Below are 70830 nucleotides of genomic sequence, written 5' to 3' on the forward strand. Positions count from 1 at the left end.
CACCCTCAGCTGCCCTAACCCAAAACACAGGCATTCCAGGCAGGAGGTGAAAGACCCTCCTGCAAGGGTGGGCCTGGCCTGCAGAGGCACTGGGGGTACAGCGGGCTCTGCTCCCCTCCTCAGGAGCCCCCGGCCATCAGCCCAGGGAGCTTCCACTATCACCACAGAGCAGCTTCGTGCCTCTGTCTAGGGGATCAGCCAGGACCTTCCTTCCTCTGCCGGGGGTGCCAATTCTCCAGAGGCTCCCGACTCGGTGCTACCTGCCGCCCTCCCAGCCCTGCTGCTTGTAAAGTCGGTGCACACACAAAATTCAGAGGATCACTCTCTGTGCCCGCTCTCCTCCCCTCGGTGCCCTCAGGACAGACAGTGGGCAAGCAAGAAGGCCAGGACGCCAGCAAACCCTGAGCCCACTCGCTCAATGGGAGTTCAGTCTGTTACCTGACTCCCACAAAGCCCAGTAAAGGGGGCACTATCACCCCCATTTTATCTGTGGGGAATTAAAATGAGGCCAGGAGGTTACATAAAGCTGCCCAACCCAGGATGTGAACTTGTCTTCCAACTTCACTTGTTCCCTAAAGACTTAAATACTCGCTGTATCCAGATATTGTACCAGACTCAGGGAAGACAATGGTGAGCAAACACAGCCTTGGCCTCTTGGAGCTGACGGTCTTTGGAAGAGGTAGGCAGGAAATGGTGTAAAACTGCAACTGTGATGCATCCTAGCAAAGCCACAGCGAGGGGACCTGACCTTATCAGGGGAGGCTCCCTGAGGAAGTGACAGGAGCTGGTGCGCGATGGGGCCAGTCTGGGGGTGAAGAGGCTCCTGGCGTGTACAGAGTTTGGGGTGGGAGGAGACCTGGGGAGGGCGACAAGGCCCTGGTGTAAGATGACCCTGGAGAGGCCACAGGGGCCAACAGTGCCAGGAAGTTCCGAGAGCAAAGGAAGCCTTCAAAGGGTTTCAGACATTGGGGAATAAGTTGGGACGGAGGTGGGTGGGCTGTGCGTGGAAACAACAGGTCAGATTTGCACGTGGGAAGCACCACTCTGGGCCCAAGGAGAAGGTGATCAGAGAAGGTGTGGGGCTGCCGTGGACGGGGTAGGAAAGGTACTGTGGGCCGCAAAGAAGACCCAGAGGGACGGGAGAGACTTCAGGACGAAGAGGAGCCCCACAAGGGATTGCGTGTGGACAGCGAGGGGGAGGGAGGCGCGGAGGAAGACTCCGGGGTCGACGTGGGGCCCGCGTGGCTGGTGGCACTGCCCACTCCACCGCCATTATCTTCTTTCCTCTCTGTCCTGCCTTCTGCTGAGGATTTGAAGGTGGTCGTCGGGAGAACAAGTTCATGACCGAACGAAGAGGCGAGGTTTTCAACAAGGGCAGGTCTTTCCCGGCTGCCCGAACTCCCGAGGGGCGCGACGAGGCGCGGTGGGCCGAGGGGATCAGAAGGGCTGTGCCCGGGGTTCCCAGAGCAGCGCCCCGGAGGAGAGGCGAGGTCCGGCGTGCGAGTTCCAAGAAACGCCGGGCTGAGCCGGTCATCCGGAGGGGGCGCCCCGGCCGCGCCGCCGGTCCGGGGGCCGGAAGAGGCAGCACGAGGGACAGGGGTCTTTACACCCGTCTCACTTCAACCTCGCCCTTGTTTGCAAGGGGGATTCCAAGACGCTGTTGACAAGAATCGGACTACAGCCCCAGCCCTCGCTGAAAAACCCGGAAGTGGCCGCCACCATCTCGCGCCCGCCCCCCGCGTCCTCGGGCGAGCTCCGCGCTCGGGCCCACGTCGCGGGCAGGGCCCGCGCCTCCTGCCTCGCCCGCCAGAAAGCACGCTCCACGGGGGCAGGCCCCGCACACGGCCCGACGGCGGGCTTGGATTCCTTCGGCGCGCGCTGACCTCGCAAACCCCGCGGCCCCCCGCGGCCCCCCGCGGCCCCCGCAGCCCTCCACAGCCCCTGCCCGCCGAGCTTCGGGGCCCCTCCCCTCGCGCCGAGGCCCGAGGCGGCCTGCGCAGGCGCGTCCTTCGGCCCCGCCCAGGCTGACGTCACCGCGGCCGTTACGGCACGCCGGCGTCTCGGCGCGCGCGATTTAAACCAGCTCCGGTGGCGCGCGCTGCGGCGAGATGGGGCCCCCCGGCCCAGGTGAGGCGGGCCGGCTGCGAGGCTGGGAGCGCCCGGCCCCAAGCGGCGCTCCGGGCCCGCGGGGCCGGCGGGCGGCCAGGCCGAGCGGCGGGTGCGGGGCCCCTCCGCCCTGGTCGCGGCCCAGCCGCGGGGCAGCGGGCGCGGGGGGAGGAGATTTGGCGGGAGGAGGGAGGGGGCGGGCCGGGGGCGGGGGAGCGCGGGGGCGACTCTACCCCACCCCCACCCCCGTCGGCCCCTGGGGTGTGTGGGCAGCTTCTGCCCTGGGCTCGCACTCTGCGTCGAACAGGTGGTTTCCTGGAGTGGACGTGGGTTTCAGGTCCGTGACGTAGCAGGCATGCATTTATTTTTCCATTCATTCAACAAGCGTTTGAATGTGCCAGCTTCAGGGATGTAGGCAGATGAGGTTCCTGGAGCCCGTATCCTACGGAGGGGCTGAATACAGCAGTTGAGAGTAGCGGGGGGGGGGGGGGGGGCCCTTTGAGATTAGGGGTTCAGGGAAGACCTTTAAGCAGACAAAGAGCAAGGGCAAGGATGAGGGTGGAAAGAGCTGGCCTAAAATTGTGACTCAGCTTCCTGAGTGAGGTTGGGAGCCAGCTGGTAGGACTGCTCGTCCTCAGCAGGAGGTTTGGGAATGCATTTATGGTTCGGAAATGTTTATGGTGACATACCTGAGAGACACCCAGGTGGAGGGGTCCGTACTCACCTACATATGAGTTTGGCACTCAGGGGAGTTGATGTGGGCCACTCAGGGAGGTGGCCCATGAGCTGAGAAATAAATATGGATGTCATCATCATATAGGTCATATTTTAAACCGTGGGGACAGGTGAGGTAGGCCTTGTAGAGAAAACTCCCAGAAGCAACATTTAAAAGCCAGGTTGAGAAGGACGTGGTGGAAAAACTGAGATTGATAATCATAGAAGCCAAGAGTGTTTCAAGAAGGAGGGGCTTGTCAGCTGTTTCATATGCTGTGAAAGCTCAAGAGTGTTGAGGCCTGGATTTAGCAACATGGAAGTTGTAGGTGGTGAGGGGAAGTTTTCAAATGCAGTGCTGGGGATAGGCGCCAGACCCCAGGGTATGGAAAATGGCTGAGAGCTGAAGAAGTGGGGACAGGAAGTGTTTTTGAGCTGAGTACCATCTGTCAGATGAATGATGCATAACGTCAAAGGCAGTAGAGAGAAAACATCACCAGAGAGAAGATTCAGAGACTTCAAGAGTGCCCTGAATTTCCAGCCGTCTTAGACCAGTTCCTCTGTTGGTCCTTCCTGTTTCCCTTGAGGACTTTACTCCCAAGTCCACGTGCAAATAACCATAAGTCCCCTTGATTCTGTCTTTAAAAATGTCTCTTGCTCCTCCTTTTCTATTTTTATTTTTTGTTTTGACTTTAGGTAACAGTTATGTTAACTATGTTCTTTTCAGTTTGTGAGAAGCCGTCTGGGGAGCATGTGATGCTCCTCTCCTGGTATTTTACTTATTTATTCCTTTCCATTCCTATATTCCCCTCACCTCACCTCCATGGGCAATTATTTAGTATTTATCATTGCTTTATTTTGATCTGTTTCTAAAAAATATTTGTTATATTGTGTACAGGTGTTTTTTTTTTTTTTTTGCATCCCACAAATTATGAATCAGTTGAGATAGACTCTCTTTTTTACAGCTGGGGGATGCTGAAACAAATGCTTATAGCATTTTCCTGCTTAAACTTTCACCAGCTAGTAAGTGATGGAACTGGGATTTGAACCCAGGCCTTTGGATTCTTAAATTTGGAAATTTGGCTGAGGCTGCTCTCAGTTCCTTCAACTCTTCCTATCTGATGTCGCCACTCACCACAGTCACATCTTACTTTCTTATACTTCCTTGACACAGTCACAACCCTGGTTAATTCATAATCTGTCTACTCTGTACCAGCCCCTGTACACCTGATGATGACAAGAGAAACACAGTCAAGGATACCATACAGTCTAGGGGGGTATTAGGTTTCCCTGGTTAGTTTACTCTCCCACTGCCCTAGATGACCATATCATACCTGTCTTTCTCCTCAAATCTCCAGGACTTCCTCTCCTACTCCCCCCCCCCCCGCCCTTTTTTTCCCTTTTCTTGCTGCCTATTTTACTAAGAAAATGAAAGGAATCAAAAGAGAGCATCCACATGCCTGCAATCACATCTGCCACTTACATGCACCTGTGCCATGTTCTCTGCTTTCCCTCCTGCTCCTGAACTCTTGCAAAGGTAACCCCTTTCACCTACTTGAGGATGTTGTTCAGCAACCTTTATCCTTGCTTCTGCATGATCTCTGTGTAGGCTGAAGAAAATGACTCCCCTAAAGATGTCTGGAACCTATGAATAAGTTCCTTTGCATGGTGAAAGGGACTTTGTGAGGTGGAGAGAGTATCCTGGATTATCTGGTAGGTTTGATGTAGTCGCTGGAAGGCAGGAAGGTCACAGGTAGAAGAGGTGATGACAGAAGCAAGAGGTGGGAGAGACAGGTGGCTTTTAGAAGCTGAAAAAAGACAAGGAAGTGGATTTTCCCTTGAAGCCTCCAGAAGGAATACAGCCCTGCTGACACCTTGATTTTAGATTTCTTCAGAATTTAAGACAATAAATGTGTCTTGGTTTAAGCCACTAAATTTGTGGTAACTTGTTACAGTAGCAATAGGAAAGTAATACAATCTGTTTTCCCCTCTTTACTTCATTTTTCTTACCATGCTGTTTGTTATTTTTTCTCCCATTGTAAAAATTTCTCTCTTGCTCTAACTTTCAACTCTCTCCCATTTCTCTCCTTCCTTCTGCAGTAGAAATCATTGCATTGTCTATATTTGCTGTCTCCAATTTCTCTTCTTCCTTCCTCTTTTGAATCCACTCCGGTTGGGCATTCTCCGCAACTCTTTGCAAGCTGCTCTTATCAACATCACCAATAACCTCTAGGTTGGGAAGTCCAGTGATTCATTCTCGGTCCTCATTTAATTAGACCTATCACCTGTGTTTGATAGAGTTCATTACTCCTTCCTCTCCTGAAACATTTCTTCACTTGTCTTTTAGGCTATCACATTCACCTGGTTTTCTTCCTGTCTTACTAGTTGCATATTCTCCATCTCTTCTGCTGGTTCCTCCTTCTTTCCTGCTCTTTAAACCTTCAAAGTGTTCCAGGACCAGGCTTGGACTTCTCCTGTTCTCTATATTCATTTCCTTGGTGTTCTCATCTAGTCTTAAGGCTTTAAATACTCTCCATTTGCTGATGAGTTTGAAGTTTGTACATCTATCCTGGAACATTTTCCTCAACTCTGGGCCCAGATGTTCAATTGACATGACTAATAAGCGTCTCAAGTTTAGCATGTCCAAAACTGCCCTGAACTCCCCCCACCGCCCCAAGCCCCAAATATGCCTTTCCTGTAGTCTTCCTCTCTCCGACCATGGCAATTCCCATTTATCAAGTGTTCGGGATAACCTAGGAGTTCTTGATTCTCCTCTTTTCTCTGATGCCCCACATTTAATCCATCAGGAAATCATTTAGCGCAGTCTCGAGCCTTTATGCAGTGTCTGACCACTTTAAGCATCTCTAGTGCCTCCTCTCTGGTCTGACCCACATCAGCCCTTGTTAGGGTCCTTGCCCTTGCCTCCCGCCTGGTCTTCCTGCAGCGTCTATGCTTGTTCCCTTTCAGTCTGTTGCAGTATAACAGCCAGTGATCCTCTTGAACTTAGCTTGTATCCCGTTGTTTCTCCCCTCGGCACCCTCTAATCGCTCTTCTTCTCGGTCCGCTGAGCGGCAGGGGCTTTACACGGGCCCGTCAGGAAGGCTGACGCGCCCTTGCCGGTCCTCCTGCCTTTGCTCTGATAATCCGGGTCTCTTCTGTGCCAGGCTCTGGGGAGTCGGACACCCATTAATCTCGAGTTCTGGGACTACTCTCCCAGGGTTACTCCGCCCCAGCCACACTGGCCTCATCACACTTACAGGCTCGCTCCTGCCTTTGCACTGGCTGTTTCCGGGCTCTCTGCACAGTCTGCACTGTCTTAGTTCCCGTGCTTGCGTTGTGGTGACGTCTTTCCTGACCACTCTGCTTAAAATGATCCCCCATCTCTATTCCCCAGGTGTCCCTGTTCCCCTCCCATGCTTTACTTTTCTCACCCTCTAGTGTGTTATGTATTTTCTAAGTTCTTCCTAGGAACATTTTTGAACATATAGGAAAATTGAAAGAGTCAGACAATAAACACCTTATACCCACCACCTAGATCTAACAAAAAATGTTAACAAAAAATAACATTTTGCCATATTTACTTTGTCCTCCCCTTTAAATATATATATATATATAATTTTTTTTTGGCTTTTATAAAGGGGATTTATTAAGTTACAGGTTTACAGTTCTCAGGTCATAAAAATGTTCAAACTAAAGCATCCAGAGAAAGATACCTTGACTGAAGATAGGGCTGATGACGTTCGGGGTTTCTCTGTCAGCAGGGAAGGCACATGGTGATGTCTGCTAGCTTCTCATTTCAATTGGCTTCCCTGGGGGCGTTTTTCTTTCTGCATCTCCAAATGTCTCTGTCTGTGTCAGCTCTGAAGCTTTTTAAATATATTTTTTGACTGAACCGATTGAAAGTAAGCTGCATATGTCATTTCCCCTCGAAAAGTCGCCTCTTAAAAGTCTTGACATTTTTCTACAATAACGATAATATCATTATCACAGCTAAGAAAATAACGATCAATTCCCTAATGTCTGATATTCAGACGATATTCAAAATTTCTCTTATTATTCCCAAAATTTTGTGCATAGCTGGTTTTGTTTTGTTTTTGACCAAGAATCGGTTTAAAGTTTATACATTATTTTTTTGTTGGTATAACGCTTTGGTTTCTTTTAATACAGAGATTAAAAGACCTTCTATATTTTGAACATTGGCTCTTTTTAAGAGACTAATCCAGTTTTGTCTTAAAAACTGTTTCATCATTTATATTTGAGTGTTTCCTTCTGGTATTATTTAATTTGTTCCTCTACCTCTTGTATTTCTTATAGACTGGAAGTTAGGTCTAAAGCCTTGGTTAAATTTAGTTAAACATTTTTGACAAAAGTATTTCACGGGCAATGCTATGATTCATATTGTGTCACATAAAGAGATGAGTAAGTTTTGAGTTTGTTTTTTAGTGAGACTACATTTGATGGCTTGGTTAAAGTGGTGACTGCTGCATCTTTTTCATTGTAACAGGCATTTTTCCCTTGCAGTTAGCTTTTTTTTTTTTTTAAATAATTTTATTGACAAATCTTCACAAACATACAGTCCGTACATGGTATACCATCAGTGGCTCAAAATATCATGACATAGTTGTGTATTCTTCACCATAATTTTTTTTTAATGAAACAACTACATACAAACACAAACATTCTTAACACATGATCATTCCATTCTTTTTTTTTAATACATGGGCAGGCACTGGGAATCGAACCGGGGTCCTCTGGCATGACAGGCAAGCGTTCTTGCCTGCTGAGCCACCGTGGCCCGATCATTCCATTCTTGTTATGTAATCAGTAACTCACAAAGTCATCACATAGTTGTATATCATCATCATGATCATTTTTCAGAACACTTGCATCAATTCAGAAAAAGAAATAAAAAGAAAACAGAAAAAAACTCATACATACCGTAATCCCTTACCCCTCCCTTTCATTGCTCACTAGCATTTCAATCGACTAAATGTATTTTAACATTTGTTCCCCCTATTATTTATTTTGTTTAAATCCATGTGTTCTACTCATCTGTTGATAAGGTAGATAAAAGGAACATCAGACACAAGGTTTTCACAATCACACAGTCACATTGTGAAAGCTATATCATTATACAATCATCTTCAAGAAACATGGTTACTGGAGCACAACTCTCCATTTTCAGGCAGTTCCCTCCGGCCTTTCCATGACACCTCAAGTAAACAGGTGATATCTATTCAGTGTGTTAAGAATAACCTCCAGGATAACCTCTCAGACTCTGGAATCTCTCAACCATCGACATTTTATTTTGTGTCATTTCACTCTTCTCCCTTTTGGTCTAGAAGGTTTTCTCAATCCCTTGATGCGGAGGCTCAGCTCATTCTAGGGTTTTTCTCAATCCCTTGATGCTGAGTCCCAGCTCATTCTAGGATTTATGTCCCACTGCAGTTAACTTTTTAACAGTGAGCGATTCTTTGGAGCTTAGTATTCTGCCTTTTTCTCTGTCTCTCTCCACGACATGGCAGAACTGGGGGTAAGGCCTAGTGGATCTGACTCTATCACCCATTCCTCACCTTGTCTCTGAGTCTTCTTTCCCTTGCTTGGCCTTCTGGGTTCTGCGGGTCTCTTGTTCCATTAGTGTGTGAGCTTCTTGGAGGCAGCACTCTATCTCATCCAGCTTTGTTTCCCATGCAGTGCTTAGAGTCACAGTATAGTTGCATAGTAGACATTTATCCCTGATTGGCCAGGAGCAACAGAAGCCTACCCTAACTCTAGAGGTTCTAGTCAGAGTATTAGAGTAGGAAAAGACCTTGGTGGGGAAAGGGTAAGTCAGCCTATACCCTGGGATGGGTCCCAGGTCCCCCTTTCGAGAGGAAATGTTCTGGTGAAGACTGCTTAAACAAGGTTTTGTTCCATTGCTGCCAGTCACAATGAGCAGTGCTGCTTCCGAGACCCGTGGGCATGCCCACGGTGCTGCCTCGCCTTTGGAACGGGTGTTCCCAGTGCCCCTGCCCAGGAAGGCCCCTCTCGGTACTCCCGGCACCCCAGTCCTGGAGGACTTCCCACAGAATGACGATGAGAAGGAGCGCATGCTGCGGCGACGTTCCAGGGTCATCGACCTGCAGCTCAGCACTGAATCGCCACGTGGCCTTGCCTCCCCCTCCAGCAGGTATGTTGGTGGCGCACCTGGGCATGGCCCTGTCACAGCCCCACAGGACCTCAGTATCATGGACGCTTGCCAGAGGTTTTTGTTTTTATTTTCTGTTTTAGGAGTATTGATGTTTCAGCTATGATTCCTAAATTTACAAACACACAGATTACAGAACATTACTCCACCTGTATCAAACTGTCCACCGAGAACGTGAGTCTCCTCTGGTTTGTCACTGAGCACTTGGCAGCTTGCTTGCTGGGGAAAGCTAGTCATCTTGATTCTGCAGAGAAGGAATGATTGATGATGATTGGGTACTTTTATTCTCAGTGCCTCTTCATATGAGAATGTTTTTCAGTATGTTCTCACTGTTTCCTGCAGACCTTCGGTGCTCCATTTGACCAAGGTTGCCTGTCTCCTGCAGCATATCTAGAGTGACATGGTCTAGGGGTTATGGTGGGAGTTCAGGAGCTAGAGTGCCCGAGTCGGAATACTGACTTTGCCACTTCCAGGCTCTGTGGCGTTGGCAAATTACCTCCCCACTCCACCTCCGAGTCCTTGGTAAAACGAGAATGAGAATGGTATCTCACAGCGTTGTTCTGAGGGTGCTGAGAACAGCCCCACACACAGCGTACACGCAAGTACTTTGTGCTGCCACTGTCTGGGTCTTAAGAATGTGTGGATTTGGCTGTGTGGCCAGGTGTGGGTCTTTCTGTATAAAACTTTAGCCCCTCTGTCCAGGTAGCATTATTTACATGAGCCTAGGCTATAAATAACAAATCTTTCTGCAATTTTGTGTTTTCAGAAAATCACAACCAAGAATGCTTTTGGCTTGCACTTGATTGATTTTATGTCTGAGATTCTTAAACAGAAAGATACTGAACCAACCAACTTTAAAGTAAGGAGGGTATCTTCTTTTCTTGCATCTGAATTAGTGGTACTTATTTCTGATATGTAGCATAATATAATAATTGAATCCTGTAAATACATGAATGCCTTCCCTGTTGAAGACATTGTGTTAGCCACTTCACTTTATTTTCTAACCTGATGAAGTGAGAGAACATTGTGCCTTATATCTTGTTTATTCCCTATTAGTCTTTGGGGGATCTTTGTCATTTTTTCTTATGGGCAAATAAATAAATATTGTGAGCTGCTTGCTGTGTTTTACCTCCTTGGGCATCCCTCTGAGTGCAGCTCTGCTTGTTTGTCCAGGTGGCTGCTGGCACTCTGGACGCCAGCACAAAGATCTACGCTGTGCGGGTGGACGCAGTGCATGCTGATGTGTACAGGGTCCTGGGCGGACTGGGCAAAGAGGCTCCGTCCCCGGAAGAAGCCGAGTGCCAGGGTGCAGGTATGCGGGTTGGGTTAGGATTTCAGTGGCTTGTTTTAGGGTGTAACAGATAGTTAGTTGAGTGATATGCTGGGAAGAAGTCATAAGAAATCAGTTTTCTCATTCTCTTAAAGACATGGACATTTTCAGAATTGTATATGGCCTTGTATAGTGTATATACCAAACACTAGTGGTACTTTTCTTGGAAAAAGAGAAGGGCCTTTTGAAAGCTTTTAGGTTTTGTTGAGGCAAGGTTGAGTAGACATCACTAACTCGAGAGTGTCTGTTTCAGGGTCTCTGAAAACTGACTTGTATTGGAAGCCAAATATTTAATTAATAGTTAAGTTTCTCCCTAAGCTGCAGATTAGGTGGCCCTACCGCTCTATAGGGTTTTGAAGAACTTGAATTAATAATAACGAATTTAATTACACACTCCAAAACAAGCCTTGCAGTGCATGATCTTTCTCCTCTTTCTAGATGCAAGTGCTACTGAAATGGGGACAACTAAAAAGGCTCCAAAGCCAAGGAAGAAGCACTCATCTAAAACCATTGAGCAGAACATACATAACCTCAACGTCCCCGAAGCAGATCGCAAATGTGAGGTGAGGAGCAGGCACGCAGCGTGGTCTCGACCCGATTCAGAACCTCCGAGTATGGAATTTGGCAGGGCTTGGCCTGCCTTGCTGGTTTGTGATTGTTTGAACCTCGAGGGAGGGAAATGTTTACCAGGTACCTCTGCGTTATTACCTGTTAGCCTTCTAGTGAAGACTGAAGGTGGTAAGTCCCTGTTTTTCCCCCTCACCATTTCAGAATGACTTAGGAGAAAAAGATTGCAAATTACTGAGAAATCTGACTTATGAAAGATTACTCATGTGCAGCAACAGCGATGATGAGAGCTGCCATTTATTGTGCACTTGCTGGGTGTCACCTGCCACCCTAAGCCTTTGACTTGGGTTAAGTCATCTGATCCTCACAATGTCCTCTTGATGTTTTATGAAGAAATCACTGAGGTGCAGGACTGTGAAATAACTTGCCCAACATGACACAGCTAGTGAGTGAACCAGCTGGTCTGGCTCCAGACTCCTTGCTCTAAACAATCTTACTGTCTAGCAAGTCCTAAGGATGCTGCCTTTACATTAAGGGATGATGCTGGAGGCCTCATTTAGAAATTAGTCCAGCTAATTGAGAGCTGCAATGTTTTTCAAATTTTGCTATTAAAAAACAGTCTTTCATTGAACATTCTTGCACGTTATCTTTGTGCTCTTCTGCTTGTGTATGTATAAGAAAAAGGTCCAGTTTACCCTCCCATCAACAATGGACTGGATCTTCTTTTTCTTATCTCCATTAACATTTGTAAGTGGCAATTAAAGTCATGAGACTGTAATTGATCAGCAAGGGTATGAATACATATGGAAAAAAGAAGTCCAAGGATTGAGCCCTGGGATACCCCAATTTTAAGAATTCAGGGGGCAGGGAAAGAGATATCCAGTAGAGTAAGAGGAAAACCAGAGTGTGGTATCCAAATGAGTAAAGGAATGGAAGACGGAAGAACTTGGGGTCACTGGTGACCCCACTTGGGGAGGGGGCCCTATGGGACTGCAACTCAGATCTCTGGGGAGGGGTCCTGCTTGGTTGGAGCCCTGAGTTTGAAAGAGAGGCATGTGGGCCTAGAACCCAGGCCTCTTTGGAGCTGTCTGGTATTGGTGTCCCTGAGGGGCACACTGAGGCTGATTCTAATTGTGGGAAAAATGTCAAATTGCTTTCAGCCTCCTGCTACAGGTAGGAAATGCAGTAGCTGGTGGGTGAAGCAGCATTGGTGGGTTTCTCACCTGAGCAGAAAGCGTACAGAATGGAGCAGGGCTCTTCTCCCCTCTTGTCATGCAGGCTCCCCTACTGCTCCTCAAGAACCCATGGGAGCCACTGGCAAAGCAGCAGTGCCATCCCAGACCCAGCATCACAGAGCGGAGGATAGGGAAGGGGGGTGGAGCTCAGAGACAACAATTTAATAACTGGCATAGAGGTAAAGTGTCATATCTGTCGTAATACTGATAAAGTATCAGACGATTCAGCAGGGGTAAGGAAATATATATATATATATATATATATACATATACATACACACACACACACACATAAATGAGAGAAAGACATACACAAAGCCTATATGCAAATTGCAAACAGTTGGTGAATGTAGATAAAAGTTATACAGTTTTATTTGAACAATTTTGTAGGGATGAAATTTTTCATAGTAAGTGGAGGAAAACAAATAGGCAAGGAATGACACAGTATAGGCCGTTCTTTTGAAGAGTTTGTGCTATAAATGAGGTGGAGTAATGGAGGGTAAGAAAGGTTGGGAGTTTTTTTATGACAGAATTGATAGCTTATTTATTTGTTGGTGTCAGCTATCTAGTGGAGAAGGAATTACTGATGAAGCAGAAAAGAGAATTGCTGGAGTGATGGTAAGACGGAAGAAGTGGGGTAAGAAAAGAAAAGAATGTCTAGTCTAGGTGAGCGTTGGTCCATGAGCACCAGTAGCTGATGGGAAGAAGGGTTTGAGTATGCACATGGGGGAGGCTGGATGGTTTTGCTGATGAAATAAGGACACTGCCAATTGAGTATAGGTGAGAAAGTATTGGAGATTGGAGGAGAAAGAAAAAGGAGAGTCATCTAGGAGGGTGAAGCTGAGTAGATGGGGAAATACAGTTTGATTGGAGGGTAGTGACTGGTGCATTTAAGGTGAGACCAGTCTTTCTCCAGCCATGATTAACTGTGCGGGTACAAACATTGAGTAGGAGGAAAGTTGGATTTAACAAAAGATTGTGTTCAGCCAAGTGAACGTGACACAGCTAGATAGGGACCCTGGAAATAAGGGCATGTACTTAGGAGGTGGGAAATTTTAGCTGGGAAAAGAGGAGTGAAGGGCAGTGGAAAGTGATACAGTCAGTAGACTAGGTCCTGGTGAGGTCAAAGACTTCTTGGTGTTGGGGACAAGAGGTTATAACCTGGACAGACAGAACGTGGTTGTCAGAGAGGGGCACTTGGAATTGAGTTTATGGAGAGGCTGCCATCACAGTTAAAGGGTGCAGTTCTGGGAACACGAGAGAGCCAAGGGTTGGGGCTGAGGAGGTGGAGGTCTTTCTAGGCTCTCTGAGAGTTCTGGCGTCCTTTGGATGAAGGACAAGGTCAAGTGACTGAGAGGTCAGAGCATTGGCTGGATCTAGTGTGGGTATTGAGACCATCAGAAGTTGTGAAGTCGGGGAATAGTAATGAGCCAAGAGCTAATTTTTTATATGTTCAAAGAGGGAGGGTGGGGTTGTAACCTGGGGGTTGCAAGATGGTTACAGTACAAGTGGGGAAGAAAGCAGTAAAGTGTTACTTTGAAAGCTGGGATTTTAGAGGTCGGCAGGGAGATTAGCCATCCGGTCTTTAGGCCCAATAACTTAAGGGCTGTGGGAGAGGAAACTGCCGCGGTGGGGAGGGCCGCAGAGGAGCCTTCTCAACAGAGCACCATGTTTCAGTTGGAGCGGCGCTTCTCAGCCTTCATTATCGTTCCCACTAATGGGAGCCTTTTGGACATTGTGCTTCCACCCTCTTCCGTTGTCCTGTGGGGTTGAGGTTTAGAGAGCCACAAAGTATTACAAAATCTGAGATTTTTTTCACACCGTCCCCTTCATAAGACCCAATTTCCACCCCCATAGGGGTGTTATCGCCCCCATCGCGATTGAAGGCTTAGAGGAGAGGAAGGAGAAGGCCTTCAGGAAAGAAGTGGGGGATATAGGGAATTTTGCTAATAACTGATTGAGTCTTGGGGCCCCGGGGGAGAATACCAGTTGCTGGGGAGGAGTGGGAGATGTGCAGAGTTGTATGGGGTTAGAGACTGAGGAATATAGAAACCTCGCAGTTTGGGCTCCTTTTTGTTTCATTAGTAAATAAACCGTTTAAAGGGCAACAGTGAGATGACCCATAGTGACCTCTCAGCAGATAGGAGGGTGCTGCTCAGTCTAGGGAGTGGGGAGATTGTGGGGTCTTCTGGGTTGTTTTCTTCCCCATATTGAAAATATTTCTTACTGAGCATGATGGAATCTTGTGAACAGATCCACCACACAGACTTTTTAAACAAACTGAATTTGCTGTGGTAACATCAGTGCTGGGTGGGTCCCTACCACAACTTCCCCTGCTCGTGGGCATTGCCGGGAGCCATAGAAGCAGCGACTGGTAGAAGAGACCAGCAGGAGCACACCTGTCTGCATGTGTTGCGGGTAGTCTGTGCTTGCTGACATTTACTCTCTGCCTAAGCGTTTTGTATTTACTAACCTGAGCACAAGCCTTTCTTTTGAGATGGTGTCAGCTGGGATGGAATTTTACCTGATCAAGTAGAAAGCTTGCCTCTTCCTTTTTTGGTCAATATATACAGTTAGGAAGGTGCAGGGTCCAAAGGCATGATATCTTTTATTGCCTTTGGATAAATCGTATTTATTTATTTAATTTATTTAAATTTATTAATTAAAAAAATTTAGCAAACCAAATAAAACATTAACATATATAATCAGTCAAATCATAATTCTTTAGTTCCCTCTGTTTGTTTGTTTTTTTTTTTAGGTTGACCCCATGTTTCAGAAGACTGCAGCTTCATTTGATGAATGTAGCACAGCAGGGGTATTTCTCTCTACCCTCCACTGCCATGACTATAGAAGTGAGCTGCTGTTCCCTTCCGATGTCCAAGCTCTCTCCAGTGGAGAACCTCTTGAGCTGCCAGATTTAGGTTGGGTAGAAATGGCAGATTTAAAAGGTAAGTACAAATAATGCCATTTTTCAGAGCATTTTTATCATTGGAGAAGTTTTTATATAACTGTGGGGTATATTCAGCCCACTGTGCTCTGATGTTGTTTATCTAAACAAAAATCTCCTCTAGAGTGCCACATCGGTACCCTTCTAGAGCACCCAGCAGCCCCTTGCCTTTTCCTGCTTGTGCCGTGGAGGCTGACCCAGCACAGCTGGGATCCTTGTTTCTTCCTGATCTGCATGTATCACACACCTCCCCTCCCCTGCCTGTTGTTAGCCAGTTCTTACCGTTGCTTGCTGGGGCTCTGGGCTAACTGTGGCAAGTCAGAATTTGGACCCTTGTCTAGCTAGAAAGGCCTTGTTCTTATTTGTGAGCAATCTAGGGAGTCCCAAGGAAAAAAGTACATTGCAAATTTTTTTAGATTCTTCTGGGACAGTTTGAGAACGGACCTGTGCTGTTGGTCATCCTTCCCTGCGTTGGCATGGGTCTTTACACCCCTCCTAGTCTCCCTTACCCCAGGGGGAGTCTTCTGAGGATGTAGTGCTGAGGGGCAATGGGTGTGAAGACCAGAGCTGTACTTGTGTGTTACACAAATCTGATCCCCCTCCCCCTAGGGCTATGCAGGTATTACGGTATCCGTTCTCATTCTTTCTGGTCTTATCTAAACTCTGCTCAAAGTATGACAGTTTTGTGCTAACAATCTGTTTTCAAAGTTTATGCTCTAAACTGGGGCTCTGATCTTCTGAGGTAGATAATCTGTAGCTGATTTAATTTGGGACTAAAAATAAGTGCATTACAGGATCGGCTGTGTACTTAGAATACTTTTAAGGATGGGTTTTGATTTCCTGACGGTGGCATAGGGCAGGCAGTTCCTTTCAGAACAACATGTCTGTGCTTCCGGGTTTTGACTCTGGGGCTTTCTGATTCTTGGGGCAATAGTGTGCAGCCTGACTCTGGTGGGTGAGTAGCCACCCACCTCTGCTCTCCTGGGAGAGCAGTCCAGGACACCAGGCCAGCTTCCAGCCGTCCAGTCAGACACGCTGGATACTTGAGCTCTGTGCTGAGAAGAATGGGGCGATTGCCTGTTTCCACCAGGCCGCTCAGGGCATCTTGAAGGGGTGGGGGGTGGGGGCGTGCCTGGCCCTCCCTTAATCCCCACTTACGACCTTCCTGCCCTCTGCAGGCTCCTTGCAGCAATGCGTGGAAGATCGTCAGATCTGCCCGTCCCTGGCTGGCTTCCAGTTCACTAAGTGGGACAGAGAAACACATGATGAGGTGCGGCTAACTTTTGGACTTATTCTGGACTTACATGACGCTGGGCATTTCTGTGGTGGTTCATGGTTTCAGTTGGCTCGATGAGAACCGAATCTCTGTAGCATCCTTTTATTTAGCCAGGAGCACAGACAGTATTTCTGTAAGGAAAGAAACCTAAGGAGTGGGGGTGGGGTGGGGTTGTGAGTCCCAGCAGGGCTATTTACAACTCCATGAAGTTTGGGATCAAGTTCATGGCCCCTCTGTGCTTCCCTAGGGTAAGGCAGCCTTGCCACTCATGGATGCCTTTTTCTTTTTAAAATCAGGAATTTACTCTCAGATATGGCTATCTTAAGTGACCTTTGATCTCAGGCTGCTGTCAAGCTCGAGGAATTTCCTGCTGTTTGGGGTCAAGTCCCTTGGCACAGAGTTTCCTGGGAAATTGTCATGTGTAAAGCCTTCCTCTGTGTATTTTTAGCATAGCCCCCTTTAACCTACTTACTACAATTCCAAAAATAGATGGTCTCCATGGAAAACTGTTTTCACTAAACATGTGGTTAATGGATTGAGATTCCTGTTTCATGTTTTACAAGGTGTGCCTGACAACAGTACAGCCTCATCCTGTGCCGTGCAACGTCAACTTCCTCAGCGCTTTTACTGTTTGAGAACACTGGCTCTGGGGGAGGGGCAGCCCTAGGGGAGGAAGAAGCTGTGCCCCGGGGTGGTTACAGGCGGAGCAGCGCTCCTCGAGACCCTCTCTCTGTCCCTGCAGTCGGTGTCGGCCCTGGTGGACAAGTTCAAGAGGAACGATCAGGTGTTTGATGTGGACGCCGAGGTGGAGCACAGTGACAGCGAAGACTTCCCTGACGGGCCCCTGGAGGACGATTTTGATGCCAACGATGAGCCAGACTTCTCTGCATCTGGGGATCCCCAAGAATCCAGGAGCTGGAAGGAGCCCTGCCAGGTCCAGAGCTGCCAGTAAGGCTCCCTGGCCATGAGACTGGTTTCATGTGATTTTCTCATTAGCCCTTAATGATAGAAGCGCACACCTGGCTTTAAGTGTTGGTTCAGCCACTTATTGGCTGTGAATGGTAAAACTGACACTGCAGGCATCTGTAAGGATTAGAACTAAAATATGTAAAGTGATAGTAAAGCAAGTGCCTGGGATGTGGCAGCTGCTTGAGTGGCGGCAGTTGTTGCCACTTGTCTTTTGGTAGTCTGGGGTAATAAGTGCTCTCCCTTCCCACACACCGCACATGGCCTGGCGTTTAGCTGTACTGCTGTCGGTTACAGCAGAAATGGGCTTCTGGGTTGCTTCCAGTGGAAACTAGCCCCTGCCTGAAGGGGCTAGTTGGATCAACAGGAGGGATTGGCAGAACTGACTTGCCAGATAGGCAGACTGGGAACCAGCAAAGCAGGGAAAACTAAGTAAACAACATTGTACATATCGATGGGGATATGGAATTTGGTATTTAGTAATTTAAAGTTTCATTACCCTAGTAAGCCTCATCAGAAAAAAATAAGAACTTTGTTGGCCTTTGTTATATATCATTAATAGATTAGTAATGTTTTAATTAGAATATGAATTAGAAGCAGGAACCAATAATCCTTTAGTGCTGAGGCCTCTAAAGGTCTTGAAATGAGCTTGAGTTTGGTGATTCCATGAGACCAGAATGAAAGTCCCTCTAGTAACACCTGTGCCTATAGCAGCAACTTTGCACTTCCAGGACTGGGGACAGCCAAGCTGGTTTAATTTGGGGAAAACCTCAGAATTTTCTCAGTAAAATATCCCACCCAAGGCAGAAATCCTCTCAAGAGCACTGTTTGAATGGCTCCAGTATAAGAGATTTCTTTCTTGAGCTCAGTTTGACTACCCATATGGACAGTGGTTAGCTTGATAATGTCTGCAAATCCGGGTAGAAATTTGGGTGCTGAATATTTGACACCTTAAGACTCAGTGACCTGTGCAGGTCCTTTAGCACCCTTCTCTCCTGACTTTACCACTCTTATAGCCACGGTCTTGGCCAGTCCCCTTCCCATCCTCAAAGAAGTGAGAAGGGGTAGACAGTCAGTGGGGTGGACTCTTTTAATATTATTTTCAAATGTTGGGAAAGAGTTTTCACTCTTCCAATGGTGATGTGACTCAGAGGTACTGATGGTAGCAGAGGCCTTTATTGTCACTGCCATTTTGTTTTTGGAAGAAATTTTCTGCTGGTTATTTTAAGCAAATGTCTCTACTTTTCTCCCCATTTCCAAACAACGAAACCTTAGCCTGTATCCACGTGAGGGCATTAGGAGTTAGAGGCGGGCCATTAGGGGTGTGTGGCCCTTCCTTGATTCCCTACCTTGGCAAGCCATTAGCAGGAGCTCCCTAAGTGTTTGAACTGGACTGGACCTGATCCTGCCGCTGAGGGCATTGAGACAGGGACAAATTTCTGACCTTTCAAGGGATCTTTCTTTTTACATCCATAAATGAAGGATTGGGACTAGAAGTAATAGTAATACCTGGTATTTATTGAGCTCATTATTCTGCCTGCCAAAAAAACATACCAAGGGCTTTATGTGCCTTTCACATAATTTATATGATACATAAAATGAAATGATTTAATCCTTGCCGCAACCCTGAAATTAGCTTCTGTTATCCCTGTGGTATAGATGGGGAAATAGGCTCCAAGAGGGTAGGTGATGTGCTGGAGCGGGCATCACCCAGCACCCTTCATCGGGCATGGCTACACGTCCCAGCCGCTTAGTGAGCTCTCCGATGCAGGCTCTGTTCCAGATCAGCTGAGGGCAGAGCCAGGCTTTGCTTTGCTAGTTTTTGAAATCTCCCTGAGTGATTGTATTGTGCATCCAGGTTGGAAAACCACTGTATTGTAACTCATGTAGGGCAGAGGCAATACTGAATTTTAAATGCCGGTACTGTACAGGATGCCCAGCATGGGGTGAGACACCCGGGTTAGACAGGTTGCTGTTGGTCCCTGCCTGGCATCACTTCCACTATTGTGCTCAGTGTTGAGTATGGTTCTCTGCATGTGTGCTCATAGCACAGCGTCTGCTGAATGCTCTCTGTCTGAGAACAGCCCAGCCCGCGTTCTAGGGCCTTGGGCGGCTCTTTGTTAGGGGTTCACTCTGGTTAATACAGCCGCTGGTCTGGTCTGGAGCACAGCCTGATCCAAGTGATCAGGAGTGAGGAGGTGCGCCAGGGATGCAGGGGAAGCCAGGTGGGAGGGGCCCCTTAATACGCAGGCGTAGCGCCAGGTGAGTGACCTGGTACTAAGTGGGTGAGGGCCTGCGATGGAAGTGGGGTGGGCTTTGAGCACGGCGGGCTGTGGATTAGGCTGGGGTCAGACCAGCAGGCCCTGCCACAGCATTGCACATGGAGAGGAGTATTGAGTGACTGAGAGTCTAGCCTCCAGGGCCTCACAGACCCTCAGAGGGTGGGAACCGGACTTTGTAGCTGTACCTGTGAGCTCTAATGTATTCCTAGCCTCACTGCCAAAGGTTTAACAGAAGACCATCTGCAGATGGACTGGGATGCTGTTGAAATCACCTTTGTCCTCCCCCCAGAGTTTGGACACAGCACCTTTGTTATTTGCGAGCACAGGCTCGGCGTCAGGTTCTGCCTCAGCACCTGGTCTTGTGACTAGAAAGGTGATTTTTAAAGATGTGTTTTAATTACATAGTGAATACACAAATACAGACTCCTGGTTAAAAAAAACGAATAAATGAACTGTAGATAAAGCCAAAGTCCCTTTCTAAAGCCTTATTTTAACTTTTTATAAAGGCTTGAAGCCAAGGCAAGTTGTATGTCACCCAATACAGTAGAGAGGAGGGAGCTGCTGCTGTCTGGCCTTAGAGGCTTTCCCCTCATCTGAGGCCTGTAGAGTAAATCCCCTCACATCCTGGCTCCTTGCAGAAGGGGTGGAAACCAAACCTCACAAGCAGCAGAAAATAAACCAGATGACCTTACAGACTGCGAAGGGCAGTCATTTGGGGAACCAAAGATGTGAATTAGAGTAAGAAGACCTTTTCCACTCCTGTAGACACATGTGGGAGCTGCGGTGGAGCCTGCAGGAGCCCTCACATGTGTGAGGGGCAGAGAAGGAACAGCTTATCATGCTGTATAGGCAGACTGGGGTTCAGGGAGCCTGTGCATGGGGGACCCTGAGACCAGGGTCCGGGACCTTGTGGGGGGGGATCCTGAGACCAGGGTCCAGGAACCTTGTGTGGGGGACCCTGAGACCGGGTCCGGGAACCTTGTGATGGGGGACCCTGAGACTGGGGTCCGGGAACCTTGTGCATGGGGGACCCTGAGACCGGGGTCCGGGAACCTTGTGTGGGGGACCTGAGACCGGGGTCCGGGAACCTTGTGTGGGGGGACCTGAGGGGTCCGGGAACCTTGTGTGGGGGACCTGAGACCGGGGTCCGGGAACCTTGTGTGGGGGGGATCCTGAGACCGGGGTCCGGGAACCTTGTGTGGGGGGGATCCTGAGACCGGGGTCCGGGAACCTTGTGCATGGGGGGCCTGAGACCGGGGTCCGGGAACCTTGTGCATGTGGGACCCTGAGACCGGGTCCGGGAACCTTGTGTATGGGGGACCCTGAGACCGGGGTCCGGGAACCTTGTGCATGGGGGACCCTGAGACTGGGGTCCGGGAACCTTGTGTGGGGGGGGATCCTGAGACCGGGGTCCGGGAACCTTGTGCATGGGGGACCCTGAGACCGGGGTCCGGGAACCTTGTGCATGGGGGACCCTGAGACCGGGGTCCGGGAACCTTGTGCATGGGGGACCCTGAGACCGGGGTCCGGGAACCTTGTGCATGGGGGACCCTGAGACCGGGGTCCGGGAACCTTGTGTGTGGGGGACCCTGAGACCGGGGTCCGGGAACCTTGTGCATGGGGGACCCTGAGACCGGGGTCCGGGAACCTTGTGCATGGGGGACCCTGAGACCAGGATCCGGGAACCTTGTGCATGGGGGACCCTGAGACCGGGGTCCGGGAACCTTGTGTGTGGGGAGACCTGAGGCTGGGTCCGGGGAGTGGTGTCCAGTTCTGGCATTTTACTAGCTGTGCCTCTCTCTCTCTCTGTTTTCTTCTCTCTCAAATGGGCAAGAAAATGCCTTTTATGAAGCACTTTGCAATGTCCAAAGCACTTGTATAGATATGATCATATTATAATAAAATTGAGAGAAGCAAATAGAAGGAGTAAGGATTACTAATAATGCTGCTCATTTGTAGGAAAGAAGGTGGTCTTCAGCTGTATCCTGAGCTTCTCTACATAAATGTCGTGTGTCTTGCAGGGAAGGTGTGATTCCTCTTGGAGACGGAGACATTAGGACCATGTGCCCCCTTCTGTCCACGAGGCCTGGAGAATATTCCTATTTCAGTCCCCGCACCATGTCGATGTGGGCTGGCCCGGATCACTGGCGGTTTAGACCCAAACACAAACGTATGTGCTTCTAGGCGGGGCTTTGAGAGACGCCGCTGCGCAAGAGAACAAACGGAGGCGCGCACGGCTGGGCTAACTGGCCTGGGCAGATGGAGGACTCCTGAGTGGGAGGAGCATGTGCCTGGGGTCAGGAGGGCTGGGCCCAAGTCCTTGACCTGCTCTCTAGGGCCTGCACGACCTCAGACAGAGGCCTTGGCAGGAATGACCCCCAGGCTTGGGGTCTGCAGGAGTTACTGCAGGCGACTGCACCCCAGGGGCCTGGCGGCTGCCAGGGACACGTCTTGCATTCTGTCTTTGAAAGGACGGAATTGATTAGCATACATTTTTGGTTGTGTTTTGTTAGCAGAATCACAAATTATACATTTAGAATGAAAACTGCTGTGCCTAGGACTGCTGTGCTCAGGCCGCAGTGCTGTCCTGAGGCTGATAAGGTTTTCAGAATAGGGCCCGTGAGTGAGAGAGTGTGTTGACGTCCAGTGTTCATTTCCACAGAGGAGGCTTCGTCACTGTCAGAAAACAGAAAGAAGAGCACAAGGAAAGATTTTGAAATCGACTTTGAAGATGATATTGACTTTGATGTGTATTTCCGAAAAACAAAGGTTTATGCTGAATTTATTAGCATTTGGCTTTCTTAAGTTATTCGTTGTACTCGTCATTCCCTTTCAGATGTGATTTTTAAAAAATTCATTGAAGTACAACTTTGAGAATAAAGAGGTGGTTAAATTTCCATTAATTCCTAGAAGAATTGAGGTGTAGAACCAAAATTGGCAGCAGGAATCAAGTTTAGAATAAGGGGGAAGTGTTTAGCAAAACCACCTTTTTCCAGGGAACCCCGGGACCCTGAGGGTGCACTTGGGCTTCATGCTGCTTGACTTATTTTAATTCTTTGTACTCTTAATGGGGAAAAAAAGATTTTTGACTGTTCTTATTAAAGATGGCTGAAAACCACTTTATTAACAGGCTGCCACTGTTCTGACCAAGTCCACTTTGGAGAACCAGAATTGGAAAACCACCACTCTCCCTGCAGACTTCCACTATGAGACCGACAGCCTCGTCCGGCTGCACCTCAAACCAGGCACCAGGGTAGGGCTGCTCTTTGGTTCCTTTGAGATGCTTTTGTTACCAAGTGGTTGTAATGCACCTGTCAGCTGATGCCCCTGGAGCAAGGAGCGAGTCAGGGAAGGATGGGTGGTGCCCACAGGAAGTTGCCCGGAGATTAAATTGGTCAGACAGAGCCGAAGGGAAAAGCCTGCACAGGATAAGTGCACACTGAAGATTCAGAGGCACCGTGGCCATTAGCGCACTGGACACTGAAGCCTCCATACTGAAATGTAAATGTAACGTCTTTTGTTGAGGTTTTTACAGTTTTTAGTTATCTCTGGATTCTCTCACTTTGTCGTTGAAGTTGTGGCATCACTAGCTAATGCTCTGCATAACCCCTCTGGTCTCACCACAGCATAGACACAGACCCGTGATGAGTGGGCGGTGTCACTGTGCTGAGCTGATGGCTGTTCCTCAGAAAGTTCCCGAGTGCAGCACAAACGCTTCCCAGGTCCCTTGCTCCAGACCACCTGTTTACTTCATTTGCATGTGTCTTTTGTGTGGCACGAGTGACAAGTGGCTATCTCTGATGGAGAGACTGACCAGACCAAGGTTCATGCTAAGTTGTGCTGTGTTGGACCCTCGTGTGCTCGTTTGCAGTCTTGGCTTGTCCTCTAGTGATGTTATGTGTGCAACCCTAATGTCCTCTTCCTTAGTTGGCCTGTTTCTCCACAAGGTCTTAGGGATATGTATACATTCCCCTGAATTCACTGATTTCTTACATTCTTTTTTTATAAACCAACCCTGAGGTATTTTTCTTTCTGATCAATTCTGTTCACTTAACAAAAATGCTCTTAAAAGCACGGAGACTGTGGCTGTGATCAGTGTGGTCTTTGCTGGTTGGGTCCCGGCGCGCACACGACGGAGGTGGTTCTGCGCTGGTTGGGTCCCGGCGCGCACGATGCAGACCGAGGCGGTTCTGCGCTGGTTGGGTCCCGGCGCGCACGGTGCAGACGGAGGCGGTTCTGTGCTGGTTGGGTCCCGGCGCGCACACGGCGCAGACGGAGGCGGTTCTGTGCTGGTTGGGTCCCGGCGCGCACACGGCGCAGACGGAGGCGGTTCTGTGCTGGTTGGGTCCCGGCGCGCGCACGGCACAGACAGAGGCGGTTCTGTGCTGGTTGGGTCCCGGCGCGCGCACGGCACAGACAGAGGCGGTTCTGTGCTGGTTGGGTCCCGACGCGCGCACGGCGCAGAGCAGCAGAGCCGGACTGGAGGAAGGCTCTCGGCGCTTCTGAGCCCTTCAGGGCCTCAGAGCTGTGCCCGGTTTGGGAGAGAAGCCCTGTGATGTTATGTGCAGGAGCTGCTTTCTGTGGCCACGAGCCACCTGCCCTGCCCCTTGCCCCGATGGCACTTCTGCTGGGTGGCCCAGGTGGTGAGTCACGTGTTCAGAAGGGACGGTGGTGGAAGAAAGTCTGCACACCGTGCCCCAGGGCTGTTTGGTTTTTGACCCATCATTCTTGGTTTTTTTTTCACAAAGGAAAGCACTTCGGTTTCTGATTATCCATGGGAAAAATTGGCCTGTGTGTAGTAAGTAGGGTGGTCAGGCAGCAGGAGTGGGAGAGCCCTCATTCTTCCAGCAGAGCTCCCCCAGAAAGTGACTGCCCGACACGGGATGCGGTGGGGAACCGCACAGAACAACGACCCGTCCCTTTACTGTCCTGGTTGATGTGTCAGACACCTTCCTCCGAGCATCCCGTGTAGGCTGTGGGCGTGCTGGTGTGTACCCACAGCAGAGCATGTTCATGGAGAGGGACTCAGGAACCATGTTACACGAGAACAAGGGAAGCAAGTGTGTATTTCTCAAGTATAAAATTGTATTAAAATATTCAGTATGTTTGGTCAACTGTACAAACCACCAGCCCCACTTCTCCACAACTGTCAAAACACCACCTGTGGTAAAATCATTGGCCTAAGTGCCTGCAAATATTTGAAGGGCTGTGGTCGACAGGTACACCCAAAAGGGGAAGCAGATTTGTTCTGTGAGGCTCTGGAAGGCAGACTGAGGACCCACTGATGTCCTAACAGAAGAGCTAGATATTTGTCCCTGTAGTGGTATAGGGAGCAGTGGCTGCCACCTGGGAATGGGATGGGCTGCCTGTGAATTAAGGAAGTAAGTTTACTATCATCAGAATTGTTCAAATAGTTCCACGTTTCCTTTCAGAAAGCTGTAGGTGGGGGTTTCCAACTTCTGTTTGTTTTTAGTGAAGGAAGTTTTTCTACATAAAATTGTGTGCAGAAGACCTGAACTGACAGACAAGGAGCTTCTGCCCTTATTTGGGGGAGGGGAGCTCTGAGCACCCCATCCTGGGTTTGCTCGAGAAGGATATTGGGCACTTGAAAAGTTGGTTGGACTAGATGACTCGTGAGGACCCTTACAACGCTAAAATTCTATCATCTAGGAACTAAGAGGTATTTATCCAACCTAGCCCAGTAGCTGCTTTTCTAGAAGCTGCTTCCTAACCTTGTTCTCTCCTTCGTTCTAGTTTCTTAGGGCGGCCCAGGGCAGGAGGGCAGATGCGGAACACTATGAGGAAGTGGAGGACTACGACTACAACAACCCCAGCGACACCTCCAACTTCTGCCCTCGGCTGCAGGTGAGAGGGGAGCAGAGCTCCGTCCTCTCTTGAACGGGTCTTGGTTTCCTGTTTCCCATCTGCCGTTTCCCTATCTGGCAAAGGCTTCAGGCAGTTTTGAATCAGGTGGGGTTTTGTGGGTTCGGGGTCCTGCCTCACCCCAGCCCTGTGTGCAGGAGACACACCACCCCAGCCCTGTGAGCCAGTGTGGGTGGAGCCCTGTGTGCAGGAGACACACCACCCCAGCCCTGTGAGCCAGTGTGGCTGGAGCCCTGTGTGCAGGAGACACACCACCCCAGCCCTGTGAGCCAGTGTGGCTGGAGCCCTGTGTGCAGGAGACACACCACCCCAGCCCTGTGAGCCAGTGTGGCTGGAGCCCTGTGTGCAGGAGACACACCACCCCAGCCCTGTGAGCCAGTGTGGCTGGAGCCCTGTGTGCAGGAGACACACCACCCCAGCCCTGTAAGCCAGTGTGGGTGGAGCCTTCGCCGTGTGCACAGCACTCATCGTGGCTCTGGGATTTCAGAGGAATGTAAATTGTCCTACTCTTAGCAGCTTCTCTTTTGGCTGGGAAACAAAACGCCTCAGCATGTGAAGGTGGTATGTAAAGGAGGAGAAGGCAGATGGATGGGGTGGTCTTCAGGAGACCAGGCTGCTGGCTGACCTTGGTCCACACACTGTGAGCTCGTCTAGCCCGTCTGAGAGGCCTTAAGGTGGGCAGCAGTTACCTTGCAAGTAGGGCTAAGTAAGGAAGGAGCCAGAGGCACCTAGAAGTCCGTCCAAGGCTAACGAACTGTCAGGCCCTCTGTTGTTGCTGTGTAAATGTGTATCTGTTCTGAGGATGTTTCTAGGCCCCTCTGACAGCTTCTGCAAAAATCTAAGAGCTCCTTCCTTGCTCAGGACGCTGGCAGTGACTGCGAAGACTCGGATGGTTTATTTGTGGGAACGTCTGGGGCCTTTGACCTCTCACTTTACCCTTGTCACTCATCTAAGACAACACAAGAGAATGGTGACATTCCTAAAACCCCAGGATTAGACATCACAACGTATGGGGAGTCAAATCTGGTAGCTGAGCCTCAGAAGGTAAGGATGAAGCAGCTGAGAATCCCATCATTCACTTAGGCTCTATTTAATTTGCCTCCTGTATGAGGGGCACACCAGTTTGTGTTTGATTTTTTCTTTTTCCTTTTCTTTTTCAATTTTGTTCTCCCAGTACCTAAGACTTAAAGGGGGCTGTAGGTTTGTATGGAACTGACCATTTCTTAAAAGGTCTTGATAACCAGATGGCTAAGGATGGAACCCGTCACACAAGTAAAGTATGTGAGTGAAGGCTATAGGCAGAGAAATGTGTTTGTACTAAAATGGTAAGGCCAGCTATTTGCTCTGGAGACTCTGGGCTGTGTTCAGTTTGTATCAAGTCATCGTGCATTAATGTCTGTTCCAGACCTGGTGGCAGGCTTGCAGTCTTCATGCTCGTCTCATTCACTTACCTCTTTTACACTGGCATTCCAGGTTAGCTTTGATATAAACTGTACCTGATCAAAAAGAAATTAAATTTGAAATGAGGACTTCTTTGTACTATGTCCGAAGAAAGCTGTATAACTCTTTGATTTCAACTTTATTCCTTCTTTATTAAATACTAGGCTTTTGTTTTTACAGTGAATTGATAATCAATGTGTCTTTCTCCGCTTTGGTTTTACTTTGTCACGCATCTTTCCCAGGTAAATAAAGTTGAAATTCATTATGCCAAGACTGCCAAGAGGATGGACATGAAGAAGCTGAAGCAGAGCATGTGGGGTTTGCTGACAGCGCGCCCTGGGAAGCTGGCAGAGGCCAAGGTAACGGTGTTTCCTCTTGTCCTCTGGGTGCCCTGTCATGTGGCATTTGCAGTGCCAATTCCTCGATTTGGACATGAGAACATTAATTCAGAAGTTTAAGAAAGACATCAAGCCTCTGAAAGGGAAATAAATGAACAAAATTATGAACAAGCAGAAACACAGAAGGTGATACAAAGGGTAAACTAATGCATGGGAGTTATTCAGCCTTGCCAGTGTTAAAAAACAAACATAAAAACATCTTTAGGTGCTTTTACACAGCAACAGTTTTAGTAATTAAGCGGTGTTTTTCAGTACTGAGATTCAGGAAAAATTAGATGCTTATTTACTGCTAGTAACAGTTTAGGTTGACATGTGGTCCTTTTGGAAAAGCAGTCACTACCTCCACCTCAAGGGCCAGAAAATGCTCACATCTTTTGACCTAATGATTCTGATCTGGGAAATTTATCTGAAATAGGAAAGTAGCTTAAAAAAAGTAGTGATGAAGGTGATGCTGTTGGTTTCTCTTCACTCTCAAGAGCAGGAAAGACTTGGTTAACCAGATCCAACTAAAGAGAGCTCAGAACTCACCTCCGCGTGGGAGATTTCCCCAGTTATCCAGATCCCACCCGCACTCTTAGCCTTCCTCGGCTGCATGGGGAGTGGCAGGTCACAGTTTGGTGGTGGATCCTGAGCTGTGCAGCCTGCTTCACGCGTTCCTAAAGTTTCACAACCAGAAAGGAATGGGAGACAAATGTGAGAGAGGTGCTTTTAAAAAGTGGGAAGGGGGCTTCTGCTTAACCTTCATATTTCAGTGACTCATATACCCTATCCCCCAGGAATTCCTTTTTTTTTTCTTGCCTATGCATGTCTTTATTATTCATCTACCCACACACTGGGTAAGAGGGGTCAGTCACAAGGCTTTTACAATCACACGGTCACACCGTAAAAGCTGTACAGTTACACAGTCATTATCAAAGAGCAGCGCTACTGGATTACAGTTCAACAATTCCAAGTGCTTCCTTCTGGCTATTCTAATACACTAGAAACTAAAATGTCTATATCATGAGCCAGTTGTCATAATCATTTTCTAAATCCCAGCTTCTGTTACACTTCCCCTCTCTCATTTGATCATTCTTAGTCTGCAGGGATATGTGGGCAATGAGCATTTTAACTTTGTGCTAGAAAGGGGTGACAGCCTTATGAGATAGAGGTCTCCCAGGAATTCTGGTTAATTGTTAATATATATATGTTTTTATGTATCTCCCTACGTATATATATATGTTTCTTTTTTTTAAACTTTTTTATTGTATAATGTAACATATATACAAAGCAAAGAAAGAAAAAAGCAATAGTTTTCAAAGCACTCTTCAACTAGTAGTTACAACAGCTCCAGAGTTTGTCATGGGCTAACAAAATCCTCTCAGATTTTTCCTTCTAGTTGCTCCAGAATATAGGAGGCTAGAAGGAATAAATTTTTTTTATCATCACAATTGACTTTTTTTTCTTTTTTGTGAAAAATAACATATGCAAAAAAAGCAATCAATTTCAGAGCACAGCAGAACAATTAGTTGTAGAACAGATTTCAGAATTTGGTATGGGTTACAATTCTACAACTTTAGGATTTTACTTCTAGCTGCTTTAAGATACTAGAGACTAAAAGAAATATCAGTTTAATGATTCAGCAATCATATTCGTTTGTTAAACTCTACCTTTTCTGTATAACTCCACCATCACCTTTGATCTTTCTATTTCACCCTTAAAGGGGTATTTGGGCTTTTCCCAGTCTAACTTTCCATGTTGGAAGGGCTGTCACTCATATGGGGTAGGAAGATGGAACTGGCTGATGTTCTGAGCTGTGCCCTCCAGGTTTCAGGACTTAACTGGTCCAGGGATCCATTTGGGGGTTGTAGGTTTCTGGAAGGTTACCCAAGTGCATGGAACCTTTGTAGACTCTTATATATTGCCCTAGATGTTCTTTTGGATTGCCAGGAATGGTTTTGGTTGAGGTTTGGCAAGTTATGATAGGTAGCAATGCCTAACTGAAGTCAGTGTAAGACTGACCTCCAGAGTAGCCTCTTGACTCTATTTGAACTCTCTCAGCACTGATATTTTATTAGTTACACTTCTTTTCCCCTTTTTTGGTCAGGATGCATTGTTGATTCCACGGTACCAGGGTAATTGTTAATATTTTTTGAAATAAACTTTTTATTATGAAAATATTAAAACATATACAAAAGTAGAGAGAATAGTATAAAGAACCCCACTTACAATAATAATCAATGTTTTATCTATAGTGTGACCCTGTCCGCCTGCCCATGTGCACATTCTGGGTTATTTTGGAGCAAATCCTGGACATGATAGCCTTTTGTAACTGCATGTCTGCTAGCTAGGAGTCTGTGGGCTGTTCTGTTTGTTTTATGTGAAAACTTTTTAGTCTACTTTTAAATATGCATTTTATGTTGCCCTTAGCTGTATAGTAAGTACAGTTGAAGCAATAAATGCTTATAGCTTTTTTTATTCACCCCCCTCTTTTATTCACAAGAGGGATCTAGAAGCCTCTGCAATTTCCTCTTTGCTGGAATTATACTAGCCATTGAACGTCTACATTTACCTCAAGTAGGTAAATGTCAGTGTCATAGTCCAGAGCTGAGGCACTGGTTTCCCATATAAATCCTTTTCTTCAGAAAGTAACCAAGAAATTATTCTGGTTTATGTCAGATGTAGGTTTTTTTGCGGGGGGAGCTACAACTTCGTAAGTTTATTTTACTCTCTTGGAAGTGAACTGGCCCTCAAGTTCTCAAATGTAATGTCCTTTTCTCTTTAGGCAAATCACCATGAGACGGAAAAGGAAGGGGGCCCCATGGAGGTGCCCAATGAGAAGCTGCTCAGTGGGCTTGCCAGGAGCCTGCAGACAAGGTGAGTGCCCCAGGGTGGGGGCGGCTGCTGTCTCTGTCTCCATGAGCTCTCTGCAGGGTGAAGCCCCTATACACACACAACCTGCTTTGTGGTCAGTTTTATGTCGCGCTTTCAGCAGTTTTTCTGTCTCCTCTCTGTATTGCTGGATAATTTAATCAGCCAACCTGGTTACGTTAAAAAGATGTTTTTCCGTGCCACTAACTGGAATGGAACAAGAGAGTTCTTATTTCCCAATATGAAACTGGAAAAACCTGCTTATGAATGCACTGAAATATTTCTTTGTTTCTCTTTGGCTTATTCATTGTTCATGTGTATTATTCCTGCTTGATGAAAGCACCTTTGTTCTTAGGCTTGCGGAGACCTGGCTAAACACTTGCCCCTTGTTTCACAGCCTGCCTCCCCTCATGGCTCAGAACCTCTCTATACCACTGGCCTTTGCCTGTCTCCTCCATCTTGCCAATGAAAAGGTAGGTGCGTCCGGTAAGCATGGGAGGACTCCCAATTTGTGCCAACCCAGTAACTTTATATTAGATCTTTCATGGGCACTTTCCAAGGTCCCTTGAATATAGTGATTTGTATAATAGCTGCAAGCAGAAGGATTAACCAGACACCTAGATGTAACCTAGAAAAAGACCATCAAGTATGATTAGCAGTGAAAATAATGGAGAGGACCAAACAGGAAGATTTTAGCAGTACATGAAGATGTGCTGGAGGGAGGTAGGGTGGCTATTGAGCACCTTCAGTGCTACATAAGGGGATGGATGGTTTGTGGTCAAGTTAGGCAAGAAAGGTTCTTAGAGTTGTTTAGCCTGGAGAGAAACAGTTGCCTGGGATTGGTGAAGGGATTCAAAGTGTAGGGGGTAGGGGTGCGCTAGGCGGGGGGAGAATTGAGAGGTGGGGAAAAGACCAGAAGGAAGACAGGCAGTGGAGGGCTGTTACAAGGGAGAGGTTATCCGGGTTGTGAGGGTGAGGGGCATGCAGATGTCACACATGGTGGGGGTCTCCTGGCCTGCTGGGCCACTGGCAGCTTCCGGTTCAAACTGGGTTTGATGCACGTGCACTGTGGCTCCAGGTGGTGGTCAGGACCCGTCTGATCCCTCAGCTCCTTCCAGGGCAGACAGTTCAGCTGCTGGGCCCTTTGCAGACAGAGATTGTTACAGGAACCAGAGACTTGCTTCTTGCTTTCTTTTCCAAGCAATTGGCAAGGATTAGGAACCAGCTTTCTTATACAAATTCTAATTGCTATAATATAATTTTATGTGTAAATGGGATAAACCTCATTCTTTATAGTCGCTCCCTATTTCTTGATTAGATTTTGGCCTGTGATTCTCTTGTTCTCAGTACACCAGAGCTTATGTGTCTGCTGATCTTCCCTCAGAATCTAAAGCTGGAAGGAACAGAGGATCTTTCTGACGTTCTTGTGAGGCAGGAGGATTGAGTTCCCTGCAGAGAAGACGGCAGCCGGCGGCTTGCCGTGTATCGGTGGCGAGGCCATCTCCTCTCCTGGGGGAGGAAGACACTTTGGCTTGTGGCCAGCCTTTCCAATCCCAAAAGTGCCTGTCAGTTGGTCTTCCTTCTCTCTGTCACTGCCCTGGAGCCAGCACCTAAAGCACCGTCCTTGATGAACTCACGTTCTGCCCTACAGTGGTCACCTGGGAAGGAGGTGGCCAGAGGCAGGCGAGGGCAAGGATGTTGTTCTTGGGTGTGAAAGTTTGTGCCCCTTCTGTGTCTCCCTGTACAGGGTTAGTCTCACAATTAGATCTATTTTCCATGTTACTCTTAGAGTAAATAATTTTCTAGTAGGCGCTTAGTCTTATCCTTAAAGACCTACCTAATTCATGTACATTTGTGTACATAAACTGTGCCATATGTGTTCTTGTAAATGTATGTATCATGCTTAAAAATAAAATTCTGAATAACTTACCTGGCCAAACAGTTGCATGCCCACTAGGTAAGTGTTAGACCGAATCCCTCCCTTGCAGGGGAAGAGGTCTTGTTAGGGACACAGGAGACCGACGTGCCAGTGTTAGGCAGGTGTTCAGGTGCTAAGATGACGCACCTTGTAGGAGAATGGAGGAGAGAAGTTACTGTAGCCGGAGATTCAGCCTTCAAGACTGGGTTCATGTTTGGGAATTCTTCAGGATGGCAATGGTAAAAAGTACCATGACGGGCATGCCATCATCACTTCCACCGCACAGGTGAGGAGACACGTGCACAGAGGTGAGTGACCTTGCATAAGGGTGGACATTGGAGGGGCAGAGCTTGGCCTTGAGCGTGGGCAGTCTGCCTCAGTGTGTCTGTGCTGCTCTGACCACAGGCCCAATCATGGTTGGAAGGCAAAAGCTCCATGCAGTTGAGCCAGCTGCACGGTCACTCACAGACTCGCAATTTCTCCCCATAACCTAAAGGAGATAGAGGGATGAGCTCTGCTGCAGTTTGGGATAATACTGTAGGTTTTGCTCTGCGTGGCTGTGTCCTTGGCAGGTCCTGGGTCTCTGCTGGAGCACCCCATCGCCATCTACTGGGCCAGTCTAGGTCTTGGCCATGTGGACAGGAGCAGTGAAACAGATAATTGGGGATTACCCCCAGTAAAAAAGACTTGCTATCCAGCCAAAAATGACAGAACAAAAAACGGGAACAACCCCCTACCTTCCAGGAATGTGCTGTCCAATTACCCTCTCTGCTTTACTGAGCTGGAGGCTTGTGGACATGCTTTGTAGAACAAGCAGTGGCACTGAGAATCCACACCCTGCTAAGGTTGAAGGCTCCAGCGTTTTCTCTCCATGTCAGGTGAGTGTTGGGCTTTCTTGCTCTCTTACACCTGGGGTAGAGCTAGCCAAGCTCATCCCCTCCCTCAGCACATCACACTTCCCTGTAGTGAATGTTTTCCTTTCCTAGCTGCTAAAACAAATACCGTGCCACGAGTGGTTAAACACTGGGAATTTATTGGCTCATGGTTTTGAGGTTAGGAGAATTCCAAAACTGAGGTGTCCGTAAGGCAGTGCTTTCTCCCAGAAGGCTGGTGATCCTTGGGCTGGAGCTTTTCCGTCAGATGGCAGTGCATGTGGTGGTCTCTCCTTTTCTTCCAAGTCCTTTGAATTCCAGCTTCTGGCTGCTCCCCTGTGGCATTCTCCACATGTCTGAATTTCACTGTGCTTAAGCAGGATTCGGAAGCATCCTGATTGCGGTGGGCCATACCTGCACTGAATTTACCTCATCAAAAGGCCATCCTTAGAACGTGTTCACATCCACAGGAGTGGATTAAGAACTGTTTTTCTGGGGTACACATCACCAGGCCATCTCTGGGAGGGTCTGGGCTGGGGCCAAGCTGCAGATAAAACTGACAACAGTTGGTGCCATCTTTACTGAGCTGCCCACTTCCCTCTGCTCTGCTCCTCTCAAGCACCTCCCCTAATTTACGTGGTCGCTGGGTCATTTAGAATTGATTTGGCTTCTTATAATAGAAAACCCTAATAAGTGGTTGTGTGAGATAGTTTAACTCCATTTCATATAAAACGTTTGGGAGATTGGTGGTCCAGGGACAGCTACACTAGCTGTTCACTGAAATCATGAGAGACCAAGGATCCTCCCTGCTCTCTTCCCTGCCATCCCTAGTGTGTAACTTCCCTTCTGTGTTTCAACATGGCTGCTGGGATCCAGCCATTGCATCCATACTCCAAGCAGCAGGACAGGGGTAAGGGGTCAAAGGGAACTGCTTCTTCTTGTTAAATTGATTTCTTGAGAGTCAATACACAGTATGATGCTTATATCTAATTAGCCAGAACTTGATCACATGGCCATATCTGGTTGTAAGAGAGACTTGGAAATGGAGCTCTATCTAGGCAATGTGTCTAGATAAAAATTGGGATTCTGTTACTACTAAAGAAGAGGAAAATTGGGAAATGGCCAGCAGTATCTGTCTTAATTGCTGAGAACCTTCCTTGGGCATAATTGGAGTTATATAGAGGCATATCTGCCACAAAGAACGAATGTTGGGAAGGCCAACAGAAACCAAACTGCAGGGGAGAATTGTGGGAACCTGAGAGAGAATTCATCTAAAGGCAGTGTTCTAGTTTGCTAGCTGCTGGAATGCAACACATCAGAGACGGATTGGCTTTTAATAAAAGGGGATTTATTTTGTTGGTTCTTCAGAGGAAAGGCAGCTAACTTTCCACTGAGGTTCTTTCTTACGTGGAAGGCACAGGATGGTCTCTGCTGGTCTTCTCTCCAGGCCCCTGGGTTCCAACAACTTTCCCCGGGGTAATTTCTTTCTCCATTTCCAAGGGCCCGGGCTGAGCTGCAAGTGCTGAGATGAGGAATGCCAAGCTGCTAGCAGTGTTGCGTTGCAATCTCCCATTTAAGCACCAGCCAATTAAGTCAGACGTCACTCATTGCAGCAGACACGCCTCCTAGCTGACTGCAGATGTAATTGGCAACAGATGAGGTTCACGCACCATTGGCTTATGTCCTCAGCAACAAGACTAGGTATGCTCACCTGGCCAAGTTGACAACTGAATCTAACTAACACAGGGAGCAAGGAAGTGCAAATTGAATTCAGCAACAGGGCCTGATGTCAGAAGAGCACTTGCCGTTCCTGGTGTGGTATGAAGTGCCACACTCAGTTCCCTGGCCTAGCCGTCCTGTAGAAGGACCGTCTGTGTTGTTGCCCTCGCCCTCCCATCCCCTCCCCCAGGCTACAGCCTTCACCTTGGCAGCCTCACCCCTGCTGTGTGGCCACGGTCGAGGGCAGGGAGCCGTCCCCTTCTCAGGAGGCAGGAGACGGAGCTGTCTCCTCAGGGATCTGCAGGCCTGGAGCATCTGTGTCCATCAGCCTTGCAGCGGGAGCAAGGCCAAGAGCCTGCCCTGGGGGTGGCAGCCGAGGACCTGCCCAGCCAGAGGGGCAGGTCATGACCCAGATCCACTGGCCAGGGGTTCTCGGTCTTGGTGTATCCGAAAATGTCTGGTTTGCTGCCTTATTTAGAAAGGTCACCCTACTGGATCTAGATTTCTTAGTTCAGAGTGTTTTTCTTCAGCATTTGACTTGGTCAGTGCTGCACCTCTGTCAGTAATATGTCATTCTTCCTCCGGCCACTTGATCTTTGGCTTTTATCACTTTGCCTATTTAGGAGCAATTTTCGTCGTGTTGATTTAAGATTTGTTGAGCTTAAGTCAGTAAGTTAATATTTTCCATCAAATTTTGGAAGATTTTAGCCATTATTCAAACATCTTTTCTGTCCCCCCACCCCCACGTCTTCCAGGTATTCATTTACGTGTATGTTGGGCTGCTTCATCTCACCCCAGGGCTCTGAGGCCTGTTCATTTTATCTGTGACAACTTTATGGAGATATAATTCACACGCCATACAATTCACCCATTTAAAGTGTACAATTATGGTTTTTAGTATATTAACAGAGTTGTGCAGCCATCACCACCATCAATTTTACATTTTCATCACCCTAAGAAGAAATCTCAGCCTCCATTGTCCCAAGTCCTCCCCAGACTTAACCTATTTTCTGACTCTGTGGCTTTCCCTCGTCTGGATGTTCCATATAAGTGGACTCATACAGGATGTGGTCTGTGACTGGCTGCTTTCACTCAGCAACATGTTTTCAGGATTCATCCATGTTGTCACGTGTGTTGTCATGCCCTTCCTTTTCATGGCATAATATTCCCTTGTGTGGAGAGGTCACAGTATGTTTATCTGTTCCCCTATTGATGGGCATTTGGAGCTTTTCTACTTTTTGGCAATTATGAATAGTGCTACCATGAACACTGATGTACAAGTTATTTCCTTTAAGTGGACTCACAGTGTTTGTCTTTATGTGCCTTTTTTGTTTAATAAACCTCAGCATAATGTTTTCAGGGTTCATCCATGTCTTCACAAGTATCAGAGCTTCATTTCCTTTTTATGGTTAAATAATTTTCATTGTGCGGATATACCACCTTTTTATTGATCTGCTGATAGACACATTGTTCCCTCATTTCAGCTATTGTAAACAATGCTGCTATGAGCTTTGGTGCCCAAGTATCTCTTTGAGTCCCCGCTTTCAGTTCCTTTGGGCATATACCTAGGAGTGGAACTGCTGGGCTGTATGGTAGTTTTGTCTAACTTTCTGAGGAACTGCCAAACTACTTTCCCCAGCATTACATATGCCATTGTACATTCCCACTGTGGAGGACTGAATCAGTCCCCAACAAGACGTGTTCAAGTCCTGGGGTGGAAACTCATTTGTAAATAGGCTTCTGGATGAAGCCCTTATAAGCAAAGGAAATTATGCCCAGAAGTAGGAGCCCGAGGAGGATATATAGGCAGAGGCCACCACGTGGTAGAGGACTGCTGGAGAGCAGTGGCCAGGCTGCTGCACACTCGGGGGACGCACAGCCTGGCGATACCTTGATTTTGGACTTGTAGCCTCCGAGCCGAAGACAATAATCTCCTGTTTTTACCGTCCGGTGCGCGGCGTCTGTCATAGCAGACCTGGTAAGCCAAGACGCCACCAGCAAATGCTGAGGGCTCCCATTGCCCCATGCCCTCTCCAGTACTTATTTTCCTCTTTATTTTATGTTATTTTTTCACTTGGGCAGGCACAAGAAATCAAACCCAGGTCTCTGGCATGGCAGGTGAGAACTCTGCCACTGAGCCACTGTGGCCCGCCCCCTTTTTATTTCTTTTTTTCTTTAATAGCCATCCTTATGGATTTAAAGTGTCTCTCATAGTGGTTTTGATTTGCACTTCCCTAATTGCCTGTGGTGTTGAACATCTTTTCATATGCTTACTGCCAATTTGTATATTTTCTTTGGATAAATGTCTGTTCAGGTCCTTTACTCTTTTTTTATTTTTATTTTTTAATGAAATTTTATTGAGATATCGCACACACCATACAATCCATCCAGAGGATGCAATCAGTGGCTCACAGTATCATCATTATCAGTTACGCATTCGTTACCACATAAATTTTAGAGCATTATCATTACTCCCCCCAAAAAATAAAAAGAAAAAAAACCCAAAACTTCCCATACGCCTTATTCCCCCACCTCCATTATTGACCTCTTGCACTGGTGTGGTACATTTGTTACTCTTGATGAAAGAATATTAAGATAATACTGTTAATTATCGTCCATAGTTTGCAATAGGTATTATTCCTTGTATACTCCTTGTAATAGTATACATTTCTTTTAGTTCATGGAAGAAATTTCTTACATTTGTACTGTTAATCACAGTCTTTGTCCACCACAAGATTCACTGTTATAAATTCCCATGTTTTAACCTCCAGCTTTCCTTTTGGTGACATACATGACTCTAGACTTCCCCATTTAACCACATTCACACATAATTTAGCACTGTTAATTATGCTCATAAGAACGTGCCACCATCACCTCTACCCATTTCCAACATAGAAGATCAACCTAGTTAAGCACTGTGCACACATTAAGCAACCAGGTGCCTGTGCAAAGGGTGTAGGCAGCTCCCATGGGCCTGGGACAGAGTTTGGGGAGGCTCTGGAAGGCTCAGCAGTTCCCTTAACAGGGCCAGGTTCCCCTGCAGGAGTGTAGACTAGCTACGGCGGGGGGCGGTGGGGGGGTGGGGGGGGGCCGCTGAAGGGCCCTGCACTTCCCTGCGCTCTCCGGCCTGCCCAGCAGGTGGCGCTGTTGGGTGACGTCATCACCCTGCAGTCCCCTGCATTCTCCGGCCTGCGCAGCAGGTGGCGGTGTTCGGTGACGTAATCGTTCTCAGAAGCTGTTTGCCTCCTGGAACCCTGGCTGTGCCTGACCTGGCCCGTCTGAGACTGGGGGTGTCTTGTGCCCCCACTTTGCTCAGTGTGGGGCTGTGTCCCCACCTTTTCTGGGGTGCAGGACTCCAGCTGCCCAGTCTGCAGCTGTCCCCAGGCAAGGACCAGGCGGCTGCTGCTGTTTCAAAACCTCACGAGTGGGCAGGAGGACCCAGGACCCAGGGCTGGAAACAGTTTCTGCCCACGCTCTCTCACCCTCTTGGTCCCTCACCGACCTGGGCATTGAGATGTCCTCCCTGTCCTCCAGGTCCCCCGCAGTTGATTTGGGTAGTTTCTGCCTGGCTACTCGCAGCTTTTGTGGAAGATTCTGCAGTTTCCTCCCTGACTCTCCGTTGGAAGCCCTTTTGTGTTCTGCCCTCCCCATGGTTTAGTCCTGCCCTGGGTCCCTGGGGGCGTGGGTCTCTGTCTGGATGTAGGTGGGGTCTGCCTCTGCTGTCAGGGAGTTTATAGTCTGTGCCCCTGGTGGGAGGTGGGAGGGGTCCCAGCTGCTGCCTCCGGGCACTTCCCGAGCTGTGTGGGGCCAAGTGTGGGGAGGGGAGAGGACCAGCCGGTCCGGGACCAAGTTTTCCTACCTAGGATTTTTCTCTTTCTTCAATTCGGTGTTTGAGGGACCCTTCTCCAGTCTTTACCTTTCTCCAGAGTTCTGAGCAAGAGAGAATTGTCCTTTTATTTACTGAATTTCTGGGGAGAGGGTTTCACATGTCTTATTTCACCACATTGATGAAGCTACCCAGTATGTCCTTTTCAGCCTTTCTCCTCCCTTGTTAGATCCCATCCAGGAACATGCATTGTCTTTGTCATTGTCTATTTATTAGTGTCTCCTTTTTTTTTTTTTTAAGTTGGGGGGACATATATACATTATATATCACAACCCCTTTCAACACCGTTGTGCCAGTTTGAAAAGGTTTATGTACCCTAGAAAAGCCATGTTTGAATCCTAATCAACCTTGTGGGAGCAGCGATTTCGTCTACTCCCTATTCAGTACTGTATGTTGGAATCTTTAATCAGCTTTCTCCATGGAGATGTGACTCAATCAAGAGTGGGTATTTAACTTGATTAGATAAAGGTGTGTCTCCATCCATTCTGTGTGGGTCTTGATTGCTTTACCGGGGTCCTATAAAAGAAGAGACGTTTTTTGGAGAGAATGCCTTTTGAGAATGACGAGAAAGCCACAGCAGAGCCAAGCAGAAACACTAAGCTGAGGGAACCAGAATCCACCAGCCAGTGACCTTTGGCTAAAGACCAGCAACATTTGGAGATGAAGAAGGAAAACACCTCCCAGGGAGTTGGAGAGGAAGCTAGCAGATGACGCCATGTTCACCATGTGCCTTTTCAGATAAGAGAGAAACCCTGAGCTTGGACACCATGTCCCTTTCACTTGAGAGAGAAACCCTGAAGTTCATCGGCCTTCTTGAACCGAGGTATCTTTCCCTGGATGCCTTTGATTGGACATTTCTATAAACTTGTTCTAATTGGGACATTTTCTTAGCCTTAGAACTGTAAACTAGCAACTTATTAAATTTCCCTTTTTAAAAGCCATTCTGTTTCTGGTATGTTGCATTTTGGCAGCTAGCAAACTAGAACACCATCCCAAGCATACCATTCAGTAGGATTCCTCATATTTACAATGTTGAGGGACCCTCAGAACCTCCATTACTCGGACTTTCCCATCACCCCAAACCCTACACCCATTATGCATTACCTCCCAATCTCTCTGACCCTGGCAGCCTCTACTCTCTGTCTCTGTGAGCTTTCTCATTCTCTGGTAATTTTTTTGTAGTTGCCACAGAGCTTTAAATTTGACATCCTAAATCTATAACAATCTTGTCTTCTTTGATACCAATTTCACTTCAATAATAAATACAAACTACGTTCCTATACCCTGCACCTTTATGCAGTTCTTGTCTGAAAAATTACCTTTTTATATGCTATAAGTCCAAAACCACTGATTTCTTATTACATTTTATGTATTTGCCTTTCAGATCCTGTGGGAGGTAAAAAGTGGCATTACAAACCAAAAACACAATAGCACTGGCATTTATATTTACCCATGTTGTTACCTCACCAGATTTCCATTTCTTCACGTGCCTTGGTCTGTTGTCTAGTGTCCTTTCCTTCCCGCCTCGGCAGAGCTCTCTGGCATCACTTGTAGGGCAGGTCTAGTGGCCCTGACATAGCCCCACATATGCTGATGAACTCCCTAAGCTTTTGTTTATCTATGAGTAGCTCAATGTCTCCCTCATTTTTGAAAGACAACTTTGCTCAATATAGAGTCCTTGCATGGCATTTTTCTTTCAGCAATTAAATATGTCATCCATTGCCTTTTCACCTCCGTGACTTCCCTATTGAGGTTCCCTTACACATGACATGTTGCTTCTCTCTCCTGCCTTGAAAAATCTCTCATCTTTGGCATTTGACAGTTTGATTATACTATTTCGAGGCATGGATCTATTTCAGTTATCATATCTGGAGTCTGTTGAGCATTGTCATGGTCAGGTTCGTGTGTCAACTTGGCCAGGTGGTGGTGCCCATTTGTATGGTCAGGCAAGCGTTGGCCTTTCTGTTGCTATGAAGACACTTCATAGAATTAAATCATAATTACATTGGCTGCATCCACAGCTGATTGTGTTTGTAATCAGCTAAGGAGAGTGTCTTCTGCAATAAGTGATGCTTAATCTAATCACTGGAAGCCTTTTAAGGAGGAGTCAGAAGAAACAGGCTCTCTTCCTGCTTTGGCTGGCGAGCCTCTCCTGTGGAGTTCATCCAGACCCTCCATCATAGTCACCAGATTCACAGCCTGCACCATGAATTTTGGACTCTTCCATTCCTGCAGTTGCCCAGCCAGCCTCTCCTGGGAGTTCATTGAGGAACTTCATCAGAATTACCAGCTTGCAGCCTGCCCTACAGACCTTGGAACTTTATGTTCCCACAGTTACGTGAGACACTTTTATAAATTTTATACCTACGGATATTTCCTGCCGATTCTGTTTCTCTAGAGAACACTAGCTAATAAAGCATCTTGGATGTGTATCTTCATGCCTTCCTTTAAATTGGGGATGTTTTCAGCCATTCTTTCTTCGGCTATTCCCTCTCCCCTTTTCTCTCCTTCTTGGCCTTCTATGATGTGTGTATTCATATGCTGATAGTGCCCCACAGGTTCCTCGGGCTCCATTCCCTGTGCTCAGACTGGAAGATCTCATTGTCTTCTCTTCACAGCACTGATTCTTTCCTCTGCCAGCTCTAATCGGCTGTTGAACCCCTCTAGGGAATTTTATATTTCTGTTATTATTGTTTTCACCTCTGTTTGGTTCCTTTTCATAATTTTCATCTCTCTGTTGATATTCTCTTTGTGTTCATTTATTGTTTTCCTGATTTCCTTTAGTTCTTTGTCCATGTTTTCCTTTAGCTCTTTGTGCATATATTTGGGGCCACTTTTTAAGTCTTTGTTGGGTATGTCCCAGGTCTGGTCCTCCTCACTGGTAGGCTTTAGTGCTTTAATCTTTTCCTTTGCCTGGGCCATTGCTTCCTGTTTCTTTGTATGTTTTATAACCTTTTCTGAAACCTGAATATTTTCATATTTTAATGTGTTATGGCTGGAATTTAGACTCTGAGGCATCTGTTCCCTAAGCTTGTACCCAGTTAGTGTTACGATAGAGCTTTCCTAAAATGCCAGGAGCTAAAAAAGAGAACACCTTTCCCAGTCTTTGCAGATTAATGTGTGAGTGCTCTCCTTCAGAGCTTATCCACACAACAAATTTAGACACTGGCTCCAGGCCATAGTTTAGGGCTCTCCCTGGTCCTCTCTGCACATGTGCCCTGGGAGTTCCCCTGTTTATACGTACGCAGATGCTCCCCCTCCTCTAGGTAAGGGTTTTCTCATGGCTCTGGACCCTGCACTTTACGTCCTACAGCAGCAGTCCCTCTGCCCAGGCAGCTGCTTGGCTGCTCTTGGCCTCCTGTAGGCTTGTGAGACACCTTCACGCAGGGCAAGTTCTGGCCAGTGAGTCCCTCCGCCAGCCCAGATGCACTGGGCCAGACGTACGTGCTCCCAGTATGTGCACAAGGGTCCTTTTGCTCACCCCAGCACTGGAACCAGGGGTCTGTGCTGGGGTAAGGGGAGGAGAGGGGCCAGGCTATGTACCACGAGGGCCTTGGAAGTTGCCTTTTTCTTGGTTTGGCATTGTCCTGTTCTGCTGTCCTTTAACTGTTTTCTGGAGCTTTGAGAAAGGTGTTTCTGTTCCTTCTTGCTGGTTATTTAAGGCTCAGGGGCAGGTGGAGGGAGGACAGAGCCCTGATGCATGTCACTCCACCATCTTGATCAGGCAGATCTTATTACTGATGCACCAAATTGAGCTGCTGAAGTGGCCACGCCTAGGGTGCCCCCTGGGACTGTGACGTGAGACAAAAATTCCGCAGCCTTTAAACTGTTTGGATTGGGCTTCCTGTCACTTAACAGACACAAGAAACCACCCCCAGCTCACCAAACCCTCCCCTTTCCTCTCAGAGATCAGCAGCTGGCTGTTGGCTCAGTTGTGCTGTGTCTTTCCTGCTCCCCCCAGGTGTGTCCCAGGTGTGTGCTGAGCCCCCCTAGGGGAAGGCCTGGGCCTGGCAGGGCTGAAAAGGTCTCGGCCTGGTGGCCACTAACCATGGGTGCTTTGTGAGCAGGCGGAGATCACCAACTTCTGATTTTGTCCTCAAAACAAAATTAGGAATATATAATTGCAAACTCCCAAGATGGTGGCAGACAAAGCTGCCACACTGAAGTTTATCTTGATCTGGAGCAGAGGAAGCTGCCTGGGGCTTCAGGTGCGGTCCTGTGGGGAAGCCCAGCTCTGCCACTGGCCTGCTCTGGGACATGGGAAAGAAACTTCCTGTCCCTCTGTCCCTCGTTTGTAAATACGGGTTGAGTGACCCTCTGCCAGCTGGTCCATTTTTCCTCCAGCTCACTGAGCCTCAGGAACCTTGGCGCCCGCTCCCCCAGGGTGACCCTGCACCCACACCCCAGCTGAAGGGACCCGCAGCCCCCAGTCTCTCTCACGTTGCAACTTTATAAATGGTTCTTGGGAAGGAGGCAGGGGCCAGAGTGAAGTCCCTTCCTTGGTCTCCCATGTATGATGCTGCAGCCGGCCACAGGCCCTCACCAGAGGAGCAGAACCTGCCTTTGGGGCCCAGCCTGAGCGCACCCCAGTGTGTACCGTGCCTCTCCGGTCGGCTGAACGGACTCCTGCCCAGCACCGGGAGAACACCGGGCTCCCCAGGTGTGGCCTTCACCACCTTGTCATCCTCTCTGGCCCTCACGGACACCCCAGCCTGACCTGGCCCTGCTCCCACACCAGAACTAGTGTGGACAGCTCTGCATTGGGCACTAACTTGATTCTAATTTCTCTTTAAAAAGGGCATCTTTGCAAAAATAATTCTTTCCCCTCTTGGTTTTATCCTTGCATATATTTATGGTGAAAACAATTCCCAGACTCTAAAATTGTGACATACTTGATGTAACAACTCTAAGCATCCTTGCGCAGCCACAGGAAGAGAATAAGAGTGGACAGCCTTGGCTGGTCAGGGTGTGTGGCCACCAGGATGGCGATTCAGCTCGGGAGCCTTTGCCCACCCCCAAGTCCCCAGGTGTGGGAGACAGAATAACGGCTCCCCAAGGACGTCCACACCCCATCCCCGAAATCTGTGGCTACATTACCTGACCTGGCAAAGGGACTTTGCAGTTGTGATTAAGACCTTCAGATGGGGGGGAGGGAGCAATGGGGTCACACGTGTCCTTTCTCAGAGAGAGAGAGTTAAAGATTCTTCACTTCTGGCTTTGAAGGTGGAGGAAGAGTCCAAGGGCCAAGGAGGGCAGGCGGCCTTCAGCAGCTGGACAAGGCAAGGCCAGGTCCTAGCACCCAGCTCTGACAGCACCTGACCTCCAGGCCTGTGAGGGAATAAACTTGCCTGGTCCTAAGCCACTGGGTTTGGGGAGCCGGGACGGAGCGGGAGGGGAAGGGGTGCAGGAAGGCAAGAGGCTGCCCGGTCCTCAGGAGGTCCCCCAGCGAACGGAGGACGGAGAGGGATCGGAGAGGGGCAGTGGCAAGCCTGCCTGGCTGGTCCCGAATTGGCCGTGATTGTTTCTGCCCCGAGAGGGAATGAGGGGTGAAGGCAGGAATTCAGTGCAAGAGGAGGCGTTTTTAAATTTAGATTTTTTCTGCAGGCCTGCACTGCTGCAGCCCACCATTGAGCACCTCTAGGCGACAAGGTGCAGCCCTCGCTAGGAAGAGCATGTGGTTCCAGCCTGGGTGAGCCCGGGCGCTGCCTCTGGTGACCTGCAGGCCGGCCTCGGGACCGGCCATCCTGGGCAGCCACGGCCTGTCACAGGCCCAGGCTCACAGCCACACCTACTGCCAGAGCCCGGCCCGACACCTTGGTGGCTCCCACTGCCCTCCCACTAAAGTCCAGGCTCCCCCAGCGCTGACCCCCTTCCATGCGCTCCAAGGCCTCTCCGTCCATCTCCGTCGCCCCAGTGCCCTGTCCAGAACAGGTGCCCAGTCAGCACTGAATGAATGAGCTGGGCCGGTGGGTGGATGACGGGGCCTCGCGTGCCCAGAGCAGCCCCCACCCCTGCGCCCAAGTCCTGCTGGGTCTGCACGCGCCGGGCGTGTCCCCCAGCGCTGGGTGTCACGTCCCATCTTGCTGGGCTCTGCTGCCAGGGCTGGAGCGGCCCCCGCCTGTCGGGCGTGCAGCGGCTTCTTGGCCTGTGTGTAGAAGGATGGATGGACAGGCAGGGCCGACTGGGGCCAGCCTGCACCTTGGGGCCTCCTGGTCCTTCCCCCTCCCGGGAGGGCCTCCCCCCCTGCAGCCCTGGCACTGTGGGCGGGGGCAGCTGTCCCGGTCCGCCTGTGTGTGCACCTGCCTGCCTCTCCCTGCCCGACCGCTCCTGCCCAGCTCTGCAGCCGGGTCCGTGCCGCCCGTCTGGGCACACGTGTGGGTGAGGGCCCGAGGACTCTGAGGTCGGCCTGTGTGTGGGCAGACCCTGCAGAGAGCGGGCAGCTCAGGCATTGGGGTGGTGGCCGTGGTGGCTCAGCCTCAGGCGGGGGGGGCGAGGAGAGGCAGGTCCTCAAGGAGGCGGCGTCGGGTTTCTTACCTGCGTAAGGCGGGAGCCGCAGCGGCGTGGGCCCCTTGGCTCTGATGCCTGCGAGGTCCTGCCTGGTGCCCTCCAAGCCCTCCAGGGCCTCCAGGGCTTGGGAGACACATGGGTCCCTGGGCTGGTCTCTAGGTTAAGGGCCGGCCTCTCCCCGTGAATTTCAACGGCAGCGTGTCCTCCCGGGTGGAATCGGGTCCTTGCAGATTAGCTGAGGAGGTCACAGCAACCCCCTGCCCCAGGGCCTGGGCGTCTGGCTCTGCTGACCCCCAGTGCCCCTGATGCCCCTCCCCCTCCCCGTCAGGGTCTGGGCAGTGCACGTCCCTTGCAGGGGACCTGGCTTTCCCTCTGAGTGTTCCTGTTCCCTGACTCACTCTTCCCCACCTCTGGGGTGGGGACCCGGGGGGGCCCCTCTAGAGAAAGTGACTCTGGGCCCTTGCCCAGCTCAGGGGCTCTGCGTCTGCCAGCTGACCCCAGGGTAGGCCTCCAGGGCTTCTTAGGGACACACCCAGTGCCCAGCCTTGGGTCCCAGGACATCGTGTATGTCCCTGGGAGTGTCCCTCCACCTGCCGCCCTCACCTGGGGGTGGCACTGCCTGCTCCGCAGATTCTTGCCCAGGGGCTGCTGCCCGGGACTGGCTGAGAGCCTGACTGGACTGGAGCTGGGGGTCTGGGTGGGCAGTGCTGGCCTGGTCCCACAGAGGCCCAGCGGCGGCCCCTCAGGGGGCATTCGCGCTGGCCCTGGGGCTGGGCTCTGGGTTGGGCTGTCGCCTGGGTTACCTGCCCCTCGGTGTCCTCCTGCATCCCTGAGATGGCTGAGCTGGGTGGGCAAGGCCTTCTGGAGGCCACACCGGTGGGGTGGAGCACAGGCAGCAAAGAGGGCACCCCACCAAGGAGCCCGAGCTGGCCCTCAGCCATCTGTCCACATCCGCTGTCCCTCCTGCGGGACGGGCAGGCCAGTCACAGGGGCCTTACATGCAGGCAACGCAGGGAGCTCAGCTGGGGGCCGTGGGGGTTGCTGAGCCAGGGCCTCAGGTCTGCCATGGACACCCCGTCCTGGGCCCTCCCCTCCAGCCGGCTCAGGCAGCGAGGTGTCCATGCATCTGCACCGAGGCCGCCAACTGGCCGGCCCCTGGTTGGCTCTGGTCCGTAGGCGTGTGCTGTGCTGCCCCAGGCAGCAGATAAGTTCGCCAAGCAAAACTGCAAAGTTTCCCATGTACACCCGGATCGCCAGCTCTTCTTCAAGAAAAAAAAAAAGAGTAGGCAGCACTGGTCGCGATGGCGGCCACCTCCTGGGGAGCTGAGCCCCCCCCGCAGCACCTCCTGCCCGATCCCACACAGGCCCCATGGCCGCACCACCGCCCAGGCCTGGGGAGGGGTCTAGAGCCCCCCGGGGCACGTGGAGAGCCGAGGTCTGGCCAGAGGGTGGCGCTGCTGGGCAGGGTGTGGCGGACGGGAGGGTGGGGCCGCTGTCCCCAGCTGGCCGGTCCCGGGGGCATGGACAGACACAGCCTTGAGCCACAGCTGGCTGCAGTTGGCCACACGGGTTTGGGTTGCGCGACTCCACGCGTTCTAATGTCCGGACACAAAAGGAACCCCTGAGCCTCCCCCAGGCACCTGCCCCCCACAGGGCGCTCCGACCCGCTTGTTTTTGCTGTGGATCCATTTGCATTTTCGAGAATTTTTTGCCTGGTTTCCCTCACTCAGCATAATTCTTCGGTAGTTTTGTGCAAGCCTTTTGTGTCCTCACTGATTCTCCTGGGGTGGTGAAACCCCGGCTGTAACCGTGGGTCTGCCCAGCTCTACATGCAGCTCTGTCCATTTTTGCTGCATATATTTTGAAACTCTGACAGGTGCGTAAGTGCCCAGAATTCCTCCCGATGTGTGGTGCTCCTCATCGCTGGGAAACAACCGCTTGTTCCCTGGTTAGGTTATTTGCTCTGAAATCTACTTTGTGTGATATTCATAAATCCATTCCAGCCTGGTATGTTTTTCTGTCCTTTTACTTTTCACCGACTTGTGTCTCGATGGTTGAGGGCTTCTAGGAGGCAGCGTACAGTTGAGCCTCGCCTTTTAGTCAGTCTGGCGGCCTCTGCTTTTAACTGGGGTAAACAGACCACTTACATTTGTTGCAATCTCAGGTTGGGTGTAAATCTACCACATTACTGTTTATTTTCCACTTGTCTCAGTTCCCTTTTTTCTACTTCCTTTGGGATTGAGTATTTTGATGAGTCTACTTTATTTCTTGTCCTTCCTATTTGCTTTACCTCTTTGTCCTATGAATTTAGAGTCTTCTCCACACTTGGGATTTTTTTGTGTCCATTATTTATTCAAGCATTTTTTCCTGACACCTGCCTCTGGGGACTCCCCATTTATTAGGTGCTTGGCCTGGTTTCATACGAAAGTGATGCTTTGCTCACTTTTTTCAGTCTTTTTTTCTCTCAACGTTTAATTTTGGGTAGTTTCTATCACCAAATCTCCAGGTTCTCTCATCTTTTTCTTTGCAGGATCTAAGTTGCTTTTTAATCCCACCCATTGTAGTTTTTCCTCACACATTGAAATTTTCATCTCCTGATGTTCAATTTAGATCCTCTTTACATTTTCCAAATCTCTCCTCCTCTCCTTAAGCCTATGGAATAAAGGTAGAGTAACTGTTCTTAATGGTCCTGCCTGCAGATTCTCCCACCTGTGCCCTCCCTGGGTGGTTTTGAGTCCCACCTTAGGGCTTCTTTGCACTCCTGGGCCATTTTGACTGGATGCCAGGCATTTTGAATTGTGCTGGGAGATGGATATCTTCGTATTTCCATAAATATTCTTCTACTTTGTTCTGCACACAAGACACTTGGAAACAGGCTGATCCTTTCGGTTTTTTCCTTCTAAGCTTCGTTAGGTGGAGCCAGATCAGCTCTTAGTCCAGGTCGAATTCTGCCCTGACTGAAAACCCGAGTCCTTCACCCAGTGCTCCATGGATTATGAGGTTTTCTCCTCTTGCAGGGGGAGCTGGAGCTTTCTCTGGCTCCGTGTTGCCTCCGGATGGTTTCCCCCGGATTGTTTCCCAGGCCTTGGGTCATTTCCTCACAGGCACGGGCGGCAGTGCTCAGACACCAGAGCTCGCACCGCAGCTCTCCCCTGCCCCCTGGCCCCCCGGCCCCTCTCTCTGTCTTTCCAGCTCCAGGAGGACCCTGGCTCTGTTGGGTCCCCTCCCTGCAGCGCCTGGACACGCTCTGCAGGACGGGAGCTGCCCTATCCAGGCGCACGTCTTTTGCTTTCCGTCTCTCAGGGATCACTGCCCACTGCCTGCTGTCGATGGCTTGAACACCACTGCTTTATAAAGTTTGGATCGGAGGGCGATATATTCTCATGCCACCAGCAGGAGTCAGAGTCTCCACTGGCTGATTTTAACCAAACCAACCAGACCTGCGAGGAAATGATTCCAGGCACAAAGGATAGTCTGGTCGGCCACGAGGGCCCTGGATGGGGAGCTCATGCTCCCGGGGGCTCCTCTGTGCCACCTGCGGCCACGTGAAGTTCCCTGGCAGGGTCCTCCCTGCTCCAGGCTCAGCAGGGGCTTCGTACACCAGCTCCCACGCGCATACTGCCTTGGGCGAGCCCCCCCGTGGCACTTTCCTGTGCACGAACATCCCCGGATGAGGTCACCCCTGCAGTGACCCTGTTTTCAGCTGAGAACACTGGGCCTCAGGGCCACTGAGTGAAACACCACGGTTTCCGGGGCAGCCCCAGCTGGGTAGCCTTGGGCAGGCTCCTTATCTTCTTGGTGGCTTCAGCTCTGAAAGTGGTGTGATAAATGATAACAGTGGTCCATGCACCTCCAGGTCACAGGGCTGTGAGTCACAGGGCGGCTCCGCGGTCAGCTCTGGGTCAGAAGATGCTGCTCATGCCATTGTAGCCGTGCCTGCAGGAACAAGCCCCAAGAGGACCGCCATGTGGTCCCGGGGCCTGGGGCCTGGGTGTCCGAGGGGTCCCGCTGAGCCAGGGCAGCTCACTGTCCTCTGGCGCCTCCCCGGGACGTCCTGCACCCTGCCCCACCATCCCCAGCACTGCGACCCGTCTGCCCCCAACCTGAGACCCGTGCTCCAGGCCTCAGCTACCTGCCTGGGCTTCCACCTCCCGACCTGCTCCCTGGCTGGCCCCCACACTCGGGCACCGTGGCTGCCCGGTCCTTGCACGTGCCAGTGGCCTTCACAACAACCTGAGGAGTGAGTCAATGGCCGTGAGGGCCTGAGAGGCCAGCAGGCACCAGGCCCTGAGAGGTCAGGGGGCGCCAGGCCCTGAGGGGTCACTCCTGCCACTGCTGCCTGCTGACCCTCATGCAGGCTGGCCTTCAGGCCCCGATGTCCCCAAACTCCAGGGGGGTGCTTGGCTCACAGACCCTTGGGGCGGGGGCTGTGTGATCCCCTGAACACGGCGCTGTGCATACAGTAGGCACTCAATAACGGTATGCCACAGCGAGTGGTGGGAATCTGGCAGGGGAAGGCTGGCGCCTCCCCAGGCCTGCAGGTGAGCAGGTGTGTCCCTGGCGACCCAGGCTTCCAGGCAGGCGGCCTGCTGGTGACAGGCACAGCTCGGCTGTCAACGTCCAGAGCAGGTGCCAAGGAGGCAGGTGCCCAGGGACCAGCCGGGGGCAGGGGAGGGTCCTGGTCACAGGAAGAGCAAGAGCACGGCCAGCTGTCCCGCCCAGCCCGAGTTGCTTCCTCCCTGCGCCCCCTGGAGTCCTGCAGCCCTGAGAGCAGAAGCCAACGGGGTTCACGTCTGGGCCGCCCTGCCCCTTGCCCGCTGCTCCCGCTGGCGGCCCTGGGGGAGGAGGGACGGCTGCCCCCCGCTGGCTGATCCCTGCAGACGGGACCTGTCCGGACGCAGCGCCCACCCAGCCCGCGGGCCGAGGCGGCCGGGCGCGCAGCAGCCACAGCCCAAGCCTTGGGGGACTCTGTGCAGATAGGACATTTCACTCCTGGATCTCTCTGGCCACACTCCTGTCCCTGGAGGGAATCTATGGAAGATTCCCGGCCCCCTGGGGGTGCCCGCCTGGGCCCGGGGCAGGGCAGGGCTGCACTGCAGGCTCCAGTGGCTGGCCCACGTCACTGACCTGCCAAGCCACAGGGCACAGGGACAGAGGTGCCAGCCAGCACCCATCAGCAGCCGGCCCCCCGGGGGTCAGCTCCAGGCAGTCCCGGCCTCCGGTTGAGGACATGCTATCCCACTAAGGGGAGACCCCTTTTGATGAGGAAGAAATGCGGGGCTCCCTGCCCGATGCGCATAGCAGCCTAGCCACAGGCCCGGGCGTTCAGAGGGAGAGAGTGGGGGCGGAGGGAGGCAGGAGAGCAGCGGCCCGTCGGCCCCAAAGTCCACCTCCAGCGCCCAAGGAGTCCGGGGCTTGTGGCTTCAGGCGAGGGGAGAGGGGCTGTCCCCATTACAGTGATGCACACAGCTGAGAGCAGGCCAGAGTGACCGCCACAGCAGTGAGTCCACGCAGGGTGGGGCCAGGTGAGGGTCAGCAGCTTCAGAATTAACTTCTGGCTGTTCTATAATATAGAAAGAAATAAAACTATATAATGATGCAGTGATCACAATCATTAATTATTAATTTCTAGATTACAATTCTTCCCTTTCACTTTTGCTCATTCCTCAATCTTAATGGGTCCCTGGGCCTCGACGTTCTAATGACGTCATGCTGCAAGGGGCACCGGGCAGAGGAAAGACTCTGGCGGCCACTCCTGGATGCACTGGCTCCTGTGGGTTTCAGGCCTTACCTGGCGTGGGGATAGTCCAGAGGCTTCAGGACTCTGAACAATAAATGTAATAAGTCAACAGAAAATTACAGTTTAAATAAAAGGAGTAGAAGGAAGTGATCTATAACTTTGTTACATTGGGGAAATACCTTTTTATAGATTTTAGAGAAAACCTGGGATCTTCCTTAGGTTTTCAGGAACAGTGTTGGCAATACACAGCTGAGATCTGCATAGGGGGAAGCCTCCAGAATGTCCCCCCCCCAAAAAAAAGTATATATATATATAGAGAGAGAGACAGAGAGACAGACAGACAGACAGAAACCACCTTTGAGCAACATGGAGATTTGGGAGGGGGGGTGACTCTTAGGCATTACATCATTACACAAATAAGAGGCATTACGTCATTACAGAAATTTTTTTCCTTTAATAGGCAGGATTCATGTATCCTAGAGTAATTAGGAGCCCCTATTGCTTGAGAGAATATAGTAGGAATTCCCCAGGTGGGGACCTTGCAAATGCTTTTTCATTCTATGCCTAAAACACTCTGAAATGCATCTGGGTATTACATTAACTTGTATGGAATCCTAAAATCTCATTCCCTATTCTATGTCAAATAAAGCTGAATTAGGCTGTTTAAATAAACTGACAAGGTAGGTTAAATTAGATAATATGCTACAGAAAATTTAACTTTCTGACAAAATAAACCTCACCTCCTTTGGTCTGACACCAAAATTAACGTCTTGAAAATACAGACAGTGTCACCTTTTACCCTGTATTCTGGTTGACCTTAGTCCTAACCAGATCAGCCTCATTCACATCCCAGATTGAAGTTAGCTCTTTTTCAGCTTCTTTAGCCATTGCTTCTGGGAACATGTTGCTCCTTTGTCCAGAGCCCGAGTCTCGGGGGCGACACAGACACCCAGATTCCAGAGAGCTGCTCGTTACACACCAGCAGCAAAGCGGCCCAGGATTTAGAAATAACAGTTACAGCTCAGGAATAAAGGTGAGTACTCTAAGAGTCCAGGCCCTAGTTTTTATATGCATTTTCTAAATGCAGGTATTTTCAGAAAAAAATTTTTGACCATTGATGTATAGGGGAGTCATCGACCATAAACTATAGCAGAAATTTTGCCTTGTCTCACCTTTGCACATTTACGAGGGTTATGTCAAGGAATAGGTAGAAGATCATTTATATCCTTCCCTTGCTTCTCTCTTTTTTTTAAATGCAATTTTATTGATACTTTTACATGCCATAAAATCATCCAAACTGTACAAGGAGTGGCTCACAGTATCATCTTATAGTTGTGCATTCATCACCACAATCCATTTTTGAACACTTTCATTATTTAAAAAAAAACATAAAATAAAAATGAAAAAGAATATCCAAAATGTCCCATGCCCCTTATCCCCCCATATTTATTTATCTTTTGTCTATTTTTTTTACTCATCTGTCCATACGCTGGGTAAAGAGAGTGTCACTTGCTTCTCTTTTTAAAGTTCTCTTTGCTGAAAATGAAGTTATGACTTGTGGCTGACCGCACGTATTTTTAGAGAAGCATTAGAGCAAAGTAGTGTAATTGACAAGGAAATTTGGTTGTTTACTGACACGTCACACTCTTCTAAGGATACTGAAACCCTGATGAATACCATCGCACTGTATCGAACTCTGCACAGATCAGTGTCAGGACGTAACACGGGCAGAGAGGGCATCGCCAAGCCCAGGAATTTTATACAATCTCTAAATATGCGAACCACATTTCACCCATGCAACTTTAACAGAGGGTGAGAAAATCCTTTTTAATTTTGGTAATAATTCCTGATGTAATATATTAAACTATTTTTAACACCTCACTTTGACAAGGTGGAAGAAAAAAATCCTTTGCAACAGTTTGCATTACGTTAAACAGGAAAATAGATTACTGTGAAACAGTATTTGGTTTCCTATTTTACCAAAATGATATGATTGTAAGGAAAAGACTTACTTCCTTTAAATGTGAGAAGACTTCTAAAATAAGGGATGATAAGGTCAACATAGACGCAGCAAGGACATTATTCTGTTATGACATTGAGTCTTTGTTTTCTGGACAGAATACCCAGATGGTCAAAAAAAACTTTCATTGCCATTCATTAAGAGCAGACCAACAATCTGCCCTATTTTAACAGAAAACTAAACTCCAGTTTTGTATGAATACACAGTTTGACACAAAAGTTCTTAAAAATAGAAACAAGCATATGAAATTTTTGGCCTGTATTGCCTATGACAAACAAAATTCGCTTTTACAAACCTTCTACAACTTTCCACATCTATTCATGTCTCATCTTACATATTAAAACCGACCATTTTACTTTAGGACAAACCACACTTCCTTAGATGAGCTTTTCAAATTTTAGTCAGCATTGACTAGAATAAACAAAATTCACTTCCACGAAGTTACCCAACTTTCCATATTCACTTTTGCCCCACACATTCTTGAGGACAAAACCACACACCTATATTTAGCAAAGCACATCCCATATAGTTTACACACCCCATACCTTATGTTACTAAAAAGATCTTTGATGCTGTCTTTAAACATCCTATGAAACATAATTATTTCTAGAATAGTTTGTTCAAATAATAATTTAGTGTCATTAAACAAAAACTTACATTTTGCTGCATCCTAAAGATCCAACAGATGTAATGCTAGCTTATTTTATCAGTATTTAAGGAGAACCAAATTTACCCAAGTGGAATAAAATTGTTATTTGTTTGGGTCAGAAGTCATCAAAGAAACAAGAATAGGACTAGGCATTGTCACTGCACTTTTGCAGCTGTGTTTTCCTTTTTCTATTGCACATTAAAAAAACTCTGTTTTCATAATATCCTAAAATTATGAATAACCTCAAAGGCATCAAACTCTAGGAAATATGCTACAGTTGTTTAATTTGTCTGAAGCATAAGTCCAGGAAAACTTTTCCATAGCTCTCAAAGACATTTTCCTCTACTTATTGAAATTTGGTGATTAAATCTGATTCAGTTATCCCTCTCTCGAGGCTATTTATATTTTAATAGTTATTTGTTAATAGCAGCTAACGTTGCAAAGATATTATTGAAAAAAATAATTTTGAGTTGGGGCATTCTCTCAGAACAGACGTGGCCTATTCCACATTTGCCCTGTGTCCACCATTTCTAATGCCCAGGTCCAGGAGAAAGCATCAGAACCAAGCCCCCCCTCCGCCCTTTCCCCACAGCAGCAGCTGACTCATTCTACTTGGTCAGGGTTTAGGAAGGCCTGCGGGCAGGGATGGGTGGAGCAGAAGGAAAGAGGCCTGGTCTGCTGAACTTGGTTTTAGAAGTTTCGAACTAAAGGCCACTGCGGTGTGATAAGAGTTCCTGTGCCATTCTTTCAATTCTTTCCAGTTATCAGATCTATTTCGCCTAAAGCTGTGACCTGCACAATTGGGACAGTTTTTGCTGATTGCCAAAGCAGCCCTCTGCCGCCTTTGCGAATTCCAAGGGGCAATTTCTTTCTAGTGTCAGGGCTTGTTCACCATGAGTGCCGCTGCTGAGGCTTTGCGCCCTGGTGCCCGGAGGGCTTTTCCTTTTTTCTTTTAATTTTCATCTTGGGACTCCAGGAGTACTAATTAATATATAGGTGCTTATTTATCTTTAAGCAATTCGAATGGAGTTCTTTTAAGAATTTTTGTCTGCCAATTTGGCATCACCATCTGGAGGTAGGAAAATATCCATTGCACAAACAGACACAAATAGAAAGCTGGACACATACCTACCCCAAAAAAAAACCCCAGAAACATGGATAAGTAAAATTCACTAGTTTAAATGCTACTTTTTCATCTTTTTCTGGTATGCTTGCTTATTAGCCCAGTTTGGGTTATCAGTTGCTAATACTGAAGTAAATCGGCTTTCTATTTACTTCGAGCCTTCTCTGTAGAGTGGAGTATTATTTTTCCAGTTACATATCCGACGTGGAGAATGGGGTATGCACTAGGAATTCTCTCGGGCCCCCCCTGCGTCTCCTCTTCCAGCCACTCGCGGGGTGGACATTTTGCAGGTGCTCTGCTGCTGCCTTCAGAAAGCAGCCTGGGCCCAACCCATACCCGGCCGGGCCGAGGGCATTCTATCCGGGGCTCCTTCACCTCCTAAAGGGGGGTGCGGCGGAGATGGAGGCGGGGGAGCGTCCCCTTTCCTGATGCCCCGGCCCCGCGGTTACAGGGGGCAAATGGGGCAGATGCGGGGGTTAGCGAAGGCTCTGTTGGACCCTCTGTACTCGAATCAGGGAGGGCATTTTTCTTTCCTCTGCCAATCTTTACGTTTCTCATCAACACTGATTGCTGGGGGAGATGAAGGATCGAACATACGTCGTCTCATTTCACTCCTGCTGTTTTTTGCAGAACCACTCAACTTTATACAGCGTTCTTCCCCATAGAACATCCTCAGGCCATTTCTCTCCTGGTTTTAAACCACATTGAGGCCAGGCTGCGTTACAGAAATAAACTGCTTTTTGTTTTTCCGTCAGCTCGCAGATAAAATCTTTTCAGTTTTTCGAAATACAGCTCAGAGGGCTATATTTAGGAATACTGTTAGAACTAGATTTCCCATGTTAAAGAATTTCCAGAATCAGTAACCAATAGGAACAGCTGAGCCATACAAATGCAGTAACAACCAACAAACTTAAGCACACTTAATGCTTTCTATATATTTAAGTCCATAGCAGTTAATAACTAGACCAAACACACGGATTAACAACAAAATAGGCGGTAAACACTCACCATGTCTAAGCACACCAGCCCCAGTTAAACCGGCATCACACACTCACTTCGTTCACTGAGCACCGATGAATTGTCGGATGACTTGTTTTCCACGAGGAAACTCGACAGGCAGATGGGTCAGGCCTCCGGCCCGGGACGGATGGCACCCCAACAGCAGAAGGGGGAGCAATCAGACCACGGGGATTTTGGAAGCGGGACGCAGGTGGAGGGGGCTTGACCTGCCAAACAGTCTTCCAGACCCACTTTTACCCTGACGGCCCACTCACTCCGCCAGATGCCTGGGCGTGGAACTGGAAACCACGTCTCTCCTTGAAGCTGCTTAAAGCACCGAGGCCCTGGAGTGCCGGCAGAGCAGAGAGAACCCCAGCTGCGAGCACAAGGCCTGACGTCCGGCAGCCTGTCCTGCCGCCTGTCCTGCTGGGGCTCCGAAGCGCCAGCCAGCAGATTCTTTTTTTTTTTTTTTTTTTTTTTTCCAGCAGATTCTTTGCTGCTTAGGAAACTTTGCAGGGTCAGAGTCGCCAAACTGACACCCAACAAATGTGGGGCTCCCTGCTCGATGTGCATAACAGCCCATCTACAGCCCCGGGGTTCAGAGAGAGAGAGAGAGAGAGAGAGAGAGAGAGAGAGAGAGAGGGAGAGAGAGAGAGAGAGAGAGAGAGAGAGAGAGAGAGAGAGAGAGAGAGGGAGAGGGAGAGGGAGAGGGAGAGGGAGGGAGAGGGAGAGGGAGAGGGAGAGGGAGAGGGAGAGGGAGAGGGAGAGGGAGAGGGAGAGGGAGAGGGAGAGGGAGAGGGAGAGGGAGAGGGAGAGGGAGAGGGAGAGGGAGAGGGAGAGAGAGAGGGAGGGAGGGAGGGAGGGAGGGAGGGAGGGAGGGAGGGAGGGAGGAGAGAGAGAGAGAGAGAGAGAGAGAGGGAGGGAGGGAGGGAGGGAGGGAGGGAGGGAGGGAGGGAGGGAGGGAGGGAGGGAGGGAGAGAGAGAGAGAGAGAGAGAGAGAGAGAGAGAGAGGGCGGATGGCGATGTGAGAGGCAAGAGAGCACAGGACCATCGGTCCCAAAGTCCATCTCCCATGTGCAAGGAGTTCGGGGTTTTGTGAATTCAGGCGAGGCGAGAGGGGTGGTCCCCCTTCTGATACCCAGTACCCGGAGGCTGAGACCAGGCTGGAGTGACCGTTATAATAGTAAGTCCATGCAGGGCTGGGGTGACACCACAGAGGGAAGGTTCGGGTCCTGCCTCTGCTCTGGGGTGCCGGGAGCCCCTGCGTCAGGGTGGAAGGAGCCCTGGGCGCAGTTTCCCCTGTAGGGGTGCGGCCTGGGCAGGTCACACTCCCTCGCGGCCTCTGAGTCCTAATTTACCACACGGAGGCGACCAGCCCAGCGCCAGCCCGTCACAGTCGAGCCCCATACAAGCAGGGGAAGAAGGAGCAAAAGGAATATCCACGAAGCCTCCAAAAATGATGAAAGACATCAAACCACAGACCCAGAGAACCCCAAACAGGACAAGTCCAAAGAGGAGAGGAGGGACCCTCGCACCATGATATGTCATATTTAAATTGCTGAAAACCAGAGATAAAGAGAAAATATTGAAGGCACACGGAGAGAAAAGACACATTTCCAGAAAGCTTCTAATCAGAAACTAGGCAAGCCAAAGGAAAACGAAATGACATCTTTAAAGTACTGAGGGGAAAAACCTGTCAGCCCAGAATTCTAGACCCAGGGAGAATATCTGTCCAGAATGAAGGCAAGATACAGAAGCTTTCAGACAAGCAAAGCTGAGTGAATTTGTTCCTAGTGGATCTGCACTACAAGAAACTTTAAAGGCAGTTCATCAGGCAGAAGGAATAAGATAAGACAGAAACTTGGATCAATGCAAAGCAGTCAAGAGCCCTGAAGACTATTTCCCATTTTGGATCCCTCTGATAGCCGACCGTCCCACAGCAGAGATAACGGCAGTGCTCTGGGTTCCAGCATCTGTGAACATAAACGAATGGCGACAGCTCACAAGGACAGGAAGAGGAATTGCAGGTTGACTGTCGTAGGATCCTCGTTCCGTGTGTGAAATTCTACATCGGCACTGAAAGTGATCTATGATAAATTAAAGGTGTATGTTCCAAATCCCAGGGTAACCGCTGAAACCTATTTTTCTAGCCTGGAGGTCATGGGGGTCTCGTGTGAGAACACCAGAGCCTGCCCCTTCTCTACCTCTGCAAAGTCAAAACCCCACTCTCTGGAGGACGGCCTGGTTGGCTGGGCAGAGGCTGAGGGGAAGGGGCCTGTGGGCCACGCTGTTTTAGGGACATGTCCCTCTTGGGTGGACAGATGATAAGGGATGTCCCCAGACTCCGCCAGCCTGGCTGTGGGGTGGGTAAGGGGCCCAGGACCTTGGTTCCTAGGGGGCCTGAGCTGAGGTCCCAGTCCTGCTTCTTACTAGCCCCTTAAACCTCTCCTGCGGCTTCTTCAACCAGGACGGGGGAAATTCCTCTCCCCCTCATGGGGTTATCGGCAGGTTGATTGGGTTAATCCAAATCAAGCATTTAGAAGAGCACCTGGTATATGGGACCACTCCAAAGGTGAGCTACGGGCCAGGAGAGTTCAGGCTTCCATCCCCAGCTGCCAGGTGGGGCCATGAATGTCCCCGGCCAGCTGTGACCAGCCGGCTCCTAAGGAGGACGGACCAGCGGTGACAGCAAGGCAGCAGGGGGCACGGAGGCCAACTGCTCGCTCTGGGGCTAGCCCAGCTCACCCACGGTGACAGCGTCCATCCTCTCCAGGGCAGAACTAGAAAACCGGAATTCAGAGGGGCCCAGAGAGGAAGATGCCTGAGAAGGGAGTGGCCTGGGAACGAGCCAACCGGTCCCTTTTGACCCTCACAGCCCCCTCTCGGGCCCTCGGGGTCCGTCCCCAACCTCCCCAGCCAGCTCTGGGCTCTGTGCCTGTTCTGGACTCAAGCCCAAGCGCAGGCCCTTCCCCACGGCTGTCCACACTCGCGCCAGCCCCGCGTCCCTGGAGAGGAGAGCAGAGGCGAAGGGCTGGAGAAGCAAACGCACTTCACCAGGGTCAAAAGTATGGTTTGCCCTAATTGATACCTAGTCTTCATTTCTCTTTCCCATCAATAAATGAAGAATGAGCCATGAAATGTTACTTTTTGGTGGTAAAAAAGGAATAGCATTTTTCTGACTGGAAAAGACACGCATATACCTGGGTAGGCTTCCCTCCGGCTGGGGAAGTAGGCAAGAGGGGCGGGCTGGGGGGCAGTGGGGCGGGCCCAGGCCTGGGGCAGTGGCGGGGGGGCAGGGAAGTTGGGGGCCCAGGCCCAGGAAGGTGAGGGGAAGGGGAGGTGGGGGGTCCAGGCCAGGGTAGGTGGGGGGCAGGGGAGATGGCAGCCCCAGGGGCGGCTGAAAGAGTCCAAACCAAAGAGGGCTACAGGAGATTTGGGGCCAACGGGCAAGCCCAGACACAGACCCCGGGAGTCCTGGAGGGAGGGGGTGGGACAGGCAAGGACCCTGAGGTGACCCGTCACCTCTGGCTTCGTGATGGAAGTGTGGGGCGCATCTGGTGGGGTGCCTGGGCCTCGGGGCCTGGACGCAGGAAACACTCCCCTCCCCCACCCCGGCCAGGGCCCTCTGTGTCCTCCACCCCACTGGGGTGGCGGCAGCCCACCTGGCCGCTCTGGGGGCCCACCTGGAAGGGAGCCTCTGGGGGGGTGGGTCTCAGCCCCACTGCACATTATCTGGGCAGCTTCCCAAATAAACCCCGCAGGCCTGCCCAGGGCCGAGGCAGCGGGGGGAGGGGGGGCCCTGCAAGGAGGAGCTCGGACTGGGGAGGACGGGGCTGGGGGCTGGCGCCTTGTCCTGCCCCTCGGGTTCCTGGTCTCACCGCTTCCAGGCCTCGAGCTCAGGGATGAGACACACAGTTGTGCACACCCTCATGCACACACACCGGCTCACACGCTCATACCTGCTTGCACTCTCACACACGGACCCTTCCCTGCTCCTGCAGGTGGGGCTGCCAGTCTAGTCCACCTGGCAGACATGCCTCCTGCCCTCCGGCTCCCTCTCACACCACTGAGCAACCAGAGGGGCCGGGGCTCAGGCACTCCCACCTCAGAACCCTCCAGAAGCCCTAACAGCTCAGTTTACAGTCCCGTTCCCCCCCCCGCCCCATCCCACCATCAGTCCCTGAGTGCTTTCCTTGCCAGGCCTGGGACTGGAGATGGAGCTGCGGCAGGGATGGGGGCCCGTCCTTCCTGGAGCTGACGTGAGCGCAGGCCTGGGAGTCTGCACCTTCGCCAGCGCCCGCAGGTGCTCCCGGGGCCTGCAGGTGTGCCCACCGCTGGCCGAAGGTGCTGCCCACACCACGCAGGGAGGCTGCGCACTGCCTTCGCGGGCCCCGGTGCAGGGGTCCACCAGCACCGCCAGGTGGGGGGGGCAGGGAAGGCCAGACGCAGGCACCGCTGCCCCCACCGTGCCCACCTGTGCGGACCCCTCCCCAGGCCCTGCCTTCCAGAGCCCTAGGGGAGGAGGTCGGGGGGCTTCTCTACTGTCCCCAGCCCTGGCACAGACCCCGATGCCCTGACACGCCTGCAGCCCCCACCCCAGTGGAGCACGAGGGATGCTCTGAGGTGCCTCCCCTCGCCCCCCAGGGCGGCTCCTCTCCTTGCCAGCCCCAGGTCCACCCAGAGCTTGCGCAGTCCCCACCCCAAGTTAGAGGGCGTCCAGGGGGCGGAGGATGGGCTGGCCACGGTGCGCACCCTGCCCCCTGGTCTCCGGCTCCTTCTCCCTCCTTCCGGGCACCGGGGACCACCCGCCCCTGGCCTGGGACTCGGGAAAATCCCACAGCCCCGGGTGGCGGGGGCGGGCAGGGACCAGGGCCCCGGACCAGCTCCATCCGGACCAGAGCCTGCACCCGGCAGCGGCCCGGCCCGGACGGCTGGGAAGTGCCCGGTTTCTTCTAACGGCGGCCTCGGCGGGACCCAGGGGGGCGCCGCGCCCTGCGGAGGGCGGGGGTCCGGGTGTCGCCGTGCCTCGGCACCCCCCGCCCGCCCCGCCCGCCCCCGAAGCCCGGGCAAGCTCGGTGCCTCCGCCAGCCGCCGGCCGGGGCGCCCTGGGCTCCAGGAGGGAACTGCAGGTCCTGCCGAGTCCCCCGGGTCGGGAGGCGGCTGCGGCGCGGGGCACGGGGTGGGGTGGCCGCTGAGCCCCGCCCGGGGGAGTGTCTCGGCCAGCGAGGCCCGCCCGAGGATGGCCGAGGGAACTGCCGTCGGGCCGCTGAACGGCGGGGACCACCCCGGGGCCGCGGGGAAAGCCGCCGCGAGGGGCGCGCCAGGTTTGCAGGAGCCCAACGCCCGAGGGTCCCGTCCCAAAGAACTTCGCTGAAATGCAGCGCGCATCGATTAAATGTGCCATAAGTCGCGTTTTCATAGTGCCGTCGCGTATTCCCAGACAGAGGCCCAGTGGGGTGGGGGCGTGGGGCTGCCCGCCCGCCCGGGTTCCGCCCAGCAGGGGGGCCTCCTGGTCCAGCAGCTGGGGGCCTGCGGGACCCCCGTGGCTGCCGGCCCCTTCCCCGCCGCCTCGGGACCCCTCCGCGGGGGCTCCCAGCTTCATGCCTTGGCCCCTTGCCCCAGGGCTCCCCTCCTGCTCCCCTGTCTCAGCGTCTGACCCGCCCCCTCAGCCCCCCCCACCCCTCCAGGCCCAGGCCCTGCGTCCTCCTCTCCTGCGGCCTGACCAGCCACCCCGAGACGTGGGCGTTGCACATACCAGATTGTCTGCACCTCGCGGGGGTCTGGAGGCTGGAAAAGCGGGAGCAACCTGGCTGGGGGGACGGGCAGGGGTCTCTGAAGGTTTGGGGAAGGCTGACCTCCCCAAGCGGGTCCCCCAAGCACCTCCTGTGACTTGGTCCCTTTGTTGTAGACAAGCTGCTAAGCTGGGGACAGGGGGTTTAGGCTTTTGAACAAGGAAGTCAAGGAGTGAGGGGACATAATATAAAACCTCTGCACTCATTACTTGTGACATTAGCCACTGAGACCCGGTGTTAAGTGGTTTCATTTAAAGAGACCTTTTTTCCCCTCCTGGAACTGTTGTTCTGACACCCAGAGGTCCTGGTGTAAAGGGCTGTGGCATCCTGGTGGACAGGCCACTCCTTCACATCACCTGGAGGGGTATGAGGCTACTCCAGGGCAGGAGGCTACTCCAGGGCCAGGGGGCTACTCCAGGGCAGGAGGCTACTCCAGGCCAGGGGGCTACTCCAGGAGGGCCTAAGGGAGGGTGCCCAGTGAGGAGAAGGGTCCTCCAGGTCAGTTGGGACCATAAACCCTTAGTGTACTAGTTAGCAGTACTGCAAAGTCCTGTTGGTTAGTGAGAGAAGCTTCGAACCAAGCTGGAAGAGCTAAGCAATGAAACCAGACACAGTAAACATTTAAAATCGACTGTAAATCAAAGTCCTAGTTTCCAAACTGATCAGAGACACTGATGTTAAAATCCTGCCGCATTTAGATGCAAATGTTCCAAGAAATGATCATGATGATGAATATGCAACTATGTGATGATATTGTGGATTACTGATTATATATGTAGAATGGAATGATCAAAATAAGAATGTTTGCTTTTGTTTGGTGTTTTTTGGTATTTAGAAAAATAAAATTAAATTAAATTAAAAAAAAAAATCCTGCCGCACAGGTGTCTGTTCCTGAGTCCCCTGCCTTTGTCCAGGGAGTGCTGCTGGGTTGATTCTCTCAGGTTTCCATGACATGGACTCTTTAAAGCCGTCACACCGGCGTTTGCACATGGTCCTGTTTCTGCGTCCCAGCACAGCACTTATGAAACCAGCCTTTTTTCCTACTGACAAGACTTTCTAGACCAGGTGGAGTCTAAATATAGTGCCCCCACCCCAGCTCCGTGGGCTGTGGAAGGTGTGCAGGTGGTTGTGCAGGTGGGTGTACAGGCACTTGTACAGGTGGGCGTGCAGGCGGGTCTGCAGGTGGGTGTGTGGGCAGGTGTACAGGTGGGCATGCAGGTGGATGTACAGGTGGGTGTGGAGGTGTGTTAACAGGCAGGGGTGCAGGTGGGTGAACCGGTGGGGGTACAGGCGGTTGTACAGGTGAGGGTACAAGGTGGTAAAGGCTTGCAGGTGTGTGTGCAGGTGGGGATGCTGGCCGGAACGCAATGCTGTCACATCCCTTTATCTGAGGGACTAGAAGCAGGGCTTGCGAGCAGGTAGAGTTGATTTATTCTCCCGCAGTTCCAGAGGGCGGAACTCCCAAATGGCCCAACAGCCCAAGCCAGGGTGACAGCAGACACTCCCTCGGGAGGCCGGCACCCACAGTCTGAGTCATGGCTTCGTTGTGCATTTGTCCAGCTGATGGGGAGAGCTTTTCTCCTTTACGTTGCTTTGGTTACTGCTGCATCTTTAGTTCTCCAGATAAACTTCGGTCCGTTTTTTCAAGTTCTTAAATTCAGCTGGAATTTTTGTTGGGGTTATAGAGAATTTATTGAACAATTTGTGGGAAATGATACACAATTAATCCACCCCATTCAAGAGTATGGACGCTCTTCATTTATTCGTCTGATCGCTGATATATGTCTTTTATCAAAGTTCAACATTTTTTAAACTAAAATGTTTGTGGCTATTAAAAACTGTATCTTTTTTTAATTAAAACTTTAGATGGCTGCTGCTCAGTGCAGTTTGATCTTGAATCCAGTAAGTTTCTTCATAGTTTCTGAAGATTGTTAATTATTCTGAAAGTTCATCTGTTAATTTAGTTTTTCTAGAGACATCATATCATTTGCAAGTAATGATAGTTTAATCTCGTCTTCTCCAATCTTTCCATTTTATTTCTTTTTCTTTTCTCAATGCTTTGCTCAAAATTATTTCTGATTTTCAAGGAAATCCATTGAATTAACTTACCTTCTCCATTAAGATTACTATATGCTGTAGATTTCGGCATTATAATCTTTACTAAGTTTAGGAAATTCCTTTTTTATTCCTAGTTCTCTAGGATTTTTTAAATCATAAATTGTGTTGAATTTTATCAATGACTTTTATATTGAGAAAATCATACCAATTTCTCCTTCAATTTATTAATGTGTTGAATTATACCAGTTACTTATGATGTTGAGCCATATTTGCGTTTCTCAGGTAAACCCTGCTAGACCATTCCATATCTTTTTCTTTTTCCATATCTTTTTAAAAACACTGTTGGATTCAGTTGGATGTTTTATTTTACTTTTTGCATTTACATTTACATTTTTAAGTGAAATAATCATATAGCTTTCTGGTGTTGATCTTGTTTGATTTTTGAATCAATATTATATTGGCCTCATAAAATTAACTGGGAAGTTTGGGCTAATTTTCTATTTTCTAAAGCCACTACTGTAAGAGAAGATTTTACTGTTTCTTGAAATTTTGGAGGCATTTAATTGTAAAATCAGCCAAACCTGGACATTTTTGTAAGGAAGATCTTTGTCCATTATATATATTTTAAAATACCTACTATTCTAAAAAAAAAAAAAAAACTATTATTTTATTCAAGTGCTATTTTTTTGTATCATTTTACCATCTTATTTTTTCTAAAAATGTATCCATTTTAATCTGATTCATTTGTGTACATTTATTCATGTCACTCATTCATATATTGATTTTTCACATCTCAGTGTCTTGTTATTTCTCTTTTCTTCCTGTTTTTATTTGCATCTTCTTTTTTTCTTGATGTCTTGCTCGAATTATTATTAATCTTTTCAAAGAATCAAATTTTTTTTTTTAACATGGGCAGGCCCTGGGAATTGAACCCGAGTCTCCAGTATGGCAGGTGAGATCTCTGCCTGCTGAGCCACTGTTGCACCACCCTAAATTTTTATTAGCATTCAGTGAAAGACAAATCAGAGTCAAGTTTGCAGACAACAGCATTTTATCTTTATCGACATAAGAAGGACGCTAGCCTGACTCCTGTTGATTGGATGAGGGTTTGTCTGTCCTCTAGGGGTGGGTGCAGGGCAGGTGGGCTTTATGTGACATCAGGTCAAACGTCACCAAGCGGGGGCTTCACTACTGCCTGGTGGGGATTTCAAATTTTAAAAGATAAAGAGGAAATAAAAGAGGGAATTCAAAGAGGAAGTTGGGTTTTTGGTTCTGAGAAGTCCCGAGGGCTTTCTCTATATCATTTTATCAGTTCTCTATTTCACTGTTTTTCAGTTTCTATTTTTATTATTTCAATCAGTTTTCTTTCTTCGGGGTGCTTTAATGCTCTTTTCCACCTTTTTGAAATGAATGTTTAGCATGTTTATCTTTAATCTTCCTTCTTTGCTGATAAATGTAGTTTAAAAGTATAATTTACCTCTAAAAAGAGCTTTAGCTTTTTAGTACTGTTTCTACTGAAATCTTGAGTAGTGTTTCTATTATTTTATTACTTTCTCATAGAGTCGTGCATATAATTTGCTTTGCTCAAAATTGTTTCTGATTTTTAGTGAAATCCATATAATTAATTTAATATCTCCATTAAGATTACTATAGGTTGTAGGTTTTGGCATTATAATCTTTTTTTTTTTTACATGGGCAGGCACCAGGAATCGAACCCTATTATAATCTTTGCTAAGTTTAGCGTGGACACCCCCCCAAGACATTGATTTTTATATATATTTATATATTGATTTCACATCCAGCAAATTTACTTAATTCTTGAATTAACTCTAATCATTTATCAGTTTTTTCTTTCTTTTTTTTTCCACAGAAGATATTTTATTGGTGGTTGAGGACAAAATAAACTACAGATAAGGTTTTCTTCCCACCCCTAATAAGGAAACGATAACACGTAATTCAGTATTCAGTAGATAACTTTGCTCTACTCCAGAGCTTCAATGGGTGGGCCAAAAGCTCATGAATCAGAGCTCATGCTGAAGGAAAGTATTCGATGTAATCATTAAAGAAACCAAGAATTGCCTATGTAAACAGTGTATACTATCTAAGGAATAAAAAATAAATCCAATTATGACTTTTCACTGTTGTTTCTACACTGAAGAAACATGAGGGCTTATTTTTGGGGGTGGAGGCTCTATTTTGATGGTTCTTTGTACCTGCCATACAAAAATGGGATAAAAAATTGGGTTTCAGGATGCTTAAGAATTATTGCTAAGCCACATTCTAGACTGTAAGAGAATCTGGCTGAAGGTATTCATTTGTTCAGTTTATTTTCTAACAATCAAATTTGCAATTTTTGATTTGAGTGGTAAACAAAATATTAATAAAAATAATAAGACATAAAACTTCTTTAATGGGATATAGTTAATAAAAAAGATTGATTATATTAGTATATTTACTATAAGTATGTCCAATTTCACTTTCTTGCTATTTATCTTAGACTCGCGGGTTTTCTGTGTACACAAGTATGTCTTCTGTGAATAATGATGGGTTTCTTTTCTTCTGTTCTGATTTTAAAATATTTTGGGTTGCTTTTTCTTTTTTTGCCTTGCTGAGCTTGTCCTCCATCAAGATATTTTTTGATCTTGACATCTTTTTTTAAGAATTCAAACCAATTATTTTGTAGAATGCCCCTCAGTTTGAGTGGATCTGATTTTTCTCATGATTTGGCTCAAGTTATGCATTCTCCGTAGGGATTCCACAGAATGTCGTTTTCCATGCCAAGAGCACACGAGGCGCTTTGCTCAGTGTTGTGGTGGCCACTTTCATCGCTTGGTTAAGACGGAGTTCTCCACAATCAGTTATAATTAAAAAATAATTTGTGGGGAGACATTTTGGAGGCTATGAGGATATCCCCTCTTCCTCAACACTCACACACTAGTTTTAGCGTCACTCCTTCTCTATTTCTTTATTTGACACTCTACTATAAGGAAGGTATTTCCCTTCTCCCCCACTTAATTATTTATTCATTTATGTGTAGTAATACAAATGCATGGGTTCTTATTTCATTCAACAAGTTCTAATCCATTGTTATCGTTATTACCAAATCATCCAAGCTTTGTCAGGGGCCTGCTCACTGGCTCCCATGTCCTTTGACACATGGCCCCAGTATTCTTTGAGCACCTTCTCACTGTCTGGTACAAGACTTCCCCAGTCATCTTGTAGCTGCCTGACGCTGGCCTTTTCTCCAGGGCTCCTGGCTCTTTCCAGCAGAGGGTGGTGTGGGAACCAGCTGTGCACCTGGTGTGTCCTCACACACAGACCCTTTCCACAGGCAGAGCCAGGACGCGTGCCCGCACGCCCCTGGATTGATTTCCACATCTGTCGAGCTAGCCGTGATCTCACTCGGACCCCCCAGCTGCAGTCCGGCACCGCAGGGCCACCGCCTGCAGCTGCCCACCTCTGAGGTCACAGACTCAGCTGTCCCCTCGCTAGAGAAGACCATTTTTCTGATTTTTTTCTTCATGCATTGGTTTTGCCAATTCTAGACTTAAATAGCAATGGAATCCTCTTGTCTGCAATCTTTCACGTCTGACTCCTTTCATGCAAGTTTTTGCCCAGTTTTGACTGGGCTGCTTGTTGTTGCATTACGGAGTGGTAAGTACTCCTGCATTTTCTGAATTCAAACCCTTTGTCACATCTATGTGCTACAAGTGTTTTCTCCCTGACTGCAGCTTGCAATGTATTTCCTTAATGATAGGCAAGCAGAAGTTTTAAACCTTTGCCAACATTAAAAAAAATTTTTTCTTTAAACTAAACATACTAACACATTCTTACCATATGATCCTTCCATTTTTGGTATATAATCGATAATTCACAACATCATCACATAATTGTATATTCATCACAATGATGATCTGTTAAAACATTTGCATCAATTTAGAACAAGAAATAAAAGAAAAAACCTCATACATACCATACCCCTTACCCCTCCCTCTCATTGACTGCTAGTATTTCCATCTACCCAATATATTTCAGCCTTTGTTTCCCTTATTTTTTTCTATACCCCTTACCACTCCCTTTCATTGATCACTAGCATTTCCATCTACTAAATTTATTTTGACATGTCTTCCCCCTATTATTTATTTATTTTTAATCCATATGTTTTACTCATCTGTCCATTCCATAGATAACAGGAGCATCAGACACAAGGTTTTCACAATCACACAGTCACATTGTGAAAGCTATATCATTATACAAACATTGTCAAGAAACATGGCTACTGGAACACAGCTCTACAGTTTCAGGTACTTCCCTCCAGCCTCTCCAATATACCTTAACTAAAAAAGATACTATCTATATAATGCGTAAGAATAACCTCCAGGATAACCTCTCCATGCTGTTTGGAATCTCTCAGCCATTGACACTATTTTGTCTCATTTCGCTCTTCCCCCTTTTGTTCGAGAAGGTTTTCTCAATCCCTTGATGCTGAGTCTCAGCTCATTCTAGGATTTCTGTCCCACGTTGCCAGGAAGGTCCACACCCCTGGGAGTCATGTCCCAAGTAGACAGGGGAGGGCGGTGAGTTTGCTTGTTGTGTTGGCTGGAGAGAGAGGCCCCATCTGAGCAACAAAAGAGGTTCCCTTGGGGGTGACTCTTAGGCCTAATTTTAAGTAGGCATAACCTATCCTTTCTTTGCCAACATTTTGTTATGAAAATGTTCAAGTGTGTGGAAGAGTCTAGAGAACTTGACAGTAAAGGCAGGGCTTCCTCCCAGCGTTGGGGTCTCCTGGCTGGTCAGCGGGCTGGAGGCTCCTCTGGCTTTTCCGTCACGTGGTGGTGCCCCCCCTTCTCCAGGTTCGGTGGACTTCCAGCTTCTGCCTGCTCCTGGGGCTGTCCCTCCCTCCCGCCCGCCCGCCCTCTCTCTCTCTCTCTCTGTCTGTCTGTCTCAGTTTCTCCCTCTGTCGCGTACCCACCCCCATTCTCTGCACTTGTAAAGGACCCTGTAAATCCAGACTAAAGCCCAGCCTCGTGCGCTCAGGCCACACCTCTGCTGGCGAAACATCTTCAGGAGAGCCCGTTTACGACGGGTCCGCTCCCACAGGACCTGCGCATGCCTTTGTGGGGGGCGGGATGCAACGTGCCTTGTGCCCACACACCGCCCGCCAGGATTCTATAAAGCGCGTGCTGCAGCCTTGCTTTACTGCACATCTGACGGGATGGACCCCGGGGCTCAAGGAAGGCAGTCACACTGCATACACCTGTGGGCCGGGAGGCCTGTTTCCTTTAATTTCAACATTCAACTATAGAAAGTGTCAATAAAATATTTTACACCTTTTTTTAACGAGGTCTTCAACACCGAGTGCAGTACCGTTACCTCACATCTCTGAACCGGCCCAGTCCTAACCCTGGAAACCATGACTCGGACAGCGCACGAGCCTATTAACCGCGAGCGGACCCCAAACCGCAGCCCGCACCCACGCTTCCAGTTTTCTCTGGGCTCTCTCTTCCTGGCCATAAGATGTGTGGTCTGTGCTCAGGTCCTTCACCTTTAGACAGTACTTTTAAATTTGACAAACCCTCACTGTCCTCTGATGCACGCGTGAGCACTGATGAACACCTCTTTGTGCGGACGCACATTCCCTTTCTCACAGGTGTGCATACCTGTGAATGGAACTGCTGGGTCAAATGGCCACTCTGAGCTTAACTGTCTATGGAGCTGCCAAACTGTCCTTCACAGCTGCCGCGCCTTTTTACATCCCAGCCAGCAACGGATGAGCTTCCAATTTCTCCAGATAAAGATGTTTCAAAAGTTAGGCATCGAAGGAAAGTTTCTCAATATCATAAAGGGCATATATGAAAAACCCATAGCCAGCCTCATACTTAATGGTGAGAAATTGAAGGCATTCCCCTTGAGATCAGGACGAGACAAGGCTGTCCATTGTCACCACCATTATTCAACTTGTATTAGAAGTACTAGCTGGAGCAATTAGACAGGAGAAAGAAATAAAAGGCATCCAAATAGGAAGGGAAGAAGTAAAACTCATTATTTGCATATGACATGATCCTACACTTAGAAAACCCTGAGAAATCTACAGCAAAACTACTTGAACTAATAGACAAATTCAGCAAAGTGGCAGGATACAAGATTAATGTATAAAAATCAGTAATGGTCTGCTGCGCTCCTCCCTGATTCCTCAATCCACCTTCCTCCAAGAGCCTTCCCCAACCCCCTCTTCCCTCCCACTCACTACTGTCCAGGCCGCTGCGCTACGGCCTCCGGGTCACCCGCTTCCCCGTCATCCACTCCCGGGGTCGTGCGCCCCAGCGCGGGGGAAGGCTGGATTCGCACCGCGACCCGAAAGAAGAGCTCGCCGACTGGTCCAGGGCTTCCGCTGGCCGGAACCAGTGACATTCAAGGATATGGGTACAGAATTCACCAAGGAGGAATGGATTCAACCGCATTCTGAGCAGAAGGGCTTTTACTGGGTATGATGACGGAAATTCAGAAATCTCATCTCATTGGAGACTCAATACTTGAAGACTGTTTCTATGTCAACTGAGCCCCAGGACCCACAGATTCCAGCCTCTATGGGAACAACCACCAGGAATGTGAGAGTACATTCAACTACAACTACACACAAGGCAGTTCCCTCACCCTTGTTCAGGGACCTGAATCAGCTGGAAGCAGCCAGAGCAGTCATCGTCCTGATACCCTCAAGACTGAAGAATGTTCAAAATTCAAAGGGAAACTATAACCAGAGGCCATTATCATAACTTCCCCCTTTCCCTGACCTTTTCACAAACCACCTGATACTACATGAACCTATTCAGACGCCTGTACAATTCCCCAGTCAGAGGCATGTGCATTTGCTGCTAGTTATAACCTTAAGTAACCTTTCCTCAGCAAACGCCTCTGCAGAGCATACCTAAGGTGGCATTTAATAACATGCCATGCCTGATCTAGCATGAGCAACCTCTGCTTATGCTCCTGTTACTGTGCCTGTGCCCTAAGCCCTTTTGCATCCACCCAAAACAAAAACCGACCTGACCCCACAATCGGGGAGACAGAGCTGAGCCTTGCCTCCTGTCTCCTTGTCAGTCAACCTCACAATAAAACTATTTTCTCAAAATCTTTATGTCACAATATCAGTTCGTGTGCACATTGGGCAGTGAGCTCATTACTTGGCAATACCTGCTTTCAATTCTTTTGGGTATATACTTAGAAGTCGGATTTCTGGGTCATAGGGTGATTCCATATTTGACTTTCTGAGGAATTGACAAGCTGTTAGTAGTGGTATCGTTTTACTCCTGCCAATAATGTATGCGTGTTCCTATTTTCCCACATCCTGTCCAGTGCTTGTAATTATGTG

The 70830-nt window shown here is 49.2% G+C and overlaps 1 protein-coding gene across 2 annotated transcripts; it reads left to right on the forward strand.

Annotated features, from left to right (window-relative positions):
- Positions 1–2029: 2029 nt before the first annotated feature.
- NCAPH (non-SMC condensin I complex subunit H) lies at positions 2030–32107 on the forward strand. Of its 2 annotated transcripts, none has more exons than XM_077133768.1 (18): positions 2030–2127; positions 8743–8986; positions 9088–9178; positions 9771–9863; positions 10178–10316; positions 10773–10897; positions 14895–15084; positions 16262–16353; positions 17102–17307; positions 21629–21777; positions 22270–22376; positions 22738–22860; positions 25362–25472; positions 26352–26534; positions 27173–27289; positions 30093–30184; positions 30576–30651; positions 31563–32107. In XM_077133768.1, exons 1-18 carry the CDS (start codon positions 2109–2111, stop codon positions 31620–31622), a joined length of 2217 nt encoding a protein of 738 aa, XP_076989883.1. In that variant the 5' UTR covers positions 2030–2108; the 3' UTR covers positions 31623–32107. The 2 variants fall into 2 exon arrangements, with proteins under 2 accessions (XP_076989883.1, XP_076989884.1); XM_077133769.1 differs by lacking the exon at positions 2030–2127 and adding an exon at positions 2368–2443.
- Positions 32108–70830: the final 38723 nt, after the last annotated feature.

This window comes from Tamandua tetradactyla, chromosome 17 (assembly GCF_023851605.1).
Source record: "Tamandua tetradactyla isolate mTamTet1 chromosome 17, mTamTet1.pri, whole genome shotgun sequence".
In the NCBI taxonomy this organism is placed as follows: domain Eukaryota; kingdom Metazoa; phylum Chordata; class Mammalia; order Pilosa; family Myrmecophagidae; genus Tamandua; species Tamandua tetradactyla.

Excerpts from the sequence above, each read along its gene's own strand:
- NCAPH (XM_077133768.1), top strand. Across the intron at positions 10,317-10,772 it reads AGCCGAGTGCCAGGGTGCAG|ATGCAAGTGCTACTGAAATG; the intron begins GTATGCGGGTTG and ends TCCTCTTTCTAG. Across the intron at positions 10,898-14,894 it reads AAGCAGATCGCAAATGTGAG|GTTGACCCCATGTTTCAGAA; the intron begins GTGAGGAGCAGG and ends TTTTTTTTTTAG.